The sequence below is a fragment of the Bubalus bubalis genome, chromosome 6 (assembly GCF_019923935.1).
Source record: "Bubalus bubalis isolate 160015118507 breed Murrah chromosome 6, NDDB_SH_1, whole genome shotgun sequence".
Lineage (NCBI taxonomy): Eukaryota > Metazoa > Chordata > Mammalia > Artiodactyla > Bovidae > Bubalus > Bubalus bubalis.
Genome location: NC_059162.1, coordinates 42,611,337 through 42,683,425, shown reverse-complemented (window position 1 = coordinate 42,683,425; position 72,089 = coordinate 42,611,337). Strand labels below are relative to the sequence as shown.

Here is a 72,089-nt window from a genome sequence, read left to right as displayed (position 1 = left end):
TTGCAAATATATCTTCATAATGGAGAAAAATCAGTTCACATGACATAGTGCTTGTTCAGCCACTTCAAGAACTAGAGTGTAACTTACTATTTCTCTGACTCTCTTCTCCCCTGTTAGATTCAGAAAGCCTCATTCTGAAACAAGCATCAGCATTTATCTATCAAGCAAGATATCCTTTTGGAATGAAAAGCGAGAAAAAGTTTTAATTTTATAGCCGTGGAAAGGTTTTCTTTTTCTATGATGAAGACAGGAGTTTCAGTACTGAGTGCCATGGAAGGGGTTAATGCTGGACTTGGCCGGGTGTCAGTTAAACTTTTTTTCTGGCTCTGCTCCAGGTTTCCCCTTGAAGGGATTTCCCTCCGCCTCTGCAACAAGACACTTTATAAAGAGCCGATTTTCAATTTCATTCCTTACCAAACCTCACTGGCTTTAGGAGCTCAAGACCCTTCCCAGGCACCTTCAGGAGGGACAGAAAGAAGCATTTTGGAATCATTTTCTCATAAGAGCAGCAACTTAAAATGCTTAGGAAGATGTTTGTGATCTTTGGAGCCTCAGATATACTTTGGATGGTGTTTGCAGTTTGTAAGTTCTTCTCCTTGATTTGTTCCAAATGCTAGCATTCCATTTTAGCCCTGACTTTGGCTTCAGTCAGTTTTGTTATGATAGTAAAGAAAGGCAGAAGGATTTTTAAAGAGTGGGAAAACTTTACCTAACTTTTAATATACTATTGACTATTGCTATTAATTTATACCATTATATTGTCATAGTTAGAGCAGCAAAGTTGATATTTTTTGGATTTTTGCAATGTTCAATGAGTAATTGGATTCTATCTCTAGGAAGGTCTGTCTTTTTAGCTTCCTGTACTTGATAATGAGATCAAAGTTGGCTAGTGACAAAACAGCTGATAAACGGGCATCAAGGTCAGAAGTGAAAGTTCTCCTAAGTGAAGATAATTTCAATACCTTCCTTTGGCAGGGACTCCAGTGCTGCCTTGCATTACTTAGAAGCAGTTTAGGAAAGAGACCAGCCAGATCTGGGTATTATACTAGAACAGAGAAGAAGGAGTAGAATACTAGACAAACGAGTGGTAAGCTTGTTTTTCTCTTTCTGTTTTCATAGCTCAAGCTTCCCAAATCGACATATTCCCAAGTGAATCCAAAATTTTTGCGCAGATTGGTGACTCTGTTTCACTGACTTGCAGCACAGCAGGCTGTGAGTCTCCATCATTGTCTTGGAGAACTCAGATTGACAGTCCACTGAATGGAAAGGTGAAAACTGAGGGGAGCACATCCACGCTGATCATGGATCCTGTTAGTTTCAAGGATGAACACCAGTACCTGTGCACAGCGATTTGCAAGGATAAGAAACTGGAGAAAGCAATCCGAGTGGAGATCTACTGTGAGTACTTTAGTCAATATTTGATTTTCTCTCCATTTTGCTTTAAAATAAGTTTTTTAAAAGAATCAGTTCAGTCACTCAGTCATGTCCAACTCTTCGACTGCATGGACTGCAGCACGCCAGGCGTCCCTGTCCATCACCAACTTGCTCAAACTCATCTTCATTGAGTCAGTGATAAAATTACAGGTTTTTTTAATGACTAAAAGGATAGTTTTAAGAGAAAAAAATTTAAAAAGATATTCTTGTCCAGATTCTTGGCTAGGGGACATACTGCAAAAAGAAATCTAGAAGACAGCTGAATCTACCACCAGACTAGAGACCCAAATCTTGGCTTCTGCTTCCAACTCTGCCATGAATATGGTGACCATGGGTAAGGGGTAAGATTCAGCTTCTCTAGGCCTCAGTTTTCTTAGCCATAAAGTGAAGTTCTCTAAGGTTCTTTTATTTATTTATTTCTTAATTCTTTTCAGTTGGATTCTTACATGTTTACTTGTCCATGTGTCCAAATAATCTATAAATTCCATGCTTCAAGGATTTTCTATTTATTTATTCTAAAGCAATTTGGTACTTAAAATTAGTTTAAAGATTAAGTAGGAGAGCTATAATTATTAATGGGCTTCGGTACAAAACTTTCCCCCTTAGATGGAAGAAAAATATCTGCAAACTTTTCACACATTTGACTTCAGCAAAGATAAATTTAGGAGATTTGATTTCTGTTTTTGTTTGGTGCCATTAAGTCTTAATGCTCAACAGCTCAAACTCAAGGGTATTTGGAAAATGAACTTGATTTGCCTAGTGAATGTGAATGAATAGCCTTTGTTTACTAGCCTACCAAAATGTATTTCAATCCATTCTCAGACTAGTAAAGAAAGGTAGAAAAAAAGAGTGAAAAAAAAAAATAACCTGAAATACATCACTTGCATTCTGGTTACTGCTCCTGTCAGAAAACTGGAATTCTTGATAGTCATCTCTTCAGGAAAACATCATTTGATTATCTTTTCTAATTATGTTGCTTTTCTTTTGCTATAGCGGAGCTCAACTTGATCCAATAACCTTAACTGATTCTTCAATAATCCCATATGTTGCTAATGCTTCTCAAGAAACTGTGCTTGGCTGACTGTTTTCAATTATGCTGGTTGTACATGCAGAGTTTATGTCTGTACAGCCTTCTGAGCTCCTTGAAAGGCCCCCTTATGTAAATACAGGGGAAAGTAGCCAGTTCTTGTATCACCTGACAGCAAACCATATGAATTATAGGTGCACATCTTTCAGAATACAAGGGACAGAATCCTGGGGGGGGTGGGCGGGAATGAAAAGTACTGTTTCTTCATACAGCAAATATTTGCCAGTTCCTTTGCCTCTCCTTGCAGGAACCATATAGTTGAAGATTTAAATAGAGAACAGAAGTTTCTTCTGGCTTTAATTATCTTGCCTGAAGTTTTTCTTTTTTTCCCAAAAAAGTCTGTCTTTCACTATGTTTAACAGTCCTGTCTCCATTCCACATTTGATTGTAAAATTCTTTGGGACCTTTGTATTCTTCTTATTTCACAGTCTTGAATCAAGCCAATGTGTTACCGTCATGGCGGTTTGCAATGGAAAGCAGCCTTGCAAAGAAAGCAATGACTCACTGAACTAGTGTGTTCCTTGGCACTAAACATTTCAAGTGGGATAGTAGGTAGATGTTGAGTTAGATATTTTGGGAGGCAAATCTTCCTTCCATAACTTAAAGATCACACAGGTGTACCTTTTTAGAGGATGAATGTCTTTCAGAGACACCATTTTTCAGAAGCTAATTATTTAGAATTGTTCTTTTCATTTCTTAGCCTATCTATCCCAGTAGTTATTCTTTGCCATGACATTCTAAGCCTCAGGTTCCTTATCTATAAAATGAAGTATATCTGCCCTCACTAAAATAAAAGACTGTGATATAACATGATGAAAGTCCCAGTAGCAATACAGAATAATAAATATCTTGAGTTTAAATCTCAGCTTCACCATTACTAGCTGTGTGACCTTAGGAAAATTATGCAAATATGCTGAGTCTATGCTTTCATATCTACGAAATGTGGTATCTATTTCTTAGGGTTGTTGTGAGTATCAAATAAAGTCATCAATGTTAAATGAATAGCACAGGGATGGCCACGTATCAGTATTCAATAAACATAAGTTTCTTCTCCCTCCTTTTACTCTGGCAACATAAAACCCTTTGTACATGCAGAATCAGAACTGAAGAACTCTCTAACAGGTTGTTCTGATTTTGAACACACCCCAAACCATGAAAGGCTATTTAAACAATTCATTCTGCTGTATTAAGATTGTATTCACAAAAATATTAGACTCAGATTACATTGATTTAACTCAGTAAGGGACTTTACATAATATGAACAAAAAATCCACATGCATGTACTCGTTTGACCTTTGCAGCTTTCTCTAAGGATCCAGAGATTCATTTGAGTAGCCTCCCAGAGGTCGGGAAGCCAGTCACAGTCACATGTTTGGTGCCTGATGTTTACCCATTTGAAAGGCTGGAGATAGAGTTGTTGAAAGGCAACCGTTCCATGAAAGTACAGGAATTTCTGGAGCCTTCAGAAAAAAAGGCCCAGGAAACAAAGAGCTTGGAAGTGACCTTCTCACCTACTGATGAGGATATTGGGACAGCTCTTGTTTGTCAAGCTACATTACGCATTTATGATGATGATTCTCCACCCAAAGTAAGGAAAACTACAAAAGAACTGGAAGTCTACAGTAAGTACTTGTGTCTGTCTATGGGAATATACTCTTGGATGTACACAGCAATAAACCGAGCAGCTACAGTCAAGAAGAAACATGTTTGTAGTTTTTATACCATTTTGATTCACCAAGAGCATAATTCTCATCAACTACATAATTCAAAAAAAAGCACACCCAATTAGGTTGAGAAAAGTTGAGCTTAAGTGCTGTCTCCATTAACCGTGAATTAGTCACTTAATTTCTCAGTCTATCAAAGGGGAATAATGATAATACCACCTGATTGGGAAGCTTCCCTGGTGGCTCAGTCGGTAAAGAATGCCTGCAACGCAGGAGACCAGGGTTCTATCCCTGGATTGGGAAAATCCCATGGAGAAAGGAATGGCAATCCCCTCCAGTACTCTTGCCTATTAAATCCCATTGACTATAGCCCAGAGGGTCACAAGAGTCGGACTCTACTTGGTGACTAAATCACCACCACCTGATTGGGTAGTGGGAAATAATAGGCTCAAGTGATAAAATTTTTTAAATTATGTTTTGTAAACTCTTATATCATGGCTTGAGATATCAAAGTATAGAAGTTTTATAAGCAGTTTTTAGTCTGTGTGTGAGTGTATACGTGTGTGCACACCTGGACACGTGTGTGTGGGGTGGGAGAGAGGAGATGAGATTTGATTGTCTCCATTCTCTCGGAGATGGCCGGGGGATTTGAGGCAGTCTTGTCATCCCAAAGTTGTGTAGGAGTGACTCACTGAGCTCTTTCTAGACTAAAATGCCCTTGTCTTCTCTAGACAGCATAGTTAAAAGGAGCATTGCCTTCTACAACATGTCTAGCTGAGACAGAATGAGATGGAAAGGATTTTATAAATGCTTTGAGAAGAATAGTCAGAAATAGGAGATATTTTTCCTAGGAACACAAAACTTGGAAATGAGAGCTATAATTAAGTATCTGAATGGCTGTCATGTAGAAGTGAAATTTGGATTATTCTTTAGCAATAGAGGACTGAACTATGACCGGTGTACAGAAGTTAGTTACAAAGAGAAAGATTTCAGCTCAATAGAGGGAAAATGTTCGAATAATCAGAGCTGTCCAAAAATCAAATGGATGATATTTACTATAAGGCCGTGGACTGCCTTGTGCGCCAGAAGTATTGAAGCTGTCTTGCATGAGCATTTGGCGAGGAAGCTGAGCTGGAATTTGTACCTTACCTGGGAGATTGAATCACATAATTCTAAGGGTTTTTCTTAATTTCTGAGTGTCTATGGCCATCTGAAAACACCAACCATCAAAAAAAGTAACTCCATCAAATCAGTCAGAAACTGGATTGACTAATTTTCATGACTCAGCAGTTCTTTATACTAGTTTGGCAGAGTAAGTTTGTCAGATTGAGAAAGCTGTAAATACAGTCCATGAGAGTATTTACAGTCGCCCTGTGGGACCATTATGATGCTTAGCAATGGCTAATACTGTGCCCTGCCTTCTCAGTCTCCCCCAAAGACACAGCTATATCCGTGAATCCCTCCACGAGGCTGCAGGAAGGCGACTCTGTGACGATGACCTGTACCAGTGCAGGTCTGCCAGCTCCACGGATTCTCTGGAGCAAGAAATTAGACAATGGGAATCTACAGCTCCTTTCTGAGAATGCAACTCTCACTTTAATTTCTATGAGGGCAAAAGATTCTGGGATTTATGTGTGTGAAGGAGATAACCCTGTTGGGAAAGACAGAAAAGAGGTGAAATTAATTGTTCAAGGTAAGTAAAATGTGTAAAGGTGCTGTCATTGAGATTTAAGCAATAGTGAAATAGCTTCAATGTCAAAATTACTTCATTAAGTTTTATTGATGATCCATCTGACTGTTATGTACTTTAACACAATTATATACTCTCCTTACTCTTGTTTCTTGGAAATCTTTTCTGCCAGAGCTTCCATGGCTCTGCTGTTTTGGTTCTTTTCCATTGTTCATCATTCTTTCATTCGGAGAAGGCAATGGCACCCCACTCCAGTACTCTTGCCTGGAAGCTCCCATGGATGGAAGAGCCTGGTGGGTCGCTAAGAGTCAGACAGGACTGAACGACTTCACTTTCACTTTTCACTTTTATGCATTGGAGAAGGAAATGGCAACCCATTCCAGTGTTCTTGCCTGGAGAATCCCAGGGACGGGGGAGCCTGGTGGGCTGCCGTCTGTGGGGTCGCATAGAATCGGACATAACTGAAGTGACTTAGCAGCAGCAGCATTTTTCATTGTCTCATCCCTTGAATTTTCCTTTTCTTTCTGCCCCTTGGGGGCTTCCCTAGTGACTCAGATGGTAAAGAATCTGCCTGCAATGCAGGAGACCTGAGTTTGATCCCTGGATCAGGAAAATCCCCTTAAAAAGAGAATGGCTACCCACTCCAGTATTCTTGCCTGGAGAATTCCATAGACAGAGGAGCCTGGTGGCTATAGTCCATGGGGTTGCAAAGAGTCAGACATGACTAACACTTTTTTCTATCTCAGGGTTGTTTTTCCAGGAGTCATGAGTTTACCCGTTAACACATGCAGCAACTGTAAAGAACAATCTGAGAATGTTCACCGTCAGGAAGTAGATCTTTAAATTCTCCATTCTCACACTAGTGTATAAAGAATTCAGAAACAGTGCTTATTGTTCTGAATGAAATTTCTCTTCAAAAATCTGATAACACATCAGTTTGTTATGGTAATTTGAGGAAAGCATTCTTTGGAAGATACCATAATGGCCCTGTTAGACCAATCAAACTGAAAAAATCTTCTGGCACGGATGAGAACCCTTCAAAATGTAGTGCCTTTGGATCATATATATGCTGAGCTTTCTTCTGCCTCCAGCCGGCTATTCATAAGGGCGAGTTTTCTGTGGAGTCTCATCTGTCACTTTCAGAGGTGTTCAAGGATTCCCACTTTTGCCAGGGAAATAGAGTCAAGACTTGAAATTACTTTTCTCCTGGGACAGTAGTCATCCCAAAGTAGCCAGGGTGCCCCACGGGGATAGCATTGGCAGCCAAAGAGATTTTCTAGATATTTGAGACTTAGGAGTTTGACCTGGCATCTCAGTTTTCAGTCCCTGAATTCATTGTACTTTTACATTGTGTTAAACAAATTTAAAAGGTGGCTTGCATAACACTTTAATGCTTAGATTTTGACTTTGTTTTCAGTGTGATTCTGTGTGACTTTCAATGGTACAACTTTATTCTGTTGATATAGAAGCTCTAAGTACTGGTCCATTATGGGTACTGCTTCTAATCAGAAGGCATATTCATATAGCTTTTTTTCAGTACTTTTCTTAGATTTTATTTCCACATGAGGATATTTTGATTTAGTTGTTCAAGTTAAAAACTGGGATCTTAAATCACCTGGTTCCAAGTTCTAATTTTGCTACTTGCAAGCTGGGTGAAATTATCATTTTTCCTCAAGAAAAAAGGGGAGGAGGAGGAAGAGGAGGAAAGGAAGGAAAATAAGGAAAAGTAAAAACAGAAAATGAGAGTCAAGGAGAAGTAATGATACCAGATCCTGAAGTTGTATGGATTAAATGAGATAATATTAATATATGTAAAGTGGTTTAAATAGTGCTTGATACACTGGAACCTCATATTTTTGAGCTGTTGTTCCACAGTTATAGGAATTTGATAAATACATTTGAGTGGAGAATGAATTTTTGTTAGGAAAATATGCCAGTTTCCCTCTACAAATTTTTATCCTTATTCAGTCTGTTTAATCAATGAATCACAGCGTCTTATGGGTTTGTTTTTGAAAGATGTGGTTCCCTTCCTGATAGTCTCAAAGTGGAAGGGAGTAATATGTTCTCGGCACAGATGTTAACTAAAAAGAGGCCAGAAAAAATACAGTGTATTAAACTTTGGTGAAAGAAGAAAATTTATTTTATTTTTTCTTGTTCTTTTCTTCCCTCACCCCAGAGAAAAACTTTACTGTTGAGATCTCTCCTGGACCCCAGATTGCTGCTCAGGTTGGCGACTCAGTCGTGTTGACCTGTGATGTCAGGGACTGTGAGTCCCCATCTTTCTCTTGGAGAACCCTGATAGACAGCCCTCTGAACGGGAATGTGAGGAGCGAGGGCTCCAAGTCCACGTTGACCCTGAGCCCTGTGAGTTTTGAGAACGAACATTTCTACCTGTGCACTGTGATGTGTGGGCAAAAGAAACTGGAAAAGAGAATCCAGGTGAAGCCCTACTGTAAGTGGTTTTCAGAATTGTTTAATGTTTTGCTGTTGTTGTCGTTCCCAGTGCCATTGGAAGAAGCAGAATGGAAATCTGTGATACACAAGATCTTTGTGTTTAGGAAGGAAATTTAGCATTGGGAATGATTCCTAAATCTCCAGACCAGAGTTCCTGATGCAACTCATTGCCCTAAATCTTAAGTATATATTATGTATGAACGGAGCATCCCCAATCCTTAGTTTGTGTCGTGTTGATACTCTCATCATGGGCTTGAACAAACTTCATACTCCCTGCTTTCCACCCTGCTCTGGGTGTATATAGTGTATATGGAGATGGTTGTGTGTAAAGAGTAGTGTCAGTGCCCACTCAGATCATGGAGTGGGATGACTGTTGCTCAGTTATTCAAATTGGGGGTGAGGCCCAAACCTCCAGTTTTGAAGGCACATTTGAAAGCTGATTGGCAGGATGGAGACATGAGGCAATGATGAGCAAGAACAAACCTGGGCGTTAGAATGATCACCAGGGATGGTCAGCGCAGCAGCTCAGGTGAAAAGAAGCACCAGGAGACTGCACTAGATTTGAGTATTGATTTATACCACATACATATGCTACACTTCTTGCTATTCCTGTCACCTTAACAAAAATCCTGAATAGCTTCAATCTCTATGAATTGCCATTGCTGGAGTTACTCGGTTTGTAATGAATGAGGGACAAGATATGCAAAGTGATCAGAAAGTTCCCTGGTGATTCAGATGGTAAAGAATCCGCCTGCAATGCAGGAGATGCGAGTTTGATCCCTGAGTCAGGAAGATCCTCTGGAGGAGAAAATGGCAATTCACTCCAGTATTCTTGTCTGGAGAGTTCCATGAACAGAGGAGCCTGGGGGTCTACATAGTCCATGTTGTTGCATAGAGTCAGACACGACTGAAGGATTAAGCACAGCAAACAGCCCATACATTCTTCCTTGTTTTTATTCAGCAGAATTCAAGAGAACAATTGTGGACATGTTCCTCCAGAAATCCTGCCCAAACTTGTGTTACCCCTCAGGATTTTGTTCAAAATGAGTTAGAGCATGTCCAGAAAGATATCTGAATCTCTCCAAAGAAGCAATATGATTGCTTCACCATGTTACCAAGAGTCCAGGAGCTGCTGATGCAGGCACATTCCCAACAGCAATGAGAACCAGCAGTGAAACCTTATGGTCACGTGGAAACGTTATCACTTTGATGACATTTTGCATAAGGAGAAAGAAAGAATTCAGCATTGTTCTTGCTCTTCATAACCATTCTAGTCTCACTTTTATTGATTTGTATCAGATGTATTATAAACATTATTTAGAATCTAAATCTCTTATATTTTTTTCTGAACTACAAATTTTAGCCAAGGAACACTTAAAACTATCTGCCTAAATTTGGCTGTTGGAAATAAAAATGTCTAAACTGATGGCTCTGTGAACCCAAGCCTGGGCTCTGAGCTCAAGGAAATAGGAATTCTGATCTCAGCTGGGTGACTTATTAGATATGACATTAAATGGCAGACTCTCAGCCTTTATAAGTTTTATAAGTCTCCCTAGCTATCAGATACATTCTTCGTACGTTTTTCTGGCTTTAAAATAAGTTAACACCCATTAGATTAAGCTGCTTTGAAGACAGATATAATGAAAATTAAGGGACTAGTAAACATCTAATACATCACAAAAAAATACAATGTTTAGAATATATATTTACTAAGTAAATTGGTAGAAGCTGATGTGTCCTTTGAAAAGACTAGTCCATAGCTGTCAGCAAGACTGTATCACTAAGGAGAGAAGAGTAAGAAGTATATTTATTTCTTGATGATTTGATGGGCTAGGTATTTTTTGTGTCCAGCATTATTTATATTTGATATCATAAATATTTACATTTAATGTTGTGATGCATCTGTTAGTAATCACTTTATCCCAGGTGAATTAAAACCTTCATTTTGAGACCTTTACATTTAATACAGATTAGCTCTGTTTTTCTTCTAGTGTCACATATAAACCTCATATTTTGCTTGATATTTGCAGCCTTCCCTAGTGATCCAGAAATTGAAATGAGTGGTCCATTAGTGAGTGGAAACCCAGTCACTGTAAGCTGCAGAGTTCCTAATGTGTATCCTTCTGACTGGCTTGAGATTGAATTGTTTAAAGGGGAGAGTATTATGATGAATAAAATCTTCTCAAAAGATGTAAGTAAGAAAGCCCTAGAGACCAAGACTTTGGAGAAGACCTTCATCCCCACCACTGAAGATATTGGAAATGTTCTTGTTTGTCTGGCTCGGTTACCAATTGATGAAATGGAATTTGAACTCAAACAAAGGCAGAGTACACAAACACTTTATGTTAATGGTAAGTACATGTGTGATGTATTCACAATAGATTATGATTTTTTTTTTATCATGTTTGCCAGGTAATAGTCAACGTGAGGTTCATAGTTGAAACCATTGTGAAAAAATAATTGAAAAGAAACTACAAAATATTGATTTTTTTTTTTTTTAAAAGTACCTCCAAGCTTAAAGCAACTGTTTATTTGCTTATGATTCTAAGCTGGCACTTTGAGAAGAGGTCAAATGGGTAGTATGTTCATTATGGTATTAGATGAGTTTATGTATTCATTTAGTTGGTTAGAAGGTCAGTGGGGGGTGGTCCCAGGTAGCTTCACTCACACATCTGGGCCTTCGCTGGAGGTGTCTGGACCTTCCTTTCTCCATGTGGTGTCTCTCAGGGAAGGTAGCATAGATTTAGTCATCAGAGTGCAGTATTTCAAGAGAGTGGTAATGAAGGTGGCCTCTTGCGGTCTAGGCTTGGAAGTCCTACAGTGTTACTTCTTCCAGGGTATATTGGTCAAAGTTAATCACAAGGGGAGCCTAGATTCAAGAGGTAGGAAAATAGAGTCCACCTTTTCATAGGTGGTTTACATGGCTCATGGTCATGTTTAACGTACCATAAATGTCAATACACACTATCATTGACCATCCAGTCTTTGATAGCAAGAGAGTAAATGCCCATGATGCACCCATGTTCTACTCTTTCATTCTGTATTGGGCTTCCCTGGTGGCTCAGTGGTAAAGAGCCAGTGCAGGAGATGTGAGTTGGATCCTAGGGTGGGGAAGATCTCCTGAAGAGGAAATGGCAGCCCACTCCAGTATTCTTGCCTGGGGAATCCCACGGACATAGGAGCCTGGCAGGCTACAGTCCACAGGGTCACAAAGAAGCAGACATGACTTAGGGACTAAACAATAGCAACAACAATTATTCTGTATCTATTATAGTAAATGGGGGCAGAAACTTCCTTTGGTAAAGTTATCAAGATACAAATTGTTCTAATCCACTAAACTCAAAGCCAAGTTTTATAACATTAGTAAAACTCTTTGGCAGGGTGTAACCAGCCAAGCTAACAAGTGTCTTTTACCTTTTCAGTTGCTCCCAGGGATACAACCATCTTGGTCAGTCCCTCCTCCATCCTGGAGGAAGGTAGTTCTGTGAATATGACATGCTCTAGCAATGGTCTTCCAGCTCCCCAAATCTTGTGGAGCAGGCAGCTAAGGAATGGGGATCTACAGCCTATTTCTGAGAATGCAACTCTCAGCTTCATGTCTACAAAAATGGAAGATTCTGGTATTTATGTCTGTGAAGGCATTAACCAGGTTGGAACAAGCAGAAAAGAAGTCAACTTAATTATCCAAGGTGAGCTAAAGTGATTAAATGAGTTATTAGTGCTAGTCTTGTTTTGGTTGTGTTACTGGTTTTGAACAAAGTCCTTCTGGAAATAAGATTTTCTAAAATAACAAGTATTGAGCCTTTTGAAGAGCTCATGATATTTCCTCTGCATGGAAATCTCCTGGAAGAGTTATACCCATGAACCATTCCAAGTCACTTATCCTAAAAATCTTTCAACCTCATGTGGAAGGCTAGCTTCAGGAACTGTGCCAAAAGTTCCAGTTATACTTACGAGGCATTGATTATGGTGTTGAAAAAAGGATAGGAAGATGTATATATATATATATTTTGGAATTACTTAGGGCCCAAGTGGCACTAGTGGTAAAGAACCTGCCTGCCAATGTGGGCTAAATGTAAGAGACATGGGTCTGATCCCTGGAATCGGGAAGATCCCCTGGAGGAGGGCACAGCAACCCACTCCAGTATTCTTGTCTGAAGAATCCCATGGACAGAAGAGCCAGGCAAGCTATGCTCCATAGGGTCGCAAAGAGCTGGACATGACTGAAGCAACTTGGCACCTAGCATACAAAATCACCTTATCTAACTGGATTAAATTCCTCATGGTAATCTCATAAAATGACTGCTAGGATTTGCTTAGAAGCCTAAGAAGGCACTTAAACATTTTATAAATTCAGAGATTGAGTAGCACTGACCTTGCCCTCTGGTTCATCAATAAAATGGCATAGAATCACCAGGATGGATTAAGTTAGGAGACCCAGACCCATTCTTTCCAGGATGGAGAGGCAAAACTGAGAACAAAATAATTTCTAGTTGACACGTTGAAGCTCTAGGCAGTTTTGGTGAAGGTCACAAAGTGGTCAATTTGGATTTCCTTCATATCTTCCCTTTTGGGGTTCGAGGTCCTCTTCTTCACTAGGGCTGTCAGTTCCTCTCCTACCCCTTGGTATTATTTCCACTAAGGTGTTAATGACTGTCTTGTTACCATTACATCAATAATTTGTATTTTAAAGGAAGGGAAGAAACTTGGAGGAGCAATACACTACCTTAAAGAAAGCCCTTAGACTGTAGTTTTGGTTGAAGAAAGAGTATCAAATTGCAAAACAGATAATCTTAATGGGAACCTCACTTACAAGACGCTGATGTGGTACCTCCCTCCACAGTTTGCATATTAACAGAGATGTTGTATGTCAGGTACTTAGCTCAGGATAACAACTGGTGTTAAGGATTGTAAGGGCCATCTCTGCACAGCTTAATTTTTTGATCTGGAATGGTCTAGCTCAAAACTCAGAGTCCTGCAATGGCTTTTATACTTAAAGAAATATCTGCACAACTGTGTGACAAAAAAAAATTTATTTTCCACATTTGAAATTTATGACTGTTTTTAAACAGCTATTTGTTGGCTAAGCTGGGTAAGAATTACATTAAGGCAGCAGTTCCCAACCTTTTTGGCACCAGGGACTGATTTCGTGGAAGAAAATTTTTCCGTGGATGGGAGAGGGGGCTAGTTTTGGGGAGACTCAAGTGCAATAGGGTTCATTCTTCTGTGAGAATCTAATGTCACTGCTGATCTGACAGGAGGTGGAGCTAAGGCAGTAATTCAAGCAATGGGTTGTTGCTCAGTTGCACAGTCATGTTCGACTCTTTGTGACCCAATGGACTGAGCAAGCCAGGCTTCCCTGTCCTTGAGCTTGCTCAAACTCAGGTCCATTGAGTCAGTGATGCCATCCAACCATCTCGTCCTCTGTCCCCCGCTCTCCTCCTGTTTTCAATCTTTCCCAGCATCAGGGTCTTTTCTAATGAGTTGGCTCTTTGCATCAGGAGACCAAAGTATTGGAGCTTCAGCTTCAGCAGCAGTCCTTCCAAAGAATATTCAGGATTGATTTCCTTTAGGATGGATTGGTGGGATCTCCTTGCAGTCCAAGGGACTCTCAAGAGTCTTCTCCAACACTACAGTTCAAAAGCATCAATTCTTTGGCACTCAGCTTTCTTTATAGTCTAACTCTCACATCCATACATGACTACTGGAAAACCATGGCTTTGACCATATATATGGATGCTGGGAGGGATTGGGGGCAGGAGAAGGGGACGACAGAGGATGAGATGGCTGGATGGCATCACTGACTCAATGGACATGAGTCTGAGTGAACCCTGGGAGTCGGTGATGGACAGGGAGGCCTGGTGTGCTGCAATTCATGGGGTTGCAAAGAGTCGGACACGACTGAGCGACTGATCTGATCTGATGGACCTTTGTTGGCAAAGTAACATCTCTGCTTTTAATATGCTGTCTAGGTTGGTCATAGCTTTTCTTCCAAGGAATGTCTTTTAATTTCATGGCTGCAGTCACCATCTGCAGTGATTTTGGAACCCCAAAATAAAGCCTGTCACTATTTCCATTGTTTCCCCATCTATTTGCCATGAAGTGATGGGACCGGATGCCACAATCTTCATTTTTGCATATTGAGTTTTAAGCCAGCTTTTCACTCTACTCTTTCACCTTCATCAAGAGGCCCTTTAGTTCCTCTTCACTTTCTACCATAAAAGTGGTGTCATTTGCATATGAGATTATTGATATTTCTCCCGGCAATGTTATTCCAGCTTGTGCTTCATCTAGTCTGGCATTTCGCATGAGGTACTCTGCATATAAGTTAAATAAGCAGGGTGACAATATACAGCCTTGACAGACTCCTTTCCTGATTTGGAACCAGTCTGTTGTTCCATGTCCAGTTCTAACTGTTGTTTCCTGACCTGCATGCAGATTTCTCAGAAGGCAGGTAAGGTAGTCTGGTATTCCCATCTCTGTAAGAATTTTCCAGTTTGTTGTGATCCACACAGTCAAAGGCTTTAGCATAGTCAAAAAGCAGAAGTAGATGTTTTTCTGGAATTCTCTTTCTTTTTCTATGATCCAGTGGATGTTGGCAGTTGGATCTCTGGTTTCTCTGCCTTTTCTAAATCCAGCTTGAACATCTGGAAGTTCACGGCTCATGTATGCTAAAGCCTGTCTTGGAGAATTTTGAGCATTACTTTGCTAGCGTGTGATATGAGTGCAATTGGGCAATCATTTGAACATTCTTTGGCATTGCCTTTCTTTGGGACTGGAGTGAAAATTGACCTTTTCCAGTCCTGTGGCCACTGCTGAGTTTTCCAAATTTGCTGGCATATTGTGTGTAGCACTTTCACAACATCATCTTTTAGGATTTGGAATAGCTCAACTGGAATACCATCACCTCCACTAGCTTTGCTCATAGTGATGCTTCCTAAGGCCCACTTGACTTTGAACTCTAAGATGTCTGGCTCTAAGTGAGTGATCACATCATTGTGGTTATCTGGGGTTTTTTGTATAATTCTTCTGCGTATTCTTGCCACCTCACTTTTTGAGCAATGGGCAGGGTCTGTAAATACAGAAGAAGCTTGATAACTATTTGCTCACCTCCTGCTGTGTGACTGGGTTCTCAGCAGGCCACAGACTGGCCAGTCCATGGCCTGGTGGTTGGGAACCTTTGTATTAAGAAACACGAGAGAAACATAAGATGTCTTCTTTCATTAAAACATGATCATTTTACAAGAAGCCAGTAAATGCTTGACTTCTCTAATTGCCTCTATACATATTTAATGCAAACAGTAAGCACAAGTACTATCTTGACAACTATTGCTACTGTCATTAAATTAATATGGAATTTGTTTATATTTCATTCAATCCGTGGTGGTTTAGTTGCTAAGTCGTGGCCAGCTTTTGCGATCCCATGAACTGTAGCCCACCAGTCTCCTCTGTCCTTTCAATGACGATTGATTGTCATTCAATCAGAGGTATCTTTAAATTCTTTCCACAGTTGCTCCAAAAGATATACAACTTACAGCTTTTCCTTCTGAGAGTGTCAAGGAAGGAGACACTGTCATTATCTCCTGTACGTGTGGAAATGTTCCCCCAACTTTGATAATTCTGAAGAAAAAAGCAGAGACTGGCTACACAGTGCTAAAGTCTACAGATGGTGCATATACCATCCACAGGGCTCAGTTAGAGGATGCGGGAGTATACCAATGTGAATCTAAAAATGAAGTTGGCTCACAGCTAAGAAGCCTAACACTTGATGTTAAAGGTTAGTTTATTTTTTTGTTATTTTTGTAACAAGCTTGGTGGATTGTAAAGAATTTCAAGGGTTATATGAATGAGTTGGCAAAATGGAACTGAATTCCATGTTGATTATGGTTATTTCTTAGTGTTTCCTAAAATAATAATGTACAGGTGCTCTGTCCTAGGGAGTTTAGCCAGGATGTTGACTTTTTATCATAAGTCAGTGTAGAATTCCCATTTGCTTTTTAAGACGTTGACAATTCAGCATTTGTCTCTGAGGTCTTACATTTCTTATGTGTTTAAATCCATTTTCAAAACCTTTCCTCGGGGGTTATTAGGAAACGAAGAAGTAGAATTGGTGCATTGAAAACGCAAGTTTCTATCCAGGCCCTTTTCCTTCCTACCCAAAGAGACTGCCACTCTCTGAACACAAAGTGACTGCATATTTTCTGGGATTGACTCTTTACAGAATAATAACTGAGAATGGTGAGCTTAATGTTAAACAGCATAATGAGTCTCTAGAATGCAGAACTGCTTCCTTAGATATCCAAGATCCTTGCTCATCCTGCTGTACTCTGATGGAGAAATGGAGGGAGGTAGCAATGGCCTCAGCAGAGGAATTTCAGGGGCCTCTTAATCTAACCCAGCTAATCCTACTGTGAACACACTGTACGATCTGTTGATCTTATCAGTGGAAATAGAATCTGTCAGCCTTTACTGCTCATCTTCCACTCCTTGAGAGCTAATGAGCCGCCTTTGTGTACTGGAAGCCAAACTTGAAATAAACATGATTGTAAACAAATACCAACTCTTAAGAGCCTCTGGCACTGAGCTCCCAGATACAGCAACTACTCATCAATGTAAAGAAAATTTACACCTGGGTCAGAAAATGACTTAAAATTTTACTCATCTGGCCAAATCTCTCGAGATTACATGCCTTACCATATGTTTTCTGTCTTCACAGTACCTCCTCGAAACAATATCAATACATCCATCTAGAAATGTTAAAGAAGGGGAAAATATCACTGTTACGTGTAAAACTTTTTGTCATCCACATGCAGTGATCATTCTGAAAAGAGTTGACCTGGCCAATGAAGTTACTATGTGTTCAGAGAATGGGACATTTACCTTGTATCATGTCACTCAAAATGACACAGGGGTGTATGTAATTAGTGCTACCAATGAGGTTGGGGACATTTCTGGACAGATTGAGATCTCCATTATGAGTACATTGAAATTCACCTATTCCTATTTAATCCCTGATGGCTCCAGACCACCTTTAATTAAGCCTGGTTCCAGGAACTTGCACTCCTAACATTTTTATAATTCTTTCTGTAGTTAATGTTTCTCTTTTAAAGACATATCAAAGTTTTCCACTTTTTAACTCTTTCTCATACATTGTTGTCTTTTCTAATTGCTTTTTTAAGTTAGTAACTTTATACATTTGCTATTTTTCACTCATTACTTAAATGAACAATTGAAGTATATTATAGGCACTCAGCTAGAACCCCCAAACTATGTATGATTTCAAAGAACTGTAAAAGAATGGATACAAAAATTTGTCATTTTCCTGGAAATTTTTATCTAGCCAACCTTTGCATTTAGCTGATATTTTAAACTATTTTTTGTTAGTTTTGTTTTAAAAATACATTTTCTCAAATGTAGTCCAATAATAGAAATATTGGGAGTCTTTAGGAATTTTAGTGTTGATACAGCTAATAGAAAATCGTATTTGAAGATTGCCCTGGTAACCAACTCGTTGGAAAAATTTTACCATAGATGCTTGAGGGAGAAACCAAAGGGAAAAGATAACACACTATTTATTAAATTGAAAAGAAAACAATAGGATCAAAAATACCTTACCTACCATGTCATCAATATTGCTGCCTAACTATAATTTTGATAATGAATATCCCATTAAATTAGGACTCATACTCTGACTAGTTCTACTCTAGCAAGGGAAAGTAGAAAAATAAGATAGCTATCATTATATTTGTCGTGATACATTTTTGACTTCAATAATTCAAAAATGGGTTTCCCTTCGTCTAATTATTCTTTTCTTCTTGGTTGACCTTCAGTGATTAGGAACGCCTAGAAGGAAAGTAATGACTTCCAAGGCCAAATCACTCATTTCTTCCAGGACTGAAACAATACATATACCACTTGAAAAAACGTAGTATTTGTGAGATCATACTGTGCTATGCAGACATAAATGTAAATAGAGATGAATCTCCAGTAAATACCATGATGTCTTATTCAGAAGTTCTTATAAGGTTAAAATGTTAAATAATATTGTAACTGTCAGATGATTTTTAATAGAGTAGAAAGAGTACTACATTTCAAGTTTTGGGATACTATTACTTTATGTACTCAATTTATAACTAAATGACAAAATGATAGGATGTAGAAAGAAGAAATTTATTACTATTCAAAAGATATTTATTGGAAAAAAAACATTTATTGGGTGCAAGCTACTCCAAGCAGTGAGCCAGTTACTGGCTATACAGTGATGGATCAAAAAGAAACTAGATTCTTTCCTCATGTAATTCACAGTCTGAAGGAGGACACTAAATTAATAGATAAGCAAAGAAACGTTTAACTATAAGCTGTAATGAGAACTATGGAGGGAAAATGTAGTGGTTATAAAAGTATATTAAGGAAAAAATGTATATTAAGTTTCCTAATTTAGGCTGGAGGAATGCAGGTCAGAGGATGCATCTATGTTTAAGTAACACTTAAGCTAAAATATCAGTTCAGTTCAGTTCAGTGGCTCAGTCGTGTCCTGCTCTTTGCAACCCTATGGACTGCAGCACACCAGGCTTCCCCGTCTATCACCAACTCCCAGAGCTTACTCAAACTCATGTCCTTTGAGCCAGTGATGCCATCCAATGATCTCATTCTCTGTCATCCCCTTCTCCTCCAGCCTTCAATCTTTCCTAGCATCAGACTTTTCCAATGAATCAGTTCTTCGCCTCAGGTGGCCAAAGTACTAGAGTTTCAGCTTCAACATCCGTCCTTCCATTGAATATGCAGGACTGATTTCCTTCAGGATCGACCTGTTGGATCTCCTTGCAGTCCAAGGGACTCTCAATAGTCTTCTCCAACACCACAGTTCAAAAACATAGATTCTTTGACGCTCAGCTTTCTTTATAGTCCAACTCTCACATCCATACATGACCACTGGAAAAACCATAGCTTTGACTATGTGGACCTTTGTTGGCAAAGTAATTTCTCTGCTTTTTAATATGCTGTCTAGGTTGGTCATAGATTTTCTTCCAAGGAGCAAGCGTCTTTTAATTTCATGGCTGCATCACCATCTGCAGTGATTTTGGACCCCCCAAAATAAAATCTTTCATTGTTTCAATTGTTTCCTCACCTATTTGCCTTGAAGTGATGGGACCAGATGCCATGATCTTAGTTTTCTGAATGTTGAGTTTTAAGTCAACTTTTTCACCCTCCTCTTTCACTTTCATCAAGAGGCTCTTTAGTTCTTCTTTGCTTTCTGCCATAGGGTCATGTAATCTGCATATCTGAGGTTATTGATATTTCTCCCACCAATCATGATTCCAGCAGCTTGTGCTTCATCCAGCCCAGCATTTTGCATGATGTACTCTGCATATAAGTTAAATAAGCAGGGTGACAACATACAGCCTTGATGGACTCCTTTCCTGATTTGGAACCAGTCTGTTGTTCCAGGTCCAGTTCTAACTGTGGCTTCTTGACCTGCATACAGATTTCTCAAGAGGCAGGTCAGGTGGTTTGGTATTCCCATCTCTTTCAGAATTTTCCATAGTTTGTTGTGATCCACACAGTCAAAGGCTTTGGCATAGTCAATAAAGCAGAAGTAGATGTTTTTCTGGAACTCTCTTGCTTTTTCAATGATCCAGTAGATGTTTGCAATTTGACTTCTGTTTTCTATGCCTTTTCTAAATCCAGCTGGAACATCTATAAGTTCATGGTTCACATACGTTGAAGCCTGTCTTGGAGAATTTTGAGCATTACTTTGTTAGTGTGTGATGAGTCCAAGTGTGCAGTAGTTTAAGCATTCTTTGGCATTGCCTTTCTTTGGGTTTGGAATGAAAACAGACCTTTTCCAGTCCTGTGGCCACTGCTGAGTTTTCCAAATGTGCTGGCATATTGAGTGCAGCACTTTCACAGCATCATCTTTTAGGATTTGAAATAGCTCAACTGGAATTCCATCACCTCCACTAGCTTTCTTCATAGTGATGCTTCCTAAGGCCAATGATGTCTGGCTCTAGGTGAGTGATCATACTGTCGTGGTTATCTGGGTCATGATCTTTTTTGTGCAGTTTTTCTTTGTATTCTTGTCACCTCTTCTTAATATCTTCTGCTTCTGTTTGGTCCATACCATTTCTGTTCTTTATTGTGCCCATCTTTGCATGAAATGTTCCCTTGTTATCTCTAATTTTCTTGAAGAGATCTCTAGTCTTTTCCATTCTGTTGTTTTCCTCTATTTCTTTGCACTGATCACTGAGGAAGGCTTTCTTATCATTCCTTGCTATTCTTTGGAACTCTGCATTCAAATGGGTATATCTGTCTTCTCTCCTTTGCCTTTCACTCCTCTTCTTTTCTCAGCTATTTGTAAGGCCTCATCAGACAACTATTTTGCCTTTTTGCGTTTCTTTTTCTTGAGGATGGTCTTGATCTCTGCCTCCTGTACGATGTCACGAACCTCTGTCCATAGTTCTTCAGGCACTCTATCAGATTTAATTCCCTGAATCTATTTCTCACTTTCACTGTATAGTCATAAGGGATTTGATTTAGGTCATACCCGAATGGTCTAGTGGTTTTCCCTACTTTCTGCAATTTAAGGCTGAATTTGGCAATAGGGAGTTCATGATCTGAGGCACAGTCAGCTCCCAGTCTTTTTTTTTTTTGCTGACTGTATAGAGCTTCTCCATCTTTGGCTGCAAAGAATATAATCAATCTGATTTTGGTATTGACTATCTGGTGATGTCCATGTGTAAAGTCTTCTTTTGTGTTGTTGGAAGAGGGTTTTTGCTATGACCAGTGCGTTCTGTTGGCAAAACTTTATTAGCCTTTGCCCTGCTTCATTTTGTACTCCAAGGCCAAATTTGCCTGTTACTCCATGTTTCTCTTGACTTCTTATTTTTGCATTCCAGTCCCCTATAATGAAAAGGACATTTTCTTTGGGTGTTAGTTCTAGAAGGTCTTGTAGGTCTTCATAGAACTATTCAACTTCAGCTTCTTTAGCTTTACTGGTTGGGGCATAGACTTGGATTACTGTGATACTGAATGGTTTGTCTTGGAAATGAACAGAGATCATTGTCGTTTTTGAGATTGCATCCAAGTACTGCCTTTCGGACTCTTTTGTTGACTATGAGGGCTACTCCATTTCTTCTAAGGGATTCTTGCCCACACTAGTAGATATAATGGTCATCTGAGTTAAATTCACCCGTTCCAGTCCATTTTAGTTCACTGATTCCTAAAATTTCGATGTTCACCCTTGCCATTTCCTGCTTGACCACTTATAATTTACCTTGATTCATGAATCTAATATTCTATGTTCCTATATAATATTGTTCTTTACAGCATTGGACTTTACTTCCATCAGCAGTCACATCCACAACTGGGTGTTGTTTTTGCTTTGTCTCCATCTCTTCATTCCTTCTGGAGTTATTTTTCCACTGATCTCCTGTAGCATATTGGCACCTACCAACCTGGGGTGTTCATCTTTCAGTATCCTATCTTTTTGCCTTTTCATATTGTTCATGGGGTTCTCAAGCTAAAATATAATACTATCCAAAGAACTTCATATTATCATGAAATGATATAAATGCTGAAGAGGAATAATGTATATTAAGGTGCCCTACTTCAGAGATACAAAATATGAAGTTTTCTATATACTTCTAAAAACACCATCGGCAAGAATTCTTTTCCTTACTATCTTACAGGTGATGTTTGACTATAATGGTGGCATACTAGGAGTTACGATACTTTTCTTGGAGAACCAGTTAGTTATTTTAGTTCATAATGATCAGAGTTCTAGTTCTTTAGTATGTAGTTATATTTCCCAAAGCAAACACTCTTCTCCAGTTCTTACTCTTTTAAATGAACCCTAAAAATTTGCACCCTTCCTTCCATCCTGTTACTGAACCAGCATCTATTTGAATCCAAGTTTGCAGAAGTCAACAACATCTTTAGACTCATCATGACCATAGCAACTGCTAACTGATTATTTGATTAATTCAAAGAAATGTGCATTTTGAGTTCTATTGGTTTTTATCACTGCTTTGATTCACTTTTCTTTAGAGAACTAATGGTACTATTAAAATAAAACATGTGACTTTTATTATTAAACAGTTTCTTTTTGTACCAGACATTAATTGCATCCATTTTGTTATTTTCCAGGAAGAGAAAGTAACAAGGACTATTTTTCTCCTGAACTTCTGGTGCTCTATTGTGCATCCTCCTTAATAATACCTGCCATTGGAATGATTATTTACTTTGCTAGAAGAGCCAACATGACAGGGTCATACAGTCTTGTAGAAGCACAGAAAGTGTGCTAATGCTTGTAAAGTGTAGCTACAGCGTGAAATGTTCTACCAAAGATACTATCAGTTCAGATGCTCAATACTACTCATCATTCCACGAGGAAAACAGAAACTGGGGATTCAGGCTTCTTTGAATGCAGTGAAAGCTTGGAAAGAAATAGCTGCCTATGGCCCTCACTGTGAGCAAGAAGCCAAAGGAAAATTTCTACTTAAAAACTAGGCACTACCATTGAGATGACTGGAGTAATTTCTTGATGTGTATATACAATAACATGATTTGTATATATGTAAAACTATGCTGTAGCAAGGTTGCTTGGAATATCAGCACACTAGAGTCACTATATCTAAAATTATTAAAATGTTGCTTGAACTGATTGTTATAACTTAATGCATCTTAATATCAACTGGCAGCTGAACTATGTCATCTTTTTAATATTTTATTTCCTTTGACAAAGTTTTATTCCTATAAAGTTCATTGGCAACAATTTCATGTTGTGTAAAGATGCCAGGGTTTTATATTATTATAGGTAAATGATAGACCAACGGGGCACTGGGTTGACTTTCAGGTACTAAACACTTCAACCTATAGTATAATGGTTAACTGGATTTCTCTGGGAGGTACTGACACGGTACAGAGATGTTTTTTGATGTTGTTTGTTCATCAGATTCTTGTGTAATTTTCCCAAGTGGTCTAAAAATGTAACTTCTTTTGATTTTCTTTTGTAAATGTTTAGGGGTTTTTGTTTTTGTATAGTAAAGCGATGATTTCTGGAATTGAAAGAGTTGTGTGTTTATTTATTATAAGTTGCCTCCTTTAATCATGTTGTAACTCTTTTTGTCAGTCCCAAGACCGAAGTGTTGAAACCCATGGTGATAATAAGCAGATACTTGAAGTGTGGTCCTCATATTACTTTTATCAAAATCACCATGGGAACTTTACAAATATTTACTTATCTTGGGGCCATCCTAACCTATTGAATTGAAATATCTGTATGTAGTCTTGGAATTTGTAATTTTAAAATATAGTATGCACAGAAAGAGTGAATGCAGATAACATGGACATGTTAAAGGGCAGCAAGTGAACACCCGTATGTACCATTAAAGTGAAGAGATAGAGCATAATTGTTCTTCAAATCCTTTTAGATGCCACTCATTGATTGTAGCTCTGTTACTGAGGATTCAACAATATCTTGGATTGTACATTAACCTTTCCCTTTCTTTGGGGTATAAAATCCCCAAATTTTATACCTATATGCATGCTTACTCACTCAGTCATGTCCAACTCTGTGACCCCATGGATTGTAGCCCACCTACCAGTCTTCTCTGTCTATGGGATTTTCCAGGCAAGAATGTAGGAGTGGGTTGCCATTCCTCCTCCAGGGGATCTTCCTAACCCAGGGATTGAACCTGCATCTCCTGTGTCTCCTCATTTGCAGGAAGATCCTTTACCTGCTAAGCCATTGGGGAAGCCCTTATACCTATATATATATAACCCTAAGTAGAACATGCTAAAGCTGAAACTCCAGTATTTTGGCCACATCATGTGAAGAGTTGACTCATTGGAAAAGACTCTGATGCTGGGAGGGATTGGGGGCAGGAGGAGAAGGGAATGACCAAGGATGAGATGGCTGGATGGCATCACCGACTTGATGGACGTGAGTTTGAGTGAACTCCGGGAGTTGGTGATGGACAGGGAGGCCTGGCACGCTGTAATTCATGGAGTCACAAAGAGTCGGACATGACTGAGTGACTGAACTGAACTGAACTGAAGTAGAACATTGTTTTGTTTGCCAGCTTTTGAATTTTACATGTATGCCTGCTAAGTTGCTTTAGTCGAATCAGACTCTTGGTCACCCCATGGATTGTAGCCTGCCAGGCTCCTCTGTCTGTGGGATTCTTCAGACAAGAATACTGGAGTAGGTTGCCATTTCCTCCTCCAGGGTATCTTTCCAACCCAGGAATCAAACTCCTGTCTCTTGTGTCTCCTGCATTGGCAGGTGATTTCTTTACCACTAGCACCACCTGGGAAGCCCCTGCTCCTGCTGCTAAGTTGCTTCAGTCGTGTCCGACGCTGTGCGACCCCATAGACAGCAGCCCACCAGGCTCCCCCTTCCCTGGTATTCTCCAGGCAAGAACACTGGAGCGGGTTGCCATTTCCTTCTCCAAGGCATGAAAGTGAAAAGTGAAAGTGAAGTCACTCAGTCGTGTCTGATTCCTAGCGACCCCATGGACTGGAGCCCACCAGGCCCCTCTGTCCATGGGATTCTCCTAAATATAATCAAAAGGTATATTTAACAGTGACTATTTTTCACTCAAAATTATGTTTTTGCTTAATTAATCCATATTGTTATATTTAGCTATGTCTATTTATTATAGGATTTTGCCACAACTTATTTATATAGGATATATATATATTTACATATCCTACCATTGATAAATATTTGACCTGTTTACAGTTTTTACAATATGATCAAAGTTTCTATAAACACTGTTTTACATATTCCTGAATTACATGTATGAATGAAGTTAGGGTGCAAGAATTCTTCTATAGTGTATACATTCTAATGAAATTGCTAGATTGCAGGAAATGTACACTTTCAGGTTTGTAAGGAAAGCTAAACTATTTTCTGAAGTAACTGAAATAATTTATACTCCCAACAGCAGCGAAAAAGAGTTCACATTACTAAATAGCTTATCGGTGACATTGTCTGACTTTGAAATTTACCTTTCTTATACCTTAAAATGATTTTCCATATGGTTTGAATTTGCATTTTCCTGATTACTAGTGAGGTTGAACATCTTATCATATATTTAAGGACTCTGTTTAGGATCACTGGAGCTAGCCCTTTTGTGAAATATATGTACATTTCTTTTGCTATTTTCCTGGTGATTGGTTGTCTTTTATTGATTTGGGGGAGATTTTAAAATATATTTATATATTTTGGAATATGTATATATATTACCCTAAAGCAATGGGCTTCCTTGGTGGCTCAGTGATAAAGAATCTGCCTGCCAATTCAGGAGACACAGGTTCGATCCCTGGTCAATATATATATATATATACTTATATGGGCTTCCTAGGTGGCACTAGTGGTAAAGAGCTCATCTGCCAAAGCAGGAGATGGAAGAGACAGGAATTCAATCCCTAGGTTGGAAACATCCCCTGGAGGAGGAAATGGCAATCCACTCCAGTATTCTTGCTGGAGAATCCCATGGACAGAGGGGCCTGGCGGGCAACAGTCCATGGGGTCACAAAAAGTCTGATTTGACTAAAACAATTTGGCAGGCACGCATGTAAAATTCAATATATATATATATATATATACACACACACATATATTCAATATATATAATATTTATATGTATATGTGTGTATATATTTATTCTGGATGCTAGTCCTTTGTTGGTTTCCCCTATGTATTCTTCTAGGAGTTTTACAATTTTAAGTCTTAAGGTTATGTCTTTGTCTATTTTGAGTTAAATTTTTTATATGATGTAAGATAATCCCATCTGTTCTTTACATTTCCTCTTTTTCTGCTTTCTTTTGGATTATTATATTTTTAGCAATTGCATTTTATCCTTCTTGTTGGCTTACTTGTTTTTGTTTTTAGTAGTTACTAAGTCATATCTGACTCTTTGTGACCCCAGGAACTGTAGCCCACCAGGCTGCTCTGTCCATGGAATTTCCCAGGCAAGAACACTGGAGTGGGTTGCTATTTCCTGCTCCAGCGGATCTTCCCAACCCAGGGATTGAAGCTGTGTCTCCTGCATTAGCAGGTATATTCTTTACCACTGAGCCACCAAGGAAGCCCGTTGCTTTATGGTCCACAGCTTTAACTTATTACAGTTTACTATTACACCACTTTTATAGGAACTTTATAACAGTATATTTTATCTCTGCCTCCAGCCTTTGTGCTAATAAGACATTTTTATTCTATAGATGTAATAAACACCACAATATGTTGTTGTTTTTACTGTAAAGTCAATTATTTTGTAAAGATATTTGAAAATTAAAAATTTTTTTTTGTGTTTAACCAGATATTTACCATTACTAGCACTCATCGCTCTTTCCCATAGATTCAGAATTTCCTCTGCCATCATTTTCTTTCTGTTTAAAAACTTCCTTTAACATTCCTCATAGAATATACATGTTTGCTTGTGATGAATTCTTTGCTGAGAAATTCTCTGTTTTTTCTGTCTTTCATTTTGAAAGATAGTTTTATTGGTATAGAATTCTAGCTTGATAGGGAGTTTTGTTTTATTTTTAGTTCTTTAGAAATATCTCACTGTCTTCTAAATCTGCTTATCTTCATTCTTTTAATGTAACATCTTTTTCATCTTTGGTTGTTTCTAAGGCATTTTTAACACTGGCTTTAAGAAATTTGATTGTGGTACACCTTTATATCACTTTCTTTATGATTTCTTTTGTGTTTGAGATTTGTTCAGATTCTTGGATTTATGACTCTATCGGTTCAGTTCAGTTCAGTTGCTCAGTCATGTCCGACTCTTTGCGACCCCATGAATTGCAGCACTCCAGGCCTCCCTGTCCATCACCAACTCCCGGAGTTCACTCAAACTCATGTACATCGAGTCGGTGATGCCAGCCAGCCATCTCATCCTCTGTCGTCCCCTTCTCCTCCTGCCCCCAATCCCTCCCAGCATCAGAGTCTTTTCCAATGAGTCAACTCTTCACATGACGTGGCCAAAGTACTGGAGTTTCAGCTTTAGCATCATTCCTTCCAAAGAACACCCAGGGCTGATCCCCTTCAGAATGGACTGGTTGGATCTCCTTGCAGTCCAAGGGACTCTCTCAAGAGTCTTCTCCAACACCACAGTTCAAAAGCATCAAGTCTTCGGCACTCAGCCTTCTTCACAGTCCAACTCTCACGTCCATACATGACCACAGGAAAAACCATAGCCTTGACTAGACGGACCTTTGTTGGCAAAGTAATGTCTCTGCTTTTGAATATGCTATCTAGGTTGGTCATAACTTTCCTTCCAAGGAGTAAGCATCTTTTAATTTGATTTTGGAGCCCAAAAAAATAAAGTTTGACACTGTTTCCACTGTTTCCCCATCTATTTCCCATGAAGTGATGGGACCAGATGTCATGATCTTAGTTTTCTGAATGTTGAGCTTTAAGCCAACTTTTTCACTCCTCTTTCACTTTCATCAAGAGGCTTTTTAGTTCCTCTTCACTTTCTGCCATAAGGGTGGTGTCATCTGCATATCTGAGGTTCTTGATATTTCTCCCGGCAATCTTGATCCCAGCTTGTGCTTCTCCCAGCCCAGCATTTCTCATGATGTACTCTGCGTATAAGTTAAATAAGCAGGGTGACAATATACAGCCTTGACATACTCCTTTTCCTATTTGGAACCAGTCTGTTGTTCCATGTCCATTTCTAACTGTTCCTTCCTGACCTGCATATAGGTTTCTCAAGAGGCAGGTCAGGTGGTCTGGTATTCCCATCTCTTTGAGAATTTTCTACAGTTTATTGTGATCCACACAGTCAAATAGTTTTCATTAAATTTGGATAACATTCAATCATTGTTTCTTCAAAATTTTATTCTGTACCACCCAGCCCTTCCCTTTCATAAACCCCAATACAGGTACAAAAAGGTGCTTGGCATTGTCCCATAGCTCACTGATGCTTTGCCTATTTGTTCTATTCTTTTTTAAAATTTGTTTTTCATTTTGAATAGTTTCAATTGCTATGTTTTTAATTTTACTAGCCTTTTCTTTTACATTGTTTAATCTGCTATTAACCACATTCTGTGTGTGTGTGTATTTAAATCATAGACATTGTAATTTTCATGGCTAGTAGCTCTGCTTGTGCCTTTACTTATTGTGCTCAAATTCCCTTCACCTTCTTGAATGTAAGGATATCATTATAACTTTTAATGTTTTTGTTGCTAATTCTATCATATGTGTCATTTCTGGGTCTGTTTCTGTTGATTGACTCATCTCCTCAATATGAGTCATATTGTCATCTGCTTTTTTGTGACCTTTAATTTTTATTAGATTCAAGACATTAAGAATTTTGCCTTGCTTGGTGCTGAATATATTCACATTCTTGTAACTATTCTTGAGCTTTTTTCCCTAGGTGATTGCTAAGTTATTTGGAGAAATGTTGACACTTTTTAGGATTTTGTTTTTAAGTATTATTATGAGGAACTGGAGCAACCTTTAGTCAAGGGCTAATTTTATCACTAAATCAAAACTCTTCTGAGTATTCTACCTGATACCCTGTGACTTACAACTTTTCCCAGTCTTGTTGGAGGTAGCACAAACTATTCTTTGTCCTGTGGAATTCCAACAATCATTCCCCTTGCTCTTACTGGGTGGTTCTTCTCCCAGATTTGGGTAGTTTCCTCATATAGGAAACCTCCATAGCCCAGCTTGAGGAAGATTTCCAGAGCTCTCTCCGTTCTGGCACTCTGTCCTGCACACCCTACTAACCCTGGCCTCTCTCAACTTCCAAGTCATTCTCCGTAGTTTCAGGAGGTCGCTAGGCTGTGCCTGGGTTTCCTCCCTCCTGCAGTTATAGCCTGGAAACTTTCTCCAGGCAGTAAGTCTGGGCAATTAGAAGACATACTTCATATGTTTCCATTCTCACAGATATCACTGTTTTTTGCAACCTCCTGTTCAATGACTAAAAATCATTGTTTCATATATTTTCTCTGGGTTTGTCATTTTTTTTTCACTTGTAATGGTAAGTCTAACCTCTTATCTTGGCCAAAAGTAGAAGTCTGAACTCACTTTTAATCAAAGAGTACTGCTAGAAACGAGTGTCCCTGGTGGCTCAGTTGTAAAGAATCCATCTGCCAATGCAGGAGATGCAGCTTCAATCCTTGGGTTGGAAAGATCTTCCTAAAAAGGAAATGGCAACCCACTCCAGTTTTCTTGCCTGGGAAATCCCATGGCCAGAGGAACCTGGGGGGGCTACAGTCCATGGGGTAGCAAAAGAGTCGGATACAACTTAGTTACTAAAAAACAACTGCTAGAAACACCTTCTAGAAATGATTTCTCTATTTGTTATGGGACTGTTTTTATATTTTATATTTCTTTGCTCCAAATTATAAGGATCCATATGAAAAACTAATTTTAGAATATAATGCAGGAAACATTTACCTGAAAAAATTATTTTTCTTCTAAATCATGACTAAGGAGATTAATATAAAAGACCCATTTTCTTTCTTCATTGATCAATTAAGAGCTTCTTAGTCAAATTTATACCTTAACTGTAGCATCTGTGTTGTATTTTATGGACTATTTTGTTTGAGTGCTATTTCCACCTTGGTTACATCTATACTAGTTTGTGTTTTCTTCTGGCTTTTGTGCCTTTTACTTACATTTGGGTTTTATTATTCTATTAAACACTTTCCCATAAGTTGCCTCAAATAGTTTATGGAAAGACCAGAATACAAAGAAGTAAGCCAAAAGTCAAAATAATAGGCTTATATGTGTTACCTTGGAAGTATAAGCATGAACAAAGTGGTCTAGATGAATTCTTTATATTAACTTTTCTCCATTTGAGAATAAGACTCAATGAGTTGGTGAACAGGATAAATGAGGTTGGAAAAAGAGACAGGACATCTCCAGAGCTTAAGTGCTGTCCACTGGGGAGGGATCTAAATCAATTGTCATTGTGTAGACCAGTGATATTTGGGGTACTAGAAAGAAAGTGGATGCCTCAGGTTGTGGTTTGGAGAGTGATAAATGTACTGAAAAAGAGAAATTAGAGCTGAAGGAAAGGCTTATTTTTTTCACAGTTGTTGCAAAGAAAGAACTCTGATCTTCTGTGTTTGATAATACATGTTGTGATACTTGTGTGTGTGTGATGATCTAACCAGAGCCTGTGGGTATATAAATGTGTCTATCAAAATATATAAGCTTCAAAGAGGGCCAGTAACATCACATCACTTTGAGTCTCTTTGATAAGGATTTAAATAGATCTGTTATGCGAGGGATATAATGTTTTATTAAAATGATTTTTCTGAGTAAACACAATGTAGACAATCTTATGGTGAGTATGAAGACATGCTATAAATCATGAAGGTGGTATGTAAAGAACTGAAGTTTGAAAAAACTGAACTTGGGAGTTTTTCTCCTTAATGTTGTATATAGAACACTAGTATTTACAACACACACTTCTCTGTAGAACTGCTTAATTTTGATCAATACAAAATATTTATTTTTATTTATACTGTAATTATTTACCATTATGGTGATAAATTTTAACTACTCTTTGTTGAGTGGATTCTGAGACAAGAGTGTTATAACTTGCTTAGAATAAGAGCTGAGAGCAATAGAGCAATATCAAGGCATTATTCATGTTAGGTTGAACTATATGAACTTGCCAGTCAAAACCTGTCAAATCCAGCAATTTATATGGTTTAACTTGTAAATCAGTGTTAGGTTTATCTGTTGTGTGTGACACACTACACCCAAACTCTATGGTTTAAAACAACAACCCTTTTATTATGTTTAATGATTCTTGGGTTGACTAGGGTTAGCTGCATGGGTTTGGGTTCTGCTTCTTCTTCATGGGTTTGGGTCGGTTGTTGATTAGATTGGAATGTTCAGTGTGATTCACCCACATGCCTGACAGTTACTGTTGGCTGTCAGCTGGGAACTAGCTGTGGAGGTCAAACAAGACAACCTTGGCCCTTTGCTTTATAGTATGGGTTTCTGATACTGGGTTTGGAAGTCCTAGACTTACTATTTCCATTGCATTCTCTTGGTCAAAGTCAGTCCACAAGGCCAGCCCATGGTTGAGGGTTGGATGTAGCACCAGGTCCTGATGTGTGTGGGAAGCTGTATCTACAGAGTGAAGAGGAAATATTGGGGACTGTCTTTGGAGATAAGCTACCACCACAAAACATTTCTCTGATGAACATAAAAAAGACAAGTCAGGGCAATTTTACTCAAATAAGGACACCATATGTTAACTGAGTAGTATAACCATGGATGCTGTTAATTCTTTAGCATGTGCCAAGAAAAATTGTAATGACCAAAAACGATACTGTGATATGGTGAAAATGTGCAAAATCTTTGATGCGTAATCAAAAAGGAGTAATAAGATGTGTACCCAAATAGCCGTAACTCAAGAAAACTGATTCATGGGTAAAGATAGAACTGAGAAGCAAAAACCACTGACTCTGGCCAGGAGAGACAGAAGGACTCAAGCATGGCTCCATGAAGAAGGTACTATTTGAGCTGCATCATGAATCAATGGATAAGATGTAGACAAGTCACTGTAAGGAAGGGCAGGATCATTCAAAATGAAGGGGAAAGGCCTTGTTCATGAAAAAGAGCATTGAAAGGGACCAACAGGATCAGCCCAGTGCTTTAGGAGATCGACACCTCATGGTCGCTTGATATTTTCTATCTGTTCTTTTGTATGTGTGTGTGTGTCTGTGTGTGCTCAGTCATGTCAAACTTTTTGAGACATGACTGTGCACACAGACACACACACAGAAAGGCATAAACAGAAAATACCAAGTGAACCTGAGGTGTCAACCTTCTAAAGCTCTGAACGGAGTCCAAACTTCCATGATGGCATTTAAGGCCTCCCACAATTTGTTACAACTCACTGTAAAAAAAAATTACAGTTTTTACTGTAATTTTTTTTACATTCTCCCATGTTTCTGCCATATAGATTAACAAAAACAGAATAAGAATTGTATGTAAAATTTGAAAACATCATAAAAATCTGAATATTGTGTGTCTATATGCATATACAGGCTTCCCTGGTGGCTCAGTGGTCAAGAATCTTCCTGCCAATGCAGGAAACATAGGTTCAATCCCTGGGTTGAGAAGATCCCCCGAAGAAGGAAGTGGCAACCCATTCCAGTTTTCTTGCCTTGGAAATCCCATGGACAGAGGAGCTTGGCTAGATACAGTCCATGGGGTTTCAAAGAGTTGGATGTGACTTTATATGCATATATACATAGAGTGATGAAAAGAGATCTCAGTGTAACATTGACAGTGGTATTATGGGTAATTTTATTTTATTTATACCATATCAATTTTCCAAATTAGAATGTATTACACAGTCAAAACAGTTATTTTCTAGTGTGTTAACCATGGCGAGTAAGCCTTCAAATAGCAAGTAAAAATAACATCCTACCTGAACTTGAGACTTGGAATTCTCAAAGACCTATAAATATTTAGGGCTCTGTGATCCAGACATGGAGTGAGACAGCTGCTTTGGCTTTCTGAGTGTTTGAGTAATTGCTCTGAAGAGAATAAAAAGGAGAGGAAAGTACTTGAACAACCTTTTACCACTAAACCTCCTCTGGAATTTCTAAATAAAGCTTGGAAGGAGGGAAGGTGACATGAAGAGCCTGCACACCATCACTCCACACTCTCACAGGGCTTGGGGAAGGACTCAATCAGAATTTCTCGGCCACACTGAAGTGAAATATTGAGGTTTAAACATCAGGGTACTGTGATGATTTCAACAGCTATCCAGGAAACCACAGGTAGGTGCCTTATGCAAATTTTGACTTTATGCCTCAAGAATCATTTGCTCACTCTTTTCCAGTCTGGCATAATTTGCTACTATGGAATCTGATAATACTTAAGCAGATAAAGAAGGATTTAAGGAAATCCTGGGAAAGGAGAAGTCTGTCATTTTATTAAATTACTATGTTTGACCAACTGAATTTACTAATTCATTTGATTTCCTCAGAAATTTTCAACCAAGTAGCTCTACAATTGTGTCTACATCTTTGATATAAGAAACTTATTCTGCTTTACATCTCTTCCAGTTTCACCCTTGTTAAGCAAACTCTGCTTTGCGGCCCTTCTTCCAGCCATGCACAGGAGACATGGGCGCTACTAGCATTTATCTGAATAACAGTAGTCCTAATTTTTCAAGCTCTCCAAACAAGTAAAGGAACTTTTGGAGTCTTAAAAGAGTTTTTATAGCTTTATCAGGAAGAGAATGGACAAACATGACTAATGGTAACAGAAATTCTAGAGGACTATATCTTTCTTTTTTCTGTTTCCTTTTGAAGAAATATATCTTCAGGATCTTCCCTGTAGCTCAGACAGTAAAGAATCTGCTTGCAATGCAGGAGACCTGGGTTTGATCCCTGGGTCAGGAAGATCCTTCGGAGAAGGGAACAGCAATCCACTCCAGGATTCTTGCCTGAAGAATCCCATGGACAGAAGAGCCTGGTGAGCTACAGTCCGTGGGGTCGCAAAGAATCGGACACAATTGAGCAATGATGCTACTAATACTACTACCTTCAGGATCTAAGGATAATGATAGTATAAACCAACATATTTCTTTTTAGTCAATAAGCAATGTCAACATTAATGACATGCCTAGGGGAATAAGAACCTAAGTTTTCTTTCGGCAGTGGTCCCATTGCTTCCAGAAGTAGGGTGCCTGTTTTTCAGGCTGATCAAAGCTGGGGAATAAATCCCTGTTTGATGTGTCTGGCACATTTTTAATGGTACCTTTGTAAAAACAACTGATAAGTAATATTTGTTGAGAATTTATGGCATGTCTATCCAGGATTAAGGATCTTCCCTGTAGCTTGGAGGGTAAAGAATCTGCTTGCAATGCAAGAAACCTGGGTTCGATGCCTGGCTCGGAAAGATCCTTTGGAAAAGGGAATGACAATCCACTCCAGTATTCTTACCTGGAGAATCCCATAGACAGAGGAACCTGGCAGGCTATAGTCCACTGGGTCACAAAGAGTTGGACACGACTGAGCAACTAACACTACTACTATCCTGGACTGAGTGCTTTCCATGGATTATTTTATTTAATATTCACATTAATCCAGCTAAGGACTGTTATCTGGCCAATAGAAAAATTGAACTGGAATACTTAAGTAGTTTCCCTAAATTTAGTAATTGATAGAGCTATGGTTGACTATGATTGGTCTGATTCTAGAATTGGCACTGTTACTCTCTATACTGTGTTACTGTTAATTCATGCACATGAAATAGACAACTACAGGCTTAGACATCTTTGAAGGACAGATTCAAAGTAACCTTGAAAAAGAAATTTGTCTTAAGTACTCAGTGTGTTATGGGAAGGACAAAGGGCTGATAATACTGTTAGATAAGTTTTTGTTGTGTGTTTTCTGAAGAGAAAAGAATCCTAGATTATTAATGCTAAATATCCAAGATTGTTCACTGGACACTTAACTTCCTTCTGTTGACATTAAAAGAAACTTATGAGCTACTGTGTTGAAGTGGCCATCTGTCATCCTGAGTGAATTTCTTGAGTGCGTGTTTGACAGTTAATGTATATTTGTACTTTTTGAATTTGGAAACTGTGAAAGAAAGAAATTAAAAGTCAGCAAGAAAGCAAATGTAAAAGAAAAAAGAACAATTTTGAAAGGCAAAATGAGTGCTTTATAGTGTTCTGTACTAGTGAGAGTAAGAATTAAAGCTGCCCAAAGAGACCTGGCCTGACACCAAATTGGTGCCTTTGCACCAAACAAGCAAAAAAGGCCATAAGATACAGGTGGTAAAGAAAACCTAATTAATAAGCATTTAGCAGAAACTGATCACTTTGGAAAAGAGAATCTTAGCCCAAATTTTTGAGTGGTAAGCCAAATAATGACCCCCCCCCAACCTCCCAAATAAAGAGTTCATGTTCTAATCTTTGGAACCTATGAATATGGTATTTATATGGTAAAAATGCATTTGCAGATATAGTTAAGGATCTTGAGATGCGGTGGGGGGGGGGTGGATTATCCTAGACTTGAGAAGTGGGTCCAAAGTAATCAGAAAGCTCCCTATAAGAGGGAGACAGGAAGAACAGCTGCTGCTAAGTCGCTTCAGTTGTGTCCGACTCTGTGCAACCCCATAGACGGCAGCCCACCAGACTCCTTCGTCCCTGGGATTCTCCAGGCAAGAACACTGGAGTGGGTTGCCATTTCCTTTCCAATGCATGAAAGTGAAAAGTGAAAGTGAAGTCGCTCAGTTGTGTCCAACTTGTAGTGACCTCATGGACTGCAGCCTACCAGGCTCCTCTGCCCATGGGATTTTCCAGGAACAGAGTCATTACTTAAAATTTTTAAATTAATTTTGTCTTAGTTTCTTTCCTAAATTCTTCAAATAGATACTAAATTCGTTTCAAAATTAATTTCATCTTAGTTTCTTTTTCTTCCCTAATTTCTTAAAATAAATACTAAGTTCTTTTCTCCCCTTTGATTTTTTATTACTTTCATTGTTTAATAACAAAGTCATCTAAGAATATGTGTGTGTGTATATATATATATATATATATGTTTATGTTTTCCCCTGCCTCAATGTTTGCTATTTCTATAGATTTTGGCAGAATATCTTTTTCATTCCTCTCTAGATAGATTGGTTATCTTTCACTTTTGATTTCTGTTTGATCCAATAATTATCTAGTAACATCAGTCTTAATTTCTAACAAATTCCAAATTTTTGTTCATTCTATTGTTAATATTAAACATTGTCTTGGAAGTTCTAGATGATGCAAAGCAACAAGAATGTAAAATAACTGATTTCAAAAAGATGAGATCAAGTTATCTGCTTTTGCTGATTATATTTGAAACCCTAGAACCCCAAATGAATTTGAGTAAAACCACAACAATAACAAGCAGTAATGGCAAAATAGCTGGATACAAGATAAATATTCAAATATCAATAACTTCTCTTTATTTTAATAGTGTGTAAGTGTGCTCAGTCATGTCCAACTCTTTGCAACCCAATGGACTATAGCCTGCCAGGCTCCTCTGTCCTTGGGATTTTCCAGGCAAGAATACTGGATTCAGTTGCCATTTTCTTCTCCAGGGGATCTTCCTGACCCAGGGATTAAGCTTGCACCTTCTGCATTGGCAGGTTGATTCTTTATCACCTGAGCCATCAGGGAGGCCTATTTTAATAATAAGGACCTAGAAATCACATCCCAATTGCAAAGAAAAAAATCCACTAATTCTGGATTATTCTTGAAATAGGTAGATTGCTAAACAGCATGAAAAGGGGAGCTTGACATGGACCTTGTTAAGATTCTAAAGCTTTTAAAATAAAAATGGAGCAGTAATAATCAAAATTTAAAAGGGGAAAGAAAGTTATGCCAAACTAGCTTTCATTTTTTTGAAGCCTGTAAATAAAAGGAGTACAATAAATGTGATGAAATCAGGATTTTGGCAAGGGTTTGAGAGAGTTTCTTTAAGTCTTTGGGGGAGGATGTGGACACTTAGGATAACTGCTTTAATGACTACACAATGTGCACAGGGTGAATGGAGCAGTACCTAGAGGAATTCTCACACATGCAAGAATCTCTTCTGTGATAGACACATGGATGTGTTTCAATCAGTTCTGTGTGAAAAGAAATTTGTTACTAATGCTAAAGAGTAAATCAACATGGATTCAAGATTTTCCATCTGATAATATCTCCCTCATTGGAATTCAGATGGTTTCTGTGAATAGGAGATGAGAGGGAGTTACAATAAGCAGAAGAGAATTATACAGAACCCTTCAACACTCATAACATATCTGGACATATCCTCAGCAACATGTTGTATATCTGCACATGGCTGCAGAGAAATTAGTGAAGGCGTCTACCTTCATGGGAAGTAGCATGACACTGACCCCAGCTTCATGATTCAGCTCTGAGAGGAGGCTGAAGCTGAAGCAGGAAGTAACGAATATGCTGACTCCAGAATAAGGATTTAAAAAGATCCTGATCATCACCACAGAAAAAGTTAGGTAAAAGTTAATAGTAAGTAATATAAAGCCCTATTCTAGACCACACTGGTCAGAACATAATTGAGACTTTAAAAAAATAAATTCTTTCCACCTTTCATTGTAAAATTTGTTGTTGTTCAGTTGCTCAGTTGTGTCCAACTCTTTGTGACCCCATGGACTGCAGCATGCTAGGCTTCCTGTCCTTCACCATCTCCCGGAGCTTGCTCAAATTCATGTCCATTGAGTCAGTGATGCCATCCAACCATCTTGTCCTCTGTCGTTCCCTTCTCCTGCCTTCAATCTTTCCCAGCATCAGGGTCTTTTTCAATGAGTCAGCTCTTCACATCTGGTGGCCAAAGTATTGGACCTTCAGCTTCAACATCTGTCCTTCCAATGAATATTTAGGGTTGATTTCCTTTAGAATTGACTACTTTGCTCTCCTTGCAGTCCAAGGGACTCTCAAGAGTTCTCCAACATCACAGTTCAAAAGCATCAATTCTTCAGCACTCAGCCTTCTTTATGTTCCAACTCTAAAATCCATATATGACTACTGAAAAGACCATAGTTTTGACTATGTGTACCTTTGTTGGCAAAGTAATGTCTCTGCTTTTTAATATGCTGTCTAGGTTTGTCATAGCTTTTCTTCCAAGGAGCAAGCATCTTTTAATTTCATGACTGCAGTCACCATCTGCAGAGATTTTGGAACCCAGAAAATAATTTGTCTCTGTTTCCACTATTTCCCTATCTATTTGTCATGAAGTGATGGGACCAGATGCCATGATCTTAATTTTCTGAATGTTGAGTTTTTAAACCAACTTTTTCATTCTGGTTTCTCTTCAGATCATATAAATCATTGTAAAAGGGTAAGTAATAAAAATGATGCCAATTTTGGGGAAATCAGTCAAGTTGGAAATGATGACTAAAGAACTGGGATATTTAGATTATGAAGAGGAGACATAGAGATATGAAATGTGCATCAAATATTTGAAGAACTGTTAAAAGGAATGACAAAATAATAGAAAGAATATAGAGTTTTTAACTCAGAGGTTGTACTGTTACAGATTTTAGGATTCCTTTAAACTTGAGATTCTAGGAAATCTACTGCATGATTTTATAATAAACCAGGAAGGCTAGGTTTGGAATGCCCAGGATCTTATATCAAAGCTAAACAACAAAACAGAGCTCAGACTGCTGGAGTCAGTGCCAAAAAGTCTTCCTGTAGTGGTAATTCTAAGAAGGGCATCCAGAGGACAAGCCAAAGGGTTAGTTAAAAAACAGGAAAGCTGGACAAACGTCATGGTGATGAGGACACAGAACTCAAAGAAAATGATGGCAAAGGCAACCAAAAAAGCCAAAAAATCAGGAAGCCATAATCAGTGGGACTGAAATGTATGAGAGAAGTCAAGTAATAGAGCTGGTGGTTAAGATGATAACAAAACAACAAAGCAAGAGTCAGGTCAAGACAAGGACTATTTTTTTTTTTGTTTTGTGCTGCGTGCTCAGTCCTGTTTGACTCTTTGCAATCCCATAGACCATAGCCCACCAAGCTTCTCTGTCTATGGTATTTTCCAGGCAGGAATACTGAAGTGGGTTGTCAGTTCCTTCTCCAGGGGATCTGCCTGACCCAGGGATTGAACCCACGTCTCCTGCATCAGCAGGGAGATTCTTTACCACTGCACTACCTGGCAAGGACTCAGTTCAGTTCAGTTCAGTCGCTCAGTTGTGTCCAACTCTTTGTGACTCCATGGACTGCAGCACGCCAGGCTTCCCTGTCTATCACCAACTCCCAGCGCTTACTCAAATTCAAGTTCATAGAGTCGGTGATGCCATCCAAGCATCCCCTCCTCTGTCGTCCCCTTCTCATCCCGCCTCCAATCTTTCCCAGCATCAGGGTCTTTTCAAATGAGACAGTTCTTCGCATCAGGTGGCCACAGTACTGGAGTTTCAGCTTTAACCTCCATCCTTCCAATGAACATGCAGGACTGATTTCCTTTAGGATTGACTGGTTGCATCTCCTTGCAGTCCAAGGGACTCTCAAGAGTCTTCTCCAACACCACAGTTCAAAAGCATCAATTCTTTGGCGCTCAGCTTTCTTTATAGTCCAATTCTCACATGCATACATGACCACTGAAAAAACCATAGCTTTGACTATGTGGACCTTTGTTGGCAAAGGAATGTCTCTGCTTTTTAATATGCTGTCTAGGTTGGTCAGACTGGTTCCAAATAGGAAAAGGAGTACGTCAAGGCTGTATATCGTCACCCTGCTTATTTAACTTATATGCAGAGTACATCATGAGAAACGCTGGGCTGGAAGAAGCACAAGCTGGAATCAAGATTGCCGGGAGAAATCTCAATAACCTCAGATATGCAGATGACACCATCCTTATGGCAGAAAGTGAAGAGGAACTAAAAAGCCTCTTGATGAAAGTGAAAGAGGAGAGTGAAAAAGCTGGCTTAAAGCTCAACATTCAGAAAACTAAGATCATGGCATCTTGTCCCATCACTTCATGGGAAATAGCTAGGGAAACAGTGGAAACAGTGGCTCACTTTATTTTGGGGGCTCCAAAATCACTGCAGATGGTGATTGCAGCCATGAAATTAAAAGATGCTTGCTACTTGGAAGGAAAGTTATGACCAACCTAGACAGCATATTGAAAAGCAGAGATATTACTTTGAAAACAAAGGTCCATCTTGTCAAGGCTATGGTTTTTCCAGTGGTCATATATGGATGTGAGAGTTGGACTGTGAAGAAAGCTGAGCGCCAAAGAATTGATGCTTTTGAACTGTGGTGTTCAAAATGGACTCTTGAGAGTCCCTTGGACTGGAAGGAGATGCAACCAGTCCATCCTAAAGGAGATCAGCCCTGGATGTTCATTGGAAGGACTAGTGCTGAAGCTGAAGCTCCAGTTCTTTGGTCACCTCATGCGAAGAGTTGACTCATTGGAAAAGACTCTGATGCTGGGAGGGATTGGGGGCAGGAGGAGAAGGGGACGACAGAGGATAAGATGGCTGGATGGCATTACCTACTTGATGGACATGAGTTTGAGTGAACTCCAGGAGTTGGTGATGGACAGGGAGGCCTGGCATGCTGCAATTCATGGGGTCACAAAGAGTCGGACAGGACTGAGTGACTGAATTGAACTGAAGAAGATCAAACCAGTCAATCCTAAAGGAAATCAACTGTGAACATTCATTGGAAGGACTGTTTGTAAAGCTCCAATACTTTGACGAACCGCATGGGAAGAGCCACCTCATTGGAAAAGACCCTTATGTGGGAAAGACTGAAGGCAAAAGGAGAAGGGAATGGCAAAGGATGTAATGATTAGATAGCATCACTGACCCAATGGACATAAATCCTAGCAGACTCTAGGGGATAGTGGAGGACAAAGGAGCCTGGTGTGCTACAGTCCATGGGGTTGCAAAGAGTAAGACAAGACTTAGCAGCCGAACAACAACAAGAAGAAAGTGGAGCTGGCAAGTATGTTTTCCAGTGATCCCCAACCTTTTTGGCACCAGGGACCAGTTTTGTGGAAGACAATTTCTCCATGGACAGGGGTTTCAGGGTGATTCAAGTACATTATATTTATTGTGCACTTTATTTTTATCATTATTACATCAGCTCCATCTCAAATCATCAGGCATTAGATCCCAGAAGTTGGGGGCCCCTGCTTTAAGCTTTTAGAAAGTTTGTTTATGAAAATATTATTTAAAGAGCTCAGAACCAATACCATCTATTGTGTTTCATTGCTCTTGATTTTAAAAACTAAGATTGAATTGCTGGGTCATAGAACAGGTATACATTTAACTTTATAAGAAACTGGTAAGCTGTTTCCAAATGGGCATACCATTTCACCCAGCCACCATCAAAGTAGGAGAGCTCCTCTTGCTCCCATCCTTGTCAACACTTAGTGCTGTTGGTCTTTTTATTTTTAACCATTTTGGTAGATAATGGGAGTGTCATATCATGGTGGTTTTGATTCGCAGGTCAGAGAAGAGACTTTGAAATGTCTAGTTATCATTAATATATACTCTTTTATTAACTGGTTTTTCCCCCCAATCTTCTGCCCATTTAAAAAATCAGGTTATTTGAATGACAATGACGGTGGTAATGATGATGATGGTAGTGATGCTGCGTCAGTGTTTTTTATATGACTTGGAAACAAGTCTTTTCTCATTTTATATATATATTTCAGGTATTTTCTCCCAGTCTGTGGTTTATATTTTTGTTTTATTATCAGTGTCTCACTGCAAAAAGAAGTTCTTAACATTTATAAATTATAAATATAAATCTTATATTATGGTTAGGTCTTCTGGAGTTCTAAGAAATCCCTGTGTACCAGAAAATCATGATGACTTCCTACTTTTTCCCCCTAGAAGCCTTATAGTGTTAAATTTCTAGTTTAGTCCCATCATGTATTTCAAATTAATATTTATGTATCACATAATGTGGCAGTTGAGATTAATTTTTTCCACACAAATATCCTATATTGCAATATTATTTGTTGACTTTTATTTTTTCATTGAACTATCTTGGTGCTTTGTCAAAAATCATTTAACTTTTAAAAATGCATGTGTATTTTTGTTCTCTCTGTGTAGTTCTATTTCTCTCTACTTTTGTCAATACCTTACTATTTTGATTACTACAGCTTTTTAATAAGTTGATAGGTTCAGTCAGTTTGTGTAAGAGTTTCACTTTTATTTATCTTTTTACAGATTATATTCTAGGTCCTTTGGATTCACAGATAAATTTTAGGTTTTGCATATCAGTCTCTTCAAAAAACCAACAAACAAAAAGCTGCTTAGAATTTAAATTGAATAGCCTTAGATCTATACATCAATCTGAGAGGGACTGACATCCTAATAATATTGAGTCTTCCAATCCACATGTTCATAGACATAAAAATGTTTAAAAAATCAAATCCAGCAACATGTAGAAACAAATCTATCTGTTTCTCCATTTAGTTCTGTCGATTTTTGTTTCATATATTTTGAAATTTTGTTATTAAGGATATAAGCATTTAGGATCATTCTTGATGAATTGAACCTTTTATCATCAGATAACTTCATCCCTGATTCCCTGTCTTGAAGACTCTTTGATGTTAATAGCAGACTGGTGTGACTATATCACACTTAATTTTTTATTGCATATTGTTCTACCCTTTTTTTGGGAGTGGTGATTTTGCTTTTTTAAAAAAATTGTGTTGTCAATGGAGAAATAACATCATCTATTTACAAAATAGCTCTTGAAAAATACAAGTACAGATACTATAAAACAAAGCAAACTGCAGTCATGAGACACTACATGCTGCTGCTGCTGCTGCTGCTAAGTCGCTTCAGTCGTGTCCGACTCTGTGCGACCCCATAGATGGCAGCCCGCCAGGCTCCACCGCCCCTGGGATTCTCCAGGCAAGAACACTGGAGTGGGTTGCCATTTCCTTCTCCAATGCAGGAAAGTGAAAAGTGAAAGTGAAGTTACTCAGTCGTATCCGACTCCCAGCGACCCCATGGACTGCAGCCTACCAGGCTCCTCTGTCCATGGGATTTTCCAGGCAAGAGTACTGGAGTGGGTTGCCATTGCCTTCTCCAGAGACACTACATACATCATGCAAAAGCAACAGTCTGACCTCCAGGTTATGAAAACTAGGGTTAAAAAATCACTACACATAAAAGGTCCAAGTTCTCAGGTCTAGTGGCTCAGATGGTAAATATCTGCCTACAGTGAAGGAAATCCAGGTTTGATTCCTGGCTCTGGAAGATCCCCTGGAGAAGGGAATGGCTGGAGAATCTCCTCATGGACAGAGGAGCCTGGAGGGCTATATAGTCCATGGGGTCGCAAAGAGTCAGACACAAATGAGCAACTAACACACACAGAGAAGGTCCAGGTTCCTAGCTTGGTAAAACCTGGGTACAGTTACATGAAACATTTAACAAATTGAATTCTTCTTCCCCAATGTGTAAACAAAATTACAAGACTAAATCTGTGTCTGGCAATTTCAATCTAACTCTGAAGCCACACAAAACATACAGACATCTTGTAGACTTTACTTGTTTCTTAGTCTGACCATCTTTTCTTCTTAGATGGTGGGAGGCAGGATAAGGTGACTGTGCAGAGCAAAGATATAGGAAGTAGAAATACTGTATACTAGACATTACAAAGAGTGGTGAGAAGTCTCAATTAATGCATAGTCTAAGGGGGAAAAGATTACACTCCAACTTTGGAAAATTAATTTAAAAGGATAGAGGAAGAGTTGAAGTACTATTATTATTGTGTAGCAACTGCTGCATTAACTATTTCCAAAAATTTCTCCCTTTAAATAAGACTCCAAGCTATATTAGTATTTATAATTGACATCTGGACTGGGTTTATGTTTGCTGCATTGTTTTGGAAATTGGCAATATAAACTGGGAAAAATTTTTTTTATTCTGATGATACACTTCTATGTATTTTTTTATTTAGATGTTCATATTGATGGATTTTCATTTTTTTTCCTGAAGAATTTCCTTTACCATTGGTCTTCAGATTGGGTGACATTGTGCAGTGGTGTACTGTTATGCTTCAGAGAAAGGATAAGAGTACATCCAGTTCAGTCCCTCTGAGATAGCTGTAACCTTTAAAAATGAAATGTCAAACCTAGGGTATATATTTGACACTGAATTTTCATTTTTCTACCCTTTTATTTTCAAACTTTTTGTACTTAGAATATATGCCTTCTAAACTGTATATTGTTCCAACTAGGTCTTGTTTCCTCATTAGTCTTCAATCTCCAGTTTTTAACATTATTAGTTCAATTATAGTTGGTATAATTATTGACATGATTGGGTTTAAATTAATATCATCTCATTCTCTGTTTTCTATTTGTTCCCTTTGTTTGTGGGGTCTTTTTTCTTCTATCTTCCCTTCAGTTGAGAATTGTTTAGAGTTTCATTCTGTCTCTTCTATTTATGTTTTTAACTACCTCTTTACATGATTATATTTAGAGCTTTCTTATCTATCTATAATTAATACTATACTATTTAATATATATGTAAGACCCTTATAACAGCACAATTTGAAATTTATCTCTTCCTATCACTTGTGCTATTATATAATGTCACACATTTTACACTGTATGTTTAAAGCCCCAAATATGTTCTAAGCCTGAAATACACCATTATTATTTTTACTTTAGTCAATTTATTTTTAAGAAATTAAGAAGAGAAAGATAGACCTTTATATTTACCCACATACTTACAATTTCTTGTTCTCTTCCTTCCTTCCTTTCAATTAAGATTTCCATTTTATATCATTTCCTTTCAGGATGAAAAGCTTCCTTTGAAATTTCTTGTAAAGCCGAGGTGCTGAAAACATTTTTAATCTGCTTCTGATTATCTAAAATTGCTTTCTTTTTTATATTATTTATTTTTTAAATATAAATTTATTTATTTTAATTGGAGGTTAATTACTTTACAGTATTGTATTGGTTTTGCCATACATTAACATGAAATCCGCCACGGGTATACATGTGCTCCCCATCCCAAACCCCCCTCCCACCTCCCTCCCTGTACCATTCCTCTGGGTCATCCCAGTGCACCAGCCCCAAGCATCCAGTATCATGCATCAAACCTGGAGTGGCAATTCGTTTCTTATATGATATTATACATGTTTCAATGCCATTCTCCCAAATCATCCCACCCTCTACCTCTCCCACAGAGTCCAAAAGACTGTTATATACATCTGTGTCTCTTTTGCTGTCTCACATACAGGGTCGTCGTTACCATCTTTCTAATTTCCATTTATATGCTTTCGTACACTGTATTGGTGTTTTTCTTTCTGGCTTACTTCACTCTGTATAATAGGCTCCAGTTTCATCCACCTCATTAGAACTGATTCAAATGTATTCTTTTTTTTTTTTTTTTAATTTTATTTTATTTTTAAACTTAACATAACTGTATTAGATTTGCCAAATATCAAAATGAATCCGCCACAGGTACACATGTGTTCCCCATCCTGAACCCTCCTCCCTCCTCCCTCCCCATTCCATCCCTCTGGGTCGTCCCAGTGCACCAGCCCCAAGCATCCAGTATCGTGCATCGAACCTGGACTGGCAACTCATTTCATACATGATATTTTACATGTTTCAATGCCATTCTCCCAAATCTTCCCACCCTCTCAAATGTATTCTTTTTAATGGCTGAGTAATTATTTAAAATTTTTATTGTGATAAAATATATAAAAAACTTGCCATTTTAACTACCTTAAGAGTACAGTTCTAAGGTATTAATTGCATTCATAATTGAAACTATCACAACCATTTGTTTCCAAAACATTTTCATCATCCCAAAAAACACTGTATGTCTTCTCTCTGGAATGCAATGAAGTGTCCAGTAATGACAAACCCACAGCAAACATTATCCTCAATGGTGAAAAATTGAAAGCATTTCCTCTAAAGTCAGGAACAAGACAAGGGTACCCACTTTCACCATTACTATTCAACATAGTTTTGGAAGTTTTGGCCACAGCAATCAGAGCAGAAAAAGAAATAAAAGGAATCCAAATTGGAAAAGAAGAAGTAAAACTCTCACTATTTGCAGATGACATGATCCTCTACATAGAAAACCCTAAAGACTCCACCAGAAAATTACTAGAACTAATCAATGACTATAGTAAAGTTGCAGGATATAAAATCAACACACAGAAATCCCTTGCATTCCTATACATTAATAATGAGAAAACAGAAAGAGAAATTAAGAAAACAATTCCATTCACCATTGCAATGAAAAGAATAAAATACTTAGGAATATATCTACCTAAAGAAACTAAAGACCTATATATAGAAAACTATAAAACACTGGTGAAGGAAATCAAAGAGGACACTAATAGATGGAGAAATATACCATGTTCATGGATTGGGATGGTATGGGGACGGAGGAGGGAGGAGGGTTCAGGATGGGGAACACATGTATACCTGTGGCGGATTCATTTTGATATTTGGCAAAACTAATACAATTATGTAAAGTTTAAAAATAAAATAAAATTAAAAAAAAATAATAAAAAGACAAAAAAAAAAAAAGAATCAATATACTGAAAATGAGTATACTACCCAAAGCAATTTATAGATTCAATGCAATCCCTATCAAGCTACCAACGGTATTCTTCACAGAGCTAGAACAAATAATTTCCCAATTTGTATGGAAATACAAAAAACCTCGAATAGCCAAAGCTATCTTGAGAAAGAAGAATGGAACTGGAGGAATCAACCTACCTGACTTCAGGCTCTACCACAAAGCCACAGTTATCAAGACAGTATGATACTGGCACAAAGACAGAAATATAGATCAATGGAACAAAATAGAAAGCCCAGAGATAAATCCACGCACATATGGACACCTTACCTTTGACAAAGGAGGCAAGAATATACAATGGATTAAAGACAATCTCTTTAACAAGTGGTGCTGGGAAAACTGGTTAACCACTTGTAAAAGAATGAAACTAGAACACTTTCTAACACCATACACAAAAATAAACTCAAAATGGATTAAAGATCTCAACGTAAGACCAGAAACTATAAAACTCCTAGAGGAGAACATAGGCAAAACACTCTCCGACATACATCACAGCAGGATCCTCTATGACCCACCTCCCAGAATATTGGAAATAAAAGCAAAAATAAACAAATGGGACCTAATTAAACTTAAAAGCTTCTGCACATCAAAGGAAACTATTAGCAAGGTGAAAAGGCAGCCTTCAGAATGGGAGAGAATAATAGCAAATGAAGCAACTGACAAACAACTAATCTCAAAAATATACAAGCAACTCCTACAGCTCAACTCCAGAAAAATAAATGACCCAATCAAAAAATGGGCCAAAGAGCTAAATAGACCTTTCCCCAAAGAAGACATACAGATGGCTAACAAACACATGAAAAGATGCTCAACATCACTCATTATCAGAGAAATGCAAATCAAAACCACTATGAGGTACCATTTCACACCAGTCAGAATGGCTGCGATCCAAAAGTCTACAAGTAATAAACGCTGGAGAGGGTGTGGAGAAAAGGGAACCCTCTTACACTGTTGGTGGGGTTAGGGTTAGGGTTAGGCGGATTCATTTTGATGTTTGGCAAAACTAATACAGTGTTTCAGGTTTAAAAATAAAATAAAATTGAAAAAAAAAACAAAACTAAAAAAACCCCAAAAAACACTGTAGCCAAGAATTATGCAATAACTTCTAGCCACAGGTATCTTTTATTCTACTTCCTGTCCCTATAAATTTGTCTATTATATATATTTCATACAAATAGAACCAAGCAAATCTGTCTTTTTTGTCTGGATTATTTCACTTAATATGTTTTCAAGGTTCATCCATGTTGAATGAACACAGATCAGAATTTCATTCCTTTTAATGGCTGAACAATATTCCACTGTATGTATATGATCACATTTTGTTTATCCATTCATCTGTTGATAGACACCGGAGAAGTTTCTAACTTTTGACTATTATAAGTAGTGCTACAATTAATATTGGTATGTTGGTATTAGTTGCTCAGTTGTGTCCGACTCCAAGTGTCCGACTTCATGGACTGTAGACTGCCAGGTTCTTCCGTCTATGGGATTTCCCAGGCAAGAATACTAAAGTGGGTTGCCATTTCCTTCTCCAGGGGATCTTCCTGACCCAAGGATTGAACCAGGGTCTCCTGCATTGCAGGCAGATTCTTTACCATCTGAGCCACCAGAAGTATTGGTATATAAATGTCTATTTGAGTCCCTCTTAGAGGTAAAAATGGAATTGCTGGATCATAGCTTATGTTTAGCTTTCTGAGGAAAGATTAAGCTATTTTCTCATAGCAGCTGCAACATTTTGCATTCTCATTAGCGATGTACAAATGTTCCATTTCCTCCACATTCTCATCATGTGCTATTTTCCTTTAAAAGAAATGATCACCGTCCTAGTAGCTCTGCTGTGCAACCTCACTGCGGCTTTCATTTGCATTTCCCTAATGACCAATGGTGTTGAGAATCTTTTCATGTGTTTATTGGCCACTTATATATCTTTTTGGGTCCTTTGTTCATTCAAAAATTGGATTGTCTTTTTTTGTCATTGTTGTGTTGTAGGAGCTTTTACATATTCTGGATGTTAAACCTACCATACACATATGTGAAAATATTTTCTCCCATTTTGTAGGTTGGTTTTTCACTTTGTTAATCATGTTGTCTGATACACAAAAGTGTTTTTTTTTTTATTAAGTGCAATTTATCTATTTTTGTTGTTGTTATAGCTAAGAATATATTGTCAAATCCAAGTTCACGAAGATTCACTTCTATATTTTCTTCTAAGAGTTTTACAGTTCTACTTCTTATACTTAGTCATTGATCCATTTTGATTTAATTTTTGTATGTGTGTGAGGCAAGGGTTCAACTTCACTTTTTTACATATGGTAATTCAGTTGTCCCAACACCATTTCTTGAAAAAACTATTGTTTCACTATTGAACAGACCTGGCACCTTTATAAAAAACCAATTGACCATAGGTATACTGGTGTATTTACAGACTCAATTCTATTCCATTTGTTAATAAGTCTATCCTTATGCCAGTATCATTCTCCTTCAATTACTGCAGCTTTGTGGTGAGTTTTGAAATTAGTAAGTGCGAAGCATCAGATTTTATTCTTTTTTTCAAGATTAGTTTAGCTCTTCAGGACCACTTGTAATTCTATATGAATTAGACAGTTTTCCCATTTCTGTAAAAAAAAAAAAATCTGTTGGAATTTGACACAAATTATTTTAAATCTGTTGTTTTCATTTTTGTTATTTGGAATAACTTCCTGAATGTAAAGTCCTTAACTGATGCTTTTTTTTTTTTTTTCCTGTAGCACTTTAAAGATGCCATTCAATTGATTTCTATCCTTCCACAAAATTTCAGACTTCTTCCCCATGTGCTGTTCTTAGTCGCTCAGTTGTGTCAGAGTCTTTGTGACCCCATGGACTGCAGCCTGCCAGGCTCTTCTGTCCATGGGGATTCTCCAGGCAAGAATACTGGAGTGGGTTGCCATGCCCTCCTCCAGGGGATCTTACCAACCCAGGGATTGAACCCAGGTTTCCCGCATTGCAGGCAGATTCTTTACTGTCTGAGCCACCAGGGAAGCCCATAAAACATGGGGGAAAACCTCTTTTATTCAAATATTAAATTTTTAACAGATTTTTTTCATTATTTGAAAAAAATTTGCTTCTTTGGTTGGGGAGCACAGGCTCTAGGCACACAGGCTTCAGTAGTAGTGGTGCATAGGCTTAGTTGCCCTGCAGCATGTGTAATCTTCTTGGACCAGCGACTGAACCCATGTGCCCTGCATTGGCAGGTGGATTCTTATCTACTGTACCACCAGATAAGTCCTGAAAATGTTAAACTTTTTCAATGTTTCTTACATTGTTTCTCTTACACAGAGAATCTTTAGTCTTCACTTAGAAATCATTTCCCATTATCAGCATGCACACATGCTTTAATTTAGTATCTTTCAATATTAAAAAGGCACATATATATACATATATTTAAAATCCTCCTTCCCGACACTTCCCTATACAACAATGGCTCCATTTCTCTGCTCTCTTAACAGCTGCTGCTGCTAAGTTGCTTCAGTCGTGTCTGACTCTGTGCGACCCCATAGACGGCAGCCCATGAGGCTCCCCCGTCCCTGGGATTCTCCAGGCAAGAACACTGGAGTGGGTTGCCATTTACTTCTCCAATGCATGAAAGTGAAAAGTGAAAGTGAAGTCACTCAGTTGTGTCTGATTCTTAGCAACCCCATGGACTGCAGCCTATCAGGCTCCTCCCTTCGTCCACGGAATTCTCCAGACAAGAGTACTGGAGTGGGTTGCCATTGCCACAAAATTCCGTAAAAGAGTAGTCTGTTTTTGCTATCTCCACTTCCTCACCTTCTATTGTCTTTTAACTCACTCCAGTGAGGCCTCTGTACCTAACCTCCCATGTATTGCTCTCCTCATAGTCATCAGTGACCTCCAAGCTGCCAAATACAAAGGTCAGTTCTTGTTCTGCTTGACTTTTTGGCACTCCCCTTCTCCTAGAAATACTCTCTCCTTAAGATTCCAGATCCTATGCTTTACTAGTTTTCCTCCTCCTTCACTAAACACTCCCTCTCCATGTCTTTGATGTTAATGTTAATTGCTCAGTCATGTCCAACTTTTTGTGACCCCATGGACTGTAGCTCACCGGGCTCCTCTGTCCACAGGATTCTCCAGGCAAGGATACTGGAGTGGGTTTGCATTTCCTTCTCCAGGGGATCGTCCTGACCCAGGGATCTAACCCAGGTCTTCTGCATTGCAGGCAAATTCTTTACTGTCTGGTCTATCCAGGAAGTCGCTATGTCTTTGATGGCTCCTCATTATCTATCCAATTTCTAACTATTGAAGTTGTCCAATACTACTCAGTCCTAAGCTTCTCTTTTCTTCTCTCAGTACACATGTATGCATAAAGATAGATACATCTCTACATGACTTTTTCTTTCTCCCCCTTCATTTCTCCCCTCCTGCAGTCATTCCCAGAAGCAAGAGTTGGCCTGCACAGCCTCTGGAGTGCCAGCCCCTCACTACTGCCCAAATCAGCCCCACAGCAACCCTGTCCAATGTCTGAGACCTGAGGCATGGTGGGACCGGTTCTCAAGCTAGGTGCTCACCTCTGGACACGGACTATGGGAAAAGGCATTGTGGCCAAGAGGGCAGTAAGTGCCTGTTGGTCAGACTCTCCAAGGAGGTTGCTCTGAAGTCTTCACCTCCCTGTCTCGGGATGAAACCCGATGCCTGGTTCTTTAGATTTGTTTCTCTGTCTCTCTCTCAGTCTCCCAACAATGGAGCAGAGAGAAAGTAATCTCCCATGGTCTCTCATCTTCCCACACTGGCCCAGACCAGGCCTCCAAGGTCGAAGGCAGAAGCAGCAGCCCCCAGGCTGGCTTCTGGACTTTGGAGCCTTTGCATTTCCTCATGTGAGCAGGAGCGCAAGCACCAGGGGAAGCAGAGGAAGAAGAAGGCAGGCTCGGGTTCCAGCCAAGCTGCAGACCAGTAGCTAAAAGAATGTCCCCAAACACCCAGGGGATCGGGTAAGGGCAGGGGCCAGGCAGGTAGCCAAGAGGAGCGGATAGCAGAGAGCAGCTAGTTAAAGACCACAGACGCCTTGAGGTTGGCGTGCTCAAGGCCCTCGCTGAAGGTGATGAGAAAGTACATGACCTTGCGGATTTTGGCCAAGTCAGACAAGCGCTCCCTGAACTCCTGTGCCTTGGCCTCTTTCCAATCCATGGCCTAGGAGTCTTCCTTGCACCAGAAGATGGTAGGGGGGTCCAGCAGCTGCCGCGTCATGAGGTTAGTGAGGTCGGGTGTCCAGTTCTGGAAGGTGCCCCCGATGGTGACTTTATCCAGCTTGTCCAGCACGACATGCCAGTGCTCAAACTGCAGCCTCTGCTACTGGATGAAGTCCACGCGGTACTCGGACTTAGCTGGTCTCAGCAGCTTCTTGCCATCCTGACGCTTCTTCCTGCTTCTTTCCTCGTGCAGCGCATCTGGAGAGAAGCTTCTCTTGATACCCTTACTTCCTAGTGATCTCAATTAGTTCTCTGTCTTTAAATCCTCTGGGTTGGGAAGATTCCCTGGAGGAGGGCATGGCAATCCACTTCAGTATTATTGCCTGGAGAATCCTATGGACAGAGGAAGCTGGCAGGCTTTAGGGTCACAGAGTGGGACACGACTGAAGTGACTTAGCAGCATCATATTCTCAAACTTATAACTATTATATCTATCAGATCAGATCAGATCAGTCACTCAGTCATGTCTGATTCTTTGCAACCCCACGAATCGCAGCACACCAGGCCTCCCTGTCCATCACCAACTCCCGGAGTTCACTCAGACTCACGTCCATCGAGTCAGTGATGCCATCCAGCCATCTCATCCTCTGTCGTCCCCTTCTCCTCTTGCCCCCAATCCCTCCCAGCATCAGAGTCTTTTCCAATGAGTCAACTCTTCGCATGAGGTGGCCAAAGTACTGGAGTTTCAGCTTTAGCATCAGTCCTTCCAAAGAAATCTCAGGGCTGATCTCCTTCAGAATGGACCGGTTGGGTCTCCTTGCAGTCCAAGGGACTCTCAAGAGTCTTCTCCAACACCACAGTTCAAAAGCATCAATTCTTCGGCACTCAGCCTTCTTCACAGTCCAACTCTCACATCCATACATGACCACAGAAAAAACCATAGACCCTGCTTGATACCCTTACTTCCTAGCCATCTCAATTAGTCCTCTGGCTTTAAATCCCATCTATAGTCTAAGGACTCTCAAATGTGAACTGTTATATCTATTGTCTAAACCACTTTCCTGAGCTCCAGACTCTAGTAAACAGCTGTACTACCTAGTTGCTATGTTCACTTGGATATTTAACAACCACCTTAAATTTGACATATCCGAAATAGATTCATTTCCTGACTACCTCCCAATTTTCCTCTTTCCTGACATCCCCAAAAGTGTTTCTCCCTTAGCAATTCACAATTTAGTGATATTCCATTATCAACCCTGGAAATCATCCTTAGCCTTTCTGTGTATCGCATATGATAAAGCTGGTCCATTAGCATACTCCGTTGGCTTTGTTCGCTATAGCCTCAATCTGATCACCTTCATCTCTATCACTGTATCCAAGACACTGTCATCTCACACCTGAACTACTGTAGTACTAGCTTCTTTGATAGTTCTTATTTCAACATTTGTTTCCTTTAAAAATCTATTTCCCTCTCAGCAGTCAAAATTCGGAGTAAATTGGCTCACATCACACCCTCTCTTAAAGCCTTCCAACTGCTTTCAGTGAATTTGGAATAAAGTCATAGTTATGCTGTTAAGATTCCAAATAATCTGACTCAGTGGCTTCCTCAGCTCTTCCTCTCCTGACTACTCTACTTCAGCCGTGTTTATCTCCTTAAACTGTGTCAAGCTTGTTTCCAACTTGGCTCTTTGTATGTCCTCTTTGTTTAGCTTGGAACACTCTTCCTTTGGGTCATGTCATGGTTTGTTTTCTCACTTCATTCCAAACTGTCTAAATCGGGCCTCCTGTGAGAGGCCTTTTCAATGCTCTCTATCTAAAGTAGGTCTTCACACAATAGTATATAGTTCCTCTAACCCTTTGTCCTGCTTATTCTTCATTGCCCTTAGTGCTTCCTGGAAATGATACATTTATTGTTTACTTTTGTGCTCTCTCATTAGAATATCAGCTGCTTGCAAATAACAGCATTGTCTTATTGCTACATCTCTGGGCCCTAAAATAAATGCTCAATAAAGATTTATTGATTGTGTGACTATATTATATATAATTCACCCATTTTTGGTCTAATTATCTACTGACCAATTATGATGAGAAAATAGAACATAAATATCAGAAAAGCAAACAATCCAATCAAAAAGTGGGAAAAAGACCTAAATGGACAATTCTCCAAAGAAGACATACAGATGGCTAACAAACACATGAAAAGATGCTCAACATCGCTCATTATTAGAGAAATGCAAATCAAAACTACAATGAGATATCACCTCACACCAGTTGGAATGGCCATCATCAAAAAGTCTACAAACAATAAATGCTGGAGACGGTGTGGAGAAAAGGGAATACTCTTGCACTGTTGATGGGAATGTAAATTGACACAGCCACTATGGAAGATGGTATGGAGAGTCCTTAAAGAACTAGGAATAAAACCATCATATGACCTAGCAATACCACTCCTAGGCATAAACCCTGAGGAAACCAAAATTGAAAGAGACACGTGTATTCCATTGTTCATTGAAGCACTGTTTACAATAGCTAGAAAATGGAAGCAACGTAGATGTCCATCAGACGCATGGATAAAGAAGTTGTGGTACATATACTCAATGGAATATTCAGTCAGTTCAGTTCAGTTCAGTCACTCAGTCATGTCTGACTCTTTGTGACCCCATGAACTGCAGCACACCAGGCCTCCCTGTCCATCACCAACTCCCAGAGTTCACTCAAACTCACGTCCATCGAGTCGGTGATGCCATCCAGCCATCTCACCTTCTGTCATCCCCTTCTCCTCCTGCCCCCAATCCCTCCCAGCATCAGGGTCTTTTCCAATGAGTCAGCTCTTCGCATGAGGTGGCCAAAGTATTGGAGTTTCAGCTTTAGCATCATTCCTTCCAAAGAACACCCAGGACTGATCACCTAATATTAATCAGCCATAAAAAGCAACATATTTGAATCAGTTCTGATGAGGCGGATGAACCTAGAGCCCTATTATACAGAGTGAAGTAAGTCAGAAAGAGAAATATAAATATCATATACTGATGCATATATATGGAATCTAAAAGCTGGTACTAATGAATTTATTTGCAGGGCAGCAATGGAGAAACAGACATAGAGAACAGACTTATGGACATGGGGAGAGAGGAGGAGAGGGTGAGATATATGGAGAGAATAACATGGAAAATTACATTACCATATGTAAAACAGATCACCAATGGGAATTTGCTGTATGTCTCAGAAAGCTCAAACAGGGACTCTGTATCAACCTAGAGGGGTGGGATGGGGAGGGAGATGGGAGGGAGGTTCAAGAATGAGGGGATATATGTATACCTATGTACTTTGGCCACCTCATGCAAAGAGTTGACCCATTGGAAAAGACTCTGATGCTGGGAGGGATTGGGGGCAGGAGGAAAAGGGGATGACAGAGGATGAGATGGCTGGATGGCATCACCAACTCGATGGATGTGAGTTTGAGTGAACTCTGGGTGTTGGTAATGGACAGGGAGGCCTGGCGTGCTGCAATTCATGGGGTCACGAAAAGTTGGACATGACTGAGCGACTGAACTGAACTGATGACTGATTCATGTTGAGGTTTGACAGAAAACAGCAAAATTCTGTAAATTATCCTTCAATTAAAAAATAAGTAAATTAAAAAAAAAATAGAATATAAAAGAGCTTTCAAATATCTCCACTGTTGCCATACAGGGTTTTGTTGCGTTTTACATTCTTAGTTGCTCAATAGTATTGGGAAACATCTTGAAGAACCAACTCATGTACCCTAAGGAATAACTGAATTCTTTTTTGCTTTCTGTAGAGAATGCTAATTTCAAGTATAAATTCCATGAACTTCTTATTTGGCTCTTTGCCCTTCAGATGAAAGGACATAGGGATTCTTTTCTTCCTCAGTTCATGCTGAACTTCTTGTTTTTAGAAATGCTGAATTCATCCTGAAACCTACCCACTGAGAATTACTTAATGTATTACAAAACTTTGAGATCTTACTAAATAAGACTTATTCGGTCTATTCAGTGTGAAAACTCCCTATAACAGGGATATATTTTACTTATTTTGCATAGTTCTGAATTTAATTTAATTTATTATTTTAAAACCTGTGGCGGATTCATTTTGATGTTTGGCAAAACTAATACAATTATGTAAAGTTTAAAAATAAAATAAAATAAAATTAAAAAAAATGAAATTAAAAAACAAAACAAAACAAAACAAAAAAACTTTCTGTGGTTGTGAATTACTTTTTGCCTCTGTGCTTGTTAATATACTCCTCAGTGTTAATTATTAACACTATAAAAGTAAGCACTAGGTTCTAAATATAAATGTCTGATTCACTATAGTCTTTGTGGTATTAATTTTCTTTCCTATGTAAACTATAAAATAGTATCAATGGATATTCTTTTTTTCAGTGTGATACGACCAAGGTAAAAGAAACCCAAGTAAGATGGTAGGTGTTGCAAGAGGGAATCAGAGGGCAGACACACTGAAACCATAATCACAGAAAAATAGTCAATCTAATCACACTAGGACCACAGACTTGTCTAACTCAGTGAAACTAAGGCATGCCCGTGGGGCCACCCAAGACGGACAGGTCATGGTGGAGAACGCTGACAGAATGTGGTCCACTGGAGAAGGGAATGGCAAACCACTTCAGTATTCTTGCCTTGAGAACCCCATGAACAGTATGAAAAGGCAAAATGATAGGATACTGAAAGAGGAACTCCCCAGGTCCGTAGGTGCCCAATATGCTACTGGAGATCAGTGGAGAAATAACTCCAGAAAGAATGAAGGGATGGAGCCAAAGCAAAAACAATACCCAGCTGTGGATGTGACTGATGACAGAAGCAAGGTCCAATGCTGTAAAGAGCAATATTGCATAGGAACCTGGAATGTCAGGTCCATGAATCAAGGCAAATTGGAACTGGTCAAACAGGAGATGGCAAGAGTGAACATAGACATTCTAGGAATCAGAGAACTAAAATGGACTGGAATGGGTGAATTTAACTCAGATGACCATTATATCTACTACTGCGGGCAGGAATCCCTTAGAAGAAATGGAGTAGCCATCATGGTCAACAAGAGAGTCCAAAATGCAGTACTTGAATGCAATCTCAAAAAAGACAGAATGATCTCTGTTCGTTTCCAAGGCAAATTATTCAATATCACAGTAATCCAAGTCTATGCCCCAACCAGTAATGCTGAAGAAACTGAAGTTGAACGGTTCTATGAAGACCTACAAGACCTTTTGGAACTAACACCCAAAAAAGATACCCTTTTCATTATAGGGGACTGGAAAGCGAAAGTAGGAAGTCAAGAAACACCTGGAGTGACAGGCAAATTTGGCCTTGGAATACGGAATGAAGCAGGGCAAAGACTAATAGAGTTTTGCCAAGAAAATGCACTGGTCATAGCAAACACCCTCTTCCAACAACACAAGAGAAGACTCTACACATGACATCACCAGATGGTCAACACCAAAATCAGATTGATTCTATTTTTTGCAGCCAAAGATGGAGAAGCTCTATGCAGTCAGCAAAAACAAGACCAGGAGCTGACTGTAGCTCAGATCATGAACTCCTTATTGCCAAATTCAGACTTAAATTGAGGAAAGTAGAGAAAACCACTAGACCATTCAGGTATGACCTAAATCAAATCCCTTATGATTATACAGTGGAAGTGAGAAATAGATTTAAGGACCTAGATCTGATAGATAGAGTGCCTGATGAACTATGGACTGAGGTTCGTGACATTGTACAGGAGACAGGGATCAAGACCATCCCTGTGGAAAAGAAATGCAAAAAAGCAAAATGGCTGTCTGGAGAGGCCTTACAAATAGCTGTGAAAAGAACAGAAGTGAAAAGCAAAGGAGAAAAGGAAAGATATAAACATCTGATGCAGAGTTCCAAAGAATAGCAAGAAGAGATAAGAAAGCTTTCTTCAGCAATCAATGTAAAGAAATAGAGGAAAACAACAGAATGGGAAAGACTAGAGATCTCTTCAAGAAAATCAGAGATACCAAGGGAACATTTCATGCAAAGATAGGCTCGATAAAGGACAGAAATGGCATGGACCTAACAGAAGCAGACGATATTAAGAAGAGGTGGCAAGAATACACAGAAGAACTGTACAAAAAAGATCTTCACGACCCAGATAATCACGATGGTGTGATCACTGACCTAGAGCCAGACATCCTGGAATGTGAAGTCAAGTGGGCCTTAGAAAGCATCACTATGAACAAAGCCAGTGGAGCTGATGGAATCCCAGTTGAGCTATTTCAAAACCTGAAAGATGATGGTGTGAAAGTGCTGTGCTCAATATGCCAGCAAATTTGGGAAACTCAGCAGTGGCCACAGGACTGGAAAAGGTCAGTTTTCATTCCAATCCCAAAGAAAGGCAATGCCAAAGAATGCTCAAACTACCACACAATTGCACTCATCTCACACGCTAGTAAAGTAATGCTCAAAATACTCCAAGCCAGACTTCAGCAATATGTGATCCATGAACTTCCAGATGTTCAAGCTGATTTTAGAAAACCCAGAGGAACCAGAAATCAAATTGCCAACATCCACTGGATCATCGAAAAAGCAAGAGAGTTCCAGAAAAACATCTATTTCTGCTTTATTGAGTATGCCAAAGCCTTTGACTGTGTGGATCACAATAAACTTGGAAAATTCTGAAAGAGATGGGAATACCAGACCACCTGACCTGCCTCTTGAGAAATCTGTATGCAGGTCAGGAAGCAACAGTTAGAACTGAACATGGAACAACAGACTGGTTCCAAATAGGAAAAGGAGTATGTCAAGGCTGTATATTGTCACCCTGCTTATTTAACTTCTATGCAGAGTACATCATGAGAAACACTGGACTGGAAGAAGCACAAGCTGGAATCAAGATTGCCGGGAGAAATATCAATAACCTCAGATATGCAGATGACACCACCCTGATGGCAGAAAGTGAAGAGGAACTCAAAACCCTCTTGATGAAAGTGAAAGTGGAGAGTGAAAAAGTTGGCTTAAAGCTCAACATTCAGAAAACGAAGGTCATGGCATCCAGTCCCATCACTTCATGGGAAATAGACAGGGAAACAGTGGAAACAGTGTCAGACTTTATTTTTTGGGGCTCCAAAATCACTGCAGATTGTGACTGCTGCCATGAAATTAAAAGACGCTTACTCCTTGGAAGTAAAGTTATGACCAACCTAGATAGCATATTCAAAAGCAGAGACATTACTTTGCCAACAAAGGTCTGCCTAGTCAAGGCTATGGTTTTTCCAGTGGTCATGTATGGATTTGAGAGTTGGACTGTGAAGAAAGCCGAAGAATTGATGCTTTTGAACTGTGGTGTTGGAGAAGACTCTTGAGAGTCCCTTGGACTGCAAGGAGATCCAACCGGTCCATTCTGAAGGAGATCAGCCCTGGGATTTCTTTGGAAGGAATTATGCTAAGGCTGAAAGTCTAACCACCTTATGCGAAGAGTTGACTCGTTGGAAAAGACTCTAATGCTGGGAAGGATTGGGGGCAGGAGGAGAAGGGGACAACAGAGGATGAGATGTCTGGATGGCATCACTGACTCGAGGGACGTGAGTCTGAGTGAACTCCGGGAGTTGGTGATGAACAGGCAGGCCTGGTGTGCTGCGAATCATGGGGTTGCAAAGAGTTGAACACGACTGAGCGACTAAACTGAACTGAACTGAGTTGGATTTGCACGTTATCACTCCAAAGCTTTTCCATGTGTCTACAGATGAAACTTCCATAGTTTAAGAGTTTATACGATTTCACATCATAGCCCCTGTGTTGAAAACATTATAGCTTTGAGTCATAATATTCTGTTACATGTGCACCATAATATACCTGTATTTCCCCCTAAAGTTTGATAATTAGATTGGTTATAACTTTTATATATTCTAATTAATATAAAAATAAAATTTTATGCATAAATTTAAGTCAATAGTTCTTATAATTTATATAGAAGATAATAATAAACTAGAAGTTTAGGGAAATGTCTTGATACATATTGCCAAATTGTTTTTCAGAGCAGCTCTACTAAATTATAATTCTACCATTAGATAAGAGGCCTTATCTCATCATACTGTTACCAGGACTGTCATTAAAATTATTTTTTGGTAAATGTTATCAACAGCAACTATGTCTTATTGTTACTTTATTTTGATTTTTGTATTTTTGGGATACACATACCATTATTCTTTTAGTTTTCTTTATAAGTGGTGTTGTTATTTTGCCCATCTAGGTATTACAAACTTTTAAAAACTGGATTTTATGATAGCTCTTTTTATCAAGGACATTAACCCTTTTATACTTTTTCTACAAATGTATTTCTTGACAATTTTTACATGTGTACAGTATTACTCCGTTTCATAAAATAGAACACTATATCTCAGTGGATATAGTTGGTACTGGAAGAATAAAATCAGTCTTTTTACTTCTCTCAAATGGAAAATTCTTAATTAAGAATTTAACTGAGTTATTATAAACCAGATTAATTTTAAACTTATTAGTATTCTTGCTTGGAAAATTCCATGGATAGAGAAGCTGGTGGGCTGTAGTCCATGGGGTCATAAAGAATCGAACATGTCTGAGATGGCACGGCACTGTGGCACAGCCATTGAAAAGGACATTGCTCTCCAGTGAATTCTTTTCCCACTCAGGTACAAGGAGCCTGTTTTTTTAATTTTAACTGTTTATTTTGTACTGCACTGTGCTGTGCCTAGTCGCTCAGTCGTGTCTGACTCTTTGCGACCCTGTGGACTGTGTAGTAGTGGGGTATAGCCAATTAACTATATTGTGATAGTTTTGGGTGAACAGTGAAGGGACTCAGCTATACATACACATGTAACCATTCTCCCCAAACTCCCCTCCCATCTTGGCAAAAGAAGCCCAATTAGAAAGAGTTTGAGAATGAGGAAGTTTCAGACTGAAAGAAAGCAATTAACTCCCTCCTGCAAAATAATGTGCAATATGAATTCCGAAGTGAAATATACACATCACAAATTTTAAGTCAGTTAAGACTATATTTCCAGTTCTCCTGAATGGTTCACCCAGCACAGTCCCTGAGAGTTAGTATTTTACTTTGAATATGTGTGTGCATGTGTGAGGTTAGCTGAATATTTACTATACATTAATGAGAATAAACAGGTGTCCGAGTCCCATAGGCCAGGAAAATCTTGAAAGGGCTAAATTTGGAGTACCCGCCTAGTTCTCATCCCACCTGGCTTAATGTGGGGCTCTGTGTCAACAGCTATCACTGATTGTCTACTACGACATCCTGACTCTTTGCGACCCCATGAACTGGAGCCCACCAGGCTCCTCTGCCTATGGGATTCTCCAGGCAAGAATACTGGAGTGGGTTGCCATTTCCTTCTCCAGGGGATCTTCCCAACCCAGGGATTGAACCTGGGTCTCCCGAATTGTAGGCAGATGTTTATGATCTGAGCCACCAGGGAAGCCAGTCCATGGGGTTAAGGCATCCTGGGAATAGCTCACTTAAAAAAACATTATGGTGTCAGTTTGCAGTTTCCTTAAAGAAAAAATTCCCTGGTGAAGGTTAGAAGAAGATATTTTTCAAGAAAGCTAAAATATGGAACTAAGAATCACTGAGTTTTGCCCATCTGTTTTCCCTAAGGCTTGGGGAAAGTCATATTTAGCATACAGCATTATGCTTTCTCCCTAAGTTCACCTCTTCAGTAAAATTTCCAACCCTTGTGGTGGTATTGTGGAGGATAAGAAGCTGAGGTAGTAAAGGGAAGTGCAGCCCACTCCAAATAGTCCTTCTGTGGTTTATGTTCAGAGAGCAAATAGCATCCTGTTGAGGCTGGTCTTTGAATGTGGTCCAAGCAGAAGCAAAGACATAAAGGTTCTCTGCTGACTATATGTTTCTCCAGGAAAAACTTCATTAAGGAAAATCTGTTCCCCTGCATATGCTGGTGAGAGGTCACACTTGAGTGATGAGAGAGGAGTTTGTGAGGCTGAGAGAAACACTTGAGGTACGTTTGTGTATAGAAAAAGCCTTTATATGTGTACAGAATTCTCAAGAAATGGTTAACAGAGCAAAAAGTAAGTAGTGGTGAGGGAAAGGAAGTCACTTTCACTTTTCCATATATATCTTCTATATTGCTTGTAATTTTTTTTTTTACAATAAGTATTTACTACTTTGGCAATTCAGAAACATATCAGATCAGATCAGATCCGATCAGTTGCTCAGTCATGTCCGACTCTTTGTGACTCCATGAATCGCAGCACACGAGGCCTCCCTGTCCATCACCAACTCCCGGAGTTCACTGAGACTCACATCCATCGAGCCAGTGATGCCATCCAGCCATCTCATCCTCTGTCGTCCCCTTCTCCTCCTGCCCCCAATCCCTCCCAGCATCAGGGTCTTTTCCAATGAGTCAACTCTTCGCATGAGATGGCCAAAGTACTGGAGTTTCAGCTTTAGCATCATTCCTTCCAAAGAAATCCCAGGGCTGATCTCCTTCAGAATGGACCGGTTGGGTCTCCTTGCAGTCCAAGGGACTCTCAAGAGTCTTCTCCAACACCACAGTTCAAAAGCATCAATTCTTCGGCGCTCAGCCTTCTTCACAGTCCAACTCTCACATTCATACATGACCACTGGAAAAACCATAGCCTTGACTAGCAGGACCTTTGTTGGCAAAGTAATGTCTCTGCTTTTCAATATGCTATCCAGGTTGGTCATAACTTTCCTTCCAAGGAGTAAGTGTCTTTTAATTTCATGGCTGCAGTCACCATCTGCAGTGATTTTGGAGGCCCCCCAAAATAAAGTCTGACACTGTTTCCACTGTTTCCCTGTCTATTTCCCATGAAGTGATGGGACCGGATGCCATGATCTTTGTTTTCTGAATGTTGAGCTTTACGCCAACTTTTTCACTCTCCACTTTCACTTTCAAGAGGCTTTTGAGTTCCTCTTCACTTTCTGCCATAAGGCTGGTGTCATCTGCATATCTGAGGTTATTGATATTTCTCCCGGCAATCTTGATTCCAGCTTGTGTTTCTTCCAGTCCAGCATTTCTCTTGATGTACTCTGCATATAAGTTAAATAAACAGGGTGACAATATACAGCCTTGACATACTCATTTTCCTACTAGGAACCAGTCTGTTGTTCCATGTCCAGTTCTAACTGTTGCTTCCTGACCTGCATACAAATTTCTCAAGAGGCAGATCAGGTGGTCTGGTATTTCCATCTCTTTCAAAATTTTCCAGGTTATTGTGATCCACACAGTCAAAGGCTTTGGCATAGTCAATAAAGCAGAAATTGATGTTTTTCTGGAACTCTCTTGCTTTTTCGATGATCCAGTGGATGTTGGCAATTTGATCTCTGGTTCCTCTGCCTTTTCTAAAAACCAGCTTGAACATCTGGAAGTTCATGGTTCACATATTGCTGAAGCCTGGCTAGGAGAATTTTGAGCATTACTTTACTAGCGTGTGAGATGAGTGCAATTGTGCGGTAGTTTGAGCATTCTTTGGCATTGCCTTTCTTTGGGATTGGAATGAAAACTGACCTTTTCCAGTCCTGTGGCCACTGCTGAGTTTCCCAAATTTGCTGGCATATTGAGCACAGCACTTTCACACCATCATCTTTCAGGATTTGGAATAGCTCAACTGGGATTCCATCAGCTCCACTGGCTTTGTTCATAGTGATGCTTTCTAAAGCCCACTTGACTTCACATTCCAGGATGTCTGGCTCTAGGTCAGTGATCACACCATCATGATTATCTGGGTCATGAAGATCTTTTTTGTACAGTTCTTCTGTGTATTCCTGCCACCTCTTCTTAATATCTTCAGCTTCTGTTAGGTCCATACCATTTCTGTACTTTATCAAGCCCATCTTTGCATGAAATGTTCCCTTGGTATCTCTGATTTTCTTGAAGATATCTTTAGTCTTTCCCATTCTGTTGTTTTCCTCTATTTCTTTGCATTGATTGCTGAAGAAGGCTTTCTTATCTCTTGCTATTCTTTGGAACTCTGCATCAGATGTTTATATCTTTCCTTTTCTCCTTTGCTTTTTGCTTCTCTTCTGTTTACAGCTATTTGTAAGGCCTCCCAGACAGCCATTTTGCTTTTTGGCATTTCTTTTCCACGGGGATGGTCTTGATCCCTGTCTCCTGTACAATGTCATGAACCTCATTCCATAGTTCATCAGGCACTCTATCTATCAGATCTAGGCCCTTAAATCTATTTCTCACTTTCACTGTATAATCATGAGGGATTTGATTTAGGTCATACCTGAATGGTCTAGTGGTTTTGCCTACTTTCTTCAATTTCAGTCTGAATTTGGCAATAAGGAGTTCATGGTCTGAGCCACAGTCAGCTCCTGGTCTTGTTTTTGCTGACTGTATAGAGCTTCTCCATCTTTGGCTGCAAAGAATATAATCAATCTGATTTCAGTGTTGACCATCTGGTGATGTCTGTGTGTAAAGTCTTCTCTTATGTTGTTGGAAGAGGATGTTTGCTATGACCAGTGCATTTTCGTGGCAAAACTCTATTAGTCTTTGCCCTGCTTCATTCCGTATTCCAAGGCCAAATTTGCCTGTCACTCCAGGTGTTTCTAGACTTCCTAGTTTTGCATTCCAGTCCCCTATAATGAAAAGAACATCTTTTTGGGTGTTAGTTCTAAAAGGTCTCGTAGGTCTTCATAGAACCATTCAACTTCAGCTTCTTCAGCGTTACTGGTTGGGGCATAGACTTGGATTACTGTGATATTGAATGGTTTGCCTTGGAAATAAACAGAGATCATTCTGTCTTTTTTGAGACTACATCCAAGTACTGCATTTCGGACTCTTTTGTTGACCATGATGGCTACTCATTTCTTCTGAGGACTTCCTGCCCGCAGTAGTAAATATAATGGTCATCTGAGTTAAATTCACCCATTCCAGTCCATTTCAGTTCACTGATTCCTAGAATGTCAACATTCATTCTTGCCGTCTCCTGTTTGACCAGTTCCAATTTGCCTTGATTCATGGACCTGACGTTCCAGGTTCCTATACAATATTGCTCTTTACAGCGTTGGTCCTTGCTTCTATCATCAGTCACATCCACAGCTGGGTATTGTTTTTGCTTTGGCTCCATCCCTTCATTCTTTCTGAAGTTATTTCTCCACTGATCTCCAGTAGCATATTGGGCACCTACGGACCTGGGGAGTTCCTCTTTCAGTATCCTATCATTTTGCCTTTTCATACTGTTCATGGGGTTCTCAAGGCAAGAATACTGAAGTGGTTTGCCATTCCCTTCTCCAGTGGACCACATTCTGTCAGATCTCTCCACCATGACCCGCCCATCTTGGGTAGCCCCATGGGCATGGCTTAGTTTCATTGAGTTAGACAAGGCTGTGGTCCTAGTGTGATTAGATTGACTAGTTTTCTGTGAGTATGGTTTCAGTGTCTTTGCCCTCTGATGCTCTCTTGCAACACCTACCATCTTACTTGGGTTTCTCTTACCTTGGGTGTGGGGTATCTCTTTGCTCCAGCAAAGGGCAGGCATTCCTCCTTACCTTGGAGGAGGGCTAACTCCTCACCGCTGCCCTTCCTGACCCTCAACGTGGGATAGCTCGTCTAGGCCCTCCTGCACCTGTGCAGTCACGGCTCCTTGGACGTGGGGTTGCTCTTCCCAGCCGCCCCTGACCCCGGACGCAGGGTAACTCCTCTTGTTGCCGCCCCTGACCTCGGATGCTGGGTATCTCCACTTGGCCGCCCCCAGCCCCCCACCCCCCAACCTCGGAAGCTGGGGTAGCTCCTCTCAGCGGTTCCTGCACCGTCGCAGTCTGGTACTCTCGGCCACTGCCCCTGACCTCGGACGTAGGGTAACAGAAACACATAGTAAATTTAAAAATTTATTTCCCTCAGCTTGTTGTCTTTTTTAAACTTTGTCTTTTTATTTACGAAAGTCTTTTGTTTGGTATCTTTATTTTGTGATTTCTTGCATTGCATTTAAACCTTCCCTATTCACTGACCAGACTATTAGTATGTATTTATGTTTATGTGACCAACTCTCTGCCTATGGAGAATAACTACAATAAAACACCATCTGAAGTGTGTCAAGCTATGTATTTGAAAACACTATTAGCACAGAAGGACAAAATGAGGAAGATTCTAAGAAAAAAACCCTGTGGTGATAATTGATCGGTTTTGGCTGTGCTCCAGTGATCATAGGGCCCTAAAGTCCTGTGGGAAGCTAGTGCTCCCCAGTGAGAAGTATTATGTTAAGGGCAGCCTCAGAAAGTTCTTTGTCACACAAATCGGGGTCCTCCTTGGGAAGAAGCTTCTCACTTGTCCAAGCTCCACTTAGAAAATTGGAATTTAAGGCACTCATTCTACTGGTAACTGTTTATTATCTACAGCAGAACTCAGAAGTCAGCATAAGAACATGAGAAAAACAACTCTGTTCTAACTATACATTCTGCAGAGGGACGTTCTGTTTCGTATGTCTCATTGCAAAATTTATGAGGCTTCCCACATCTGGGTGCAGACTTTTTCCTGCTACTGTTATAACCTTTCCTATCCTGCTTCTCTTGCCGTCTGTCTTCCTTTCCACAGTTTCCTTTCCATGCTATTTTGTTTGTTTGCTTTTTAAAATGTGGTGTCCTTTATTCACTCTCATGTCCAACCCTCTATCCCGACGTCATTCTTTCCTTTCTGATTTTCTCTCCATGCCCTGTTTTTATGCTGATTCTTTTTCTTCGAAGGTCTTAAAGATTTTTGTTTGAAACAAAGATAGATTTGCAGACAAATCATAGGAGAGAGAGCAACGTTCCTCTGAGGATACATTTCCTTATGGAGGAAAAGTAAGGGAGGTGGGGAGATTATGCTTCGTACACGCTATGGTCATTTTCTTGGACATCTCAATCAAAGAACCTGGTACTGTAAGCGCTGCTTGAGTTTCACTTGTCTCATTTTCACTATCAACTATACCAAAATAAGTCCTAGCATCATTCTCAATGACATCACTGATTTCCAGACTACCACCTGCCAGAAATACCAGTATTTCAGAGTTCTCTGTGTTGAGTGCCTCCACATTTTTCATCCATCTACTGCTTGGAGTAGGAAGTCCCGAAGAAGCACATGGCAACACTATACTCTAACCAATGACTCTGAGCAAGAAAGTTGTTTCAAAAATACCAAGTTTGATGTAATCTCAAGATCTGGAAGAATTTTTAATTCAGCTTCATCACTATATTTTGGTGGCCCACCACCTTCAACTATGCAGTGATAGATTCCCCCATCTCCTTCAATTGCATTGCCGATAACTAGTGTTCCACTTGAAAGTTTAATAACTCTATCATCCAGAAGAGGCTGTCTGTGCTGTTCCCACTTCACAAAGAGGACCAAATCAGCATTAATTTCACAATTCAGAATTGCACTCTTTCCACCTGAAAAAGATTATTCTGACTCTTATCCACTGATTCCTCATCACCATCATCCTCTCTCTACTTACATAAATTCCCTCCTCCAATATTCTAATTTTACTGTCAGTGTTTATATTATTGTGTGTGAGTGTGTGCATGCTCAATTGCTTAGTCATGCCCAATGCTTTGTGACCCTATGGATTGTAGCCCATTAGGCTCCTCTGTTCATGGAATTTTCCAGGCAAGAATACTGGAGCAGGTTGCCATGTCCTCCTCCAGGGGATCTTGCTGACTCAGGGATCAAACCTGAGTCTCTTGCATCTCCTTCTTTGGCAGGTGGACTCTTTACCACTGAGTCACTCATTTATATTGGGCTACGGCTAAAATCAAATCTCCTTGGTTATTGTTGGACTGTAGGCTTAGCTATAGCAGCCACTTTTCACCATCACATGAAAGCACTTGGAATCATCTGTTAACTAGAAAGCAGTTCCAGGACCCACTCCAGTAGCATAGCTGAACTTCCACCATTCATGATCTGAACGCTCTGATGTTTATTTATATTTATGAAAACTTCTTTTTCTGAGAAATACACCTAATCCCCCGTGGGAACTAACAGCCCTAGCTGATGATTAGTTTGTTCTGCCTGATAATGCTCAAAGTAGAATCATATTTGATATTTATTGAGTAGTTATAGTTTGTACCTAAATGATCAAGACATCACTAATTAATCAAAAGAGTCCTTGGTCTAAAAAAGCAAAGTTTCTTCTTTAGCCATTTCATTATTTGGCTAGTTTTCCCATGCAAGCTACTCCAATCTGTGTGCGCATATGTCCAAGTCAACACAGTTTTTACCTGCTTTGCTTTATACACATCAAGGGCTTCCATAAATTGTCTCTAATGGATTTCTGATCCTCATCACATGGTGCTCCTTACTCTAAATGTAACAATGATGGACTTTATAATGAAAGAAGCCCTCTGTTTCCATCCTTCCTCCCTTCCTCAAGACATCATTTTGTCTTATTTTATCTGTGAAACTCAAATAAAACTCTGCCGTCCTGCTCCTCACTTTAAAACCACTCTTAGCACCTTGATGTAACCAAATGGCACATGAACTATTCACTCATAAAGACTATGGGGCATGACAATTGAGACATCAATCTAACTTTTGTTTTACCCTTATTATCCTCTTTTCCTTTCCTCCATTTGGGCTTCCTTGGTGTCTCAGATGGTAAAGAATCTGACTGCAATGCAGGAGACCCAGGTTCAATCCCTGGGTTGGGGAGATCCCCTAGATAAGGGAATAGCAACTCACTCCAGTATTCTTGTTTGGAGAATTCCATGACAGAGGAAAATGGTGGGTTACAGTCCATGGGGTCACAAAGAATTGTACACTCTTGAGTGACTTCCACTTTTCCTCCATTCAATCTGAATATTTCTTTGCCCAAGAGGAGGCTTTTGATTGGCATTTTCTTTCCTATTTCCTAAACCAGATCTCAAGCCAGAGACTCCAGAGTTAAATTTGGTCCACATATATGTTTTGTTAGGTTCATACGGAATGTTTTAAAAACTTTAGCCAACACTTGGCACATTTCATAGGGAGACTTGAATTTCTGTCGTCTCTTAAAAATTAGATGGTCTTGACACCCTGGGCTGCTGTTTTCATGTGTCTAAATAGAGGCTGCAACCTCAGCTCTCACCATTATCCTTTTCTTGACTCGGGAAACTTCACTCACTTACATCATCTGTCTTGCCCCTGTCAGCATTGCTTGGCTCCTGGATTAAAGCCGCTAAGGAGGTACGCTAGCTGTGCTTGAGAGACACCGTAAAAAAAGGTTATTTAATTCACAGGCAGAGACTGTTTTACAGAAACACTTTGGACTTGCCCGGTGTTACAGTGGATAAGAATCTGCCTGCCAATGCAGAGGACACGGGTTCAAGCCCTGGTCCAAGAAGATTCCACATGCCGCGAAGAAACCAAGCCCACAGGCTGCAACTTCTGAAGCTTGTGCACATAGAATCTGTGCTGCACAACAAGAGAAGCCGCCACAATGAGAGGCCCAAGCACCACCACTACAGAGTAGCCCCTGCTCGCCACAACTAGAAAAAAGCCTCGAGCAGCAACGAAGACACAGCATAACCAAAAATAAAAATATCAATTTAAAGAATTTATATTCAAAATATATATTAAAAAATATTCAACAGGTAAGAATCTGCTATGTGTCAGTCAGGTTTTGGTGGTGGGGGTAAAAACAATGAATAAGATAGAAACATTTCTATACCAGCACAAGGTGCCAACAGACAAGTAAACACAGCGACAAGTTACTTTCAAGTAATGATCAGTATACAAAATAATATCTTATATTCATAATTTCATGTAATGAGAAGGACATGAAAGAAACAAAGCAAGGTGATCGGATAGAGCACAGTGATGGGGAGAGGATGAGGTGGATGGTGGGGCAGTGGGTATTGAAGCTCTGATACTAAGAGAAAGTATCTGAGTGATGATGAACTGGGAGCTGAATATAACATTTAGGGTAGCATCAGCTTCATGAAGTTTGGGAAGAAATATTCTAAGCAGAGGAAACAGCAAGTACAAAAACCTTGAGTTGGACATATTCAAAGGATTTAAGGTTTGAGTGGGTGGGGCTTAAAGAGCAAGAGGAGAAGTTGGCGAGGTGAATGGACACCAGATCTTGTAAAGCCTTGGTATCCACAGTGAGGAGTCTGGTCTGATTCCAAGTGCACTGGGAAATTATTGGACATTATTAAGTGTGTGAGTGGTGTAATCAGATTTTCTCCTAAGGAGTAATGTCTTACAGTTTGCAACAGTTGTTGATATTTTTAACTTTTTTTTTCAATTGCGAAGTATAACATATATAGAAAAGAATACATAAAACACACGTATAGAGTTTAGTGCATAATTATAAAGCAAAGGTCATGTATCTACCATGCAGGCAAGAAATAGGATGCTGCCAATTCCCAGAAGTACCCCATCACATGGTCCTTCCATGTTTCTCTCCCCTCCAGAGTAACCACAACCCTGAGACTACTTGTTGCTGTTCAGTCACAGAGTCATGTCCAGTTCTTTGCAACCCCATAGACTGCAGTACAGCAAGTTGCTCTGCCCGTCACAATCTCCCAGAGTTTGCTCAAATTCATGTCCATTGAGTTGGTGATGCTATCTAACCATCTCATCCTCTGCCACCCACTTCTTCTTTTGCCTTCGATTTTTCCTAGAATTGGGGTCTTCTGCAAGTGGCCAAGTATTGGAAATTTTCTTTATAGTTTTACTTCTTAGCAATGCATCTCAGTACAATATAGTCTAATATCAATAAACATTTTGTATAAATTCCATTTGATTTCTATCTTAAGACGATCAATAAAAACATCCTCACAGAATTTCTTTCCCAACAAAAAATGAGGAAAATCATTTTTAAAACAGTGGTTTTTGTCACTCACAACAATAAAACAAGGACATAGCCTAAAGTAGTACATTTCAAAAAATGACAACCAAGAGAAAAAAGATAAAATTCTCTAGCAAAATACAAAAGCAGAACAAGTCTTAGTTTCTAATCCCAATTCTGCCCTCATAAATCTTTCAGTGAGTAGGAAAAATTCTCAGAATACTTACTAATACCTCCAAATATGTAGAGAAATAAACAGAGTTGAATATCTTTATCTCTTTCTCTTTTGATTAAGAAATTGTGGCTACAGCTGCTGGGGATGAATGTGTTTAATGGGAAAATGAACATTTAGCATGGAGAAGGCAACGGCACCCCACTCCAGTACTCTTACCTGGAAAATCCCATGGACAGAGGAGCCTGGTGGGCTGCAGTCCATGGGGTCGCTAAGAGTCGGACACAACTGAGTGACTTCACTTTCACTTTTCACTTTCATGCATTGCAGAAGGAAATGGCAACCCACTCCAGTGCTCTTGCCTGGAGAATCCCAGGGATGGGGGAGCCTGGTGGGTTGCTGTCTATGGGGTCACACAGAGTCGGACACAACTGAAGCGACTTAGCAGCAGCAGAACATTCAGCAACTATGAGCTCCATGGCTCTTCCCCAGTCCCAGAGGATGAAAGTGGATTAATGCAAGTCAACTGTGTTCATATCATTCCCCTTACCAGGGATATGTTTAAGCATGGACATTTGATATCACCCTGACCAGTAAGATGCAATGGGGGGAGTTAGGCAATGGAAGAATTATTTGTACCAATGATCAAAGAGCCAAGAAGCCATATAGGATGGTGGGACATCCTAGAAGTTAGTAACAGCAGAAAGCCACTATTGACTGTATGCTGGTGGCTGAAAAGAGGAAGTGATGGTATTATAGCCCAGAAGTCAGGGCTTTTTGGCAGAAACTGGAAAACGGGTATGGGGTCAGGAGGTGGAAGTTGTTCACTGGGAGGCTGGAGATGCAGACGTTACTGAGGCTCACACACAGGAAGGGTAAACACCCTGGCTTTGCTCTTTTTTCCTGCCCTCTGGTCAGCTGCCAATGCAGACAGCAGGTTGCCAGGGGCCCCCAGAAGGATATCCTGCAGGAATCGGCCCCTCTGTGATACAAAGCAAACAAAACTAAGTCTTGGACTTAAGGATGAATGGGGGAAGACTGAGGATGATGAAAAGAGGAGAATCATGGATGAATTCCAAGTTTGGTGCTTCCAAATGTGAGGAAGTGCCATTTTTCTGAGAGGCGGAACATTGAAGAAGTAGCAGTTTGAGGAACTAAACTCAGAAGTTTTGATTTGCCCATATGAAACTTAAGCTGTCTGTTAAATATCTGAGTAAATGGGTTCTTGCCTGTTCAATCACATCAGATGTTTACCCTGGACTGGGGGGAAAGCAAAGAGAAAAGGGATAAGAGAAGAGAAAGAGAGGGAAGCAGGAGAAAGAGGGGAAGCAAGGGAGAGAGCCCAAGAGAGAGAGCTGTCTGTATTCTCAGGCAGGATACCCGAGGCTTGATTTCTAGCTGTTTACAGAAAGGTGGCTAAAAATTGGATCTTAACAAAATAACCTTGTTTCCCAGAGCCAAGGGATAGAAGCAGGAGAGGCCTGAAGGGACCATATTGTAAGGAATGGTGGTGTCTCAGCATTATGTGAGTGGACAAATGATCAGAGCTAAATAG

At 39.5% G+C, this 72,089-nt stretch overlaps 1 protein-coding gene and 1 pseudogene across 2 annotated transcripts; one reads left to right on the top strand and one right to left on the bottom strand.

Annotated features, from left to right (window-relative positions):
- The first annotated feature begins 368 nt into the window (after positions 1-368).
- Positions 369-23,397, top strand: LOC102405233 (vascular cell adhesion protein 1). Of its 2 annotated transcripts, XM_006049811.3 has the most exons (9): positions 372-582; positions 1,120-1,398; positions 3,823-4,143; positions 5,612-5,878; positions 8,052-8,327; positions 10,360-10,680; positions 11,752-12,018; positions 15,840-16,106; positions 22,475-23,397. In XM_006049811.3, exons 1-9 carry the CDS (start codon positions 519-521, stop codon positions 22,630-22,632), a joined length of 2,220 nt encoding a protein of 739 aa, XP_006049873.3. In that variant the 5' UTR covers positions 372-518; the 3' UTR covers positions 22,633-23,397. The 2 variants fall into 2 exon arrangements, with proteins under 2 accessions (XP_006049875.3, XP_006049873.3); XM_006049813.3 differs by lacking the exon at positions 15,840-16,106 and having other exon boundaries at positions 369-582.
- A 28,046-nt stretch (positions 23,398-51,443) lies between these two features.
- Positions 51,444-66,636, bottom strand: LOC123334201 (annotated as a pseudogene).
- Between the last annotated feature and the right edge of the window lie 5,453 nt (positions 66,637-72,089).

Coding starts and splice junctions, on each gene's coding strand:
- LOC102405233 (XM_006049811.3), top strand. CDS start 519: ATGCTTAGGAAGATGTTTGTGATCTTTGGAGCCTCAGATATACTTTGG. Junction 1,399..3,822: donor AATCCGAGTGGAGATCTACT/GTGAGTACTTTA, acceptor TGACCTTTGCAG/CTTTCTCTAAGGATCCAGAG. Junction 10,681..11,751: donor ACAAACACTTTATGTTAATG/GTAAGTACATGT, acceptor TTACCTTTTCAG/TTGCTCCCAGGGATACAACC.